The sequence below is a fragment of the Capsicum annuum genome, chromosome 2 (assembly GCF_002878395.1).
Source record: "Capsicum annuum cultivar UCD-10X-F1 chromosome 2, UCD10Xv1.1, whole genome shotgun sequence".
Lineage (NCBI taxonomy): Eukaryota > Viridiplantae > Streptophyta > Magnoliopsida > Solanales > Solanaceae > Capsicum > Capsicum annuum.
This window is the reverse complement of record NC_061112.1, coordinates 77,861,238-77,933,326: the sequence shown is the minus strand read 5'-3', so window position 1 is coordinate 77,933,326 and position 72,089 is coordinate 77,861,238. Positions and strand designations below refer to the sequence as shown.

The 72,089-nt window shown below is 35.1% G+C and overlaps 3 protein-coding genes across 9 annotated transcripts; 2 read left to right on the top strand and 1 right to left on the bottom strand.

Moving 5' to 3' along the window:
* Positions 1–18,465: 18,465 nt before the first annotated feature.
* On the top strand, positions 18,466–18,864 carry LOC124896196. Its single transcript, XM_047407720.1, has one exon. It carries the CDS (start codon positions 18,466–18,468, stop codon positions 18,862–18,864), a length of 399 nt encoding a protein of 132 aa, XP_047263676.1.
* A 6,194-nt stretch (positions 18,865–25,058) lies between these two features.
* On the bottom strand, positions 25,059–32,397 carry LOC107858595 (uncharacterized protein DDB_G0275933). The gene is made up of 3 exons (XM_016703330.2): positions 31,977–32,397; positions 27,070–27,217; positions 25,059–25,314 (listed from the first exon to the last, which is right to left on the bottom strand). Exons 1-3 carry the CDS (start codon positions 32,029–32,031, stop codon positions 25,236–25,238), a joined length of 282 nt encoding a protein of 93 aa, XP_016558816.1. The 5' UTR covers positions 32,032–32,397; the 3' UTR covers positions 25,059–25,235.
* A 9,846-nt stretch (positions 32,398–42,243) lies between these two features.
* On the top strand, positions 42,244–54,872 carry LOC107858594. 7 transcript variants are annotated; one of them, XM_047406366.1, is made up of 11 exons: positions 42,244–42,609; positions 43,312–43,491; positions 43,738–43,803; positions 43,939–44,077; positions 49,535–49,630; positions 49,734–49,940; positions 50,031–50,197; positions 50,290–50,529; positions 53,125–53,212; positions 53,320–53,535; positions 54,523–54,872. In XM_047406366.1, the coding sequence occupies exons 7-11, from the start codon at positions 50,087–50,089 to the stop codon at positions 54,555–54,557; spliced, it is 690 nt and encodes a 229-aa protein (XP_047262322.1). In that variant the 5' UTR covers positions 42,244–42,609; positions 43,312–43,491; positions 43,738–43,803; positions 43,939–44,077; positions 49,535–49,630; positions 49,734–49,940; positions 50,031–50,086; the 3' UTR covers positions 54,558–54,872. The 7 variants fall into 7 exon arrangements, with proteins under 7 accessions (XP_047262322.1, XP_047262324.1, XP_016558809.1 ...); XM_047406368.1 differs by lacking the exon at positions 43,312–43,491 and having other exon boundaries at positions 43,943–44,077; XM_016703323.2 differs by lacking the exon at positions 43,312–43,491.
* The last annotated feature ends 17,217 nt before the right edge of the window (positions 54,873–72,089 follow it).

The following is a 72,089-nucleotide window of genomic DNA, read 5'->3' as shown; positions in this document are numbered from 1 at the left end:
CCGGACGAACCCACTTCTAGTCCTCAATTTTCATATTTAGGCAATCTAAACCCTAAATTAGGCTGGGGTATCTAGTTCAACTTCTAGATGTCAAGCAACCCATAACCAATTCCAAAGGTAGAAACTTCATCTAGAAACAAGGGCATTTAAGTCAACTCTACCCAAACTACGGGTCTAAGATCACCACACTAGCCCAATAAGATTAAATATACTAATCATGTTTCCAACGCTTAAATTTCGATCCCAAATATAGCAACTAGTTCAATCAAGGTAGGAGGCCATAGGATCCAAAAGGGTATTAAGCATTCAACTTACGGATCAAAACCCTCATCTAATCCCCAAACTTCAATATTTAATACTAAGTCATCCTATCCATAATTAAACTTAACATTCACATTGTTACGCAATTTATATACATATATATATGTATATAAATATATATATTACACATCATCTACAGAGAGGAGTAAACAGAAGCCTACCCAACCAAAAACCTTACATTATTCAGCACATGTCCATTTTCACTTCACAATCCCCAAAATTTTATCACACTATCAACATAGTGATCTACTCATCAATACGAGTCTAAAGATACCCATATTGCACTATTATGCTTCGGGTCCAAAAATAACATAAAAAATCCTAAGAGGATCCCACTTACGAAAATCATATTTTCGAGGTCAACCCAACGTCCATATATCATCAAGGAATCATAACCCTCAAGAAATGGGTGAAAACAAAGCTAATTTGGGGCTAAAATCAAGCCCTAAGCTATATTGGGGTTTTGGGTCAAGAACCAAGAATTTTATCTAAAAGTAATGAAATCTTATCTTAATTCGAATGATAATTGTAATAAAAGATATTTATCAAGCTCCCAAGTCACCCATGAGACTCAATTTTGAGTTATTACACTCGTTTAGGGGTTCTAGGTCTCAAAGATGGGTCAAAAATGGCCAAAACACAACCTAAAGGGGTCTTATATACCCAATACCAGGTATAAAAATGTCGCTATCGTGATCCTAGAGATCATAATTGCACTATCACGATCGCAATAGGCTCTTTGCAATCGCGATGCACCAGCACTAGCACCAGCAAAGTCAAAACTTATTTTTGACCCCCCGAAACTCATTCAGACTCCATTTTTTGCAAATAAACTATGTAAACCCACTAAATTCAACGTTCCAGATGCGTTGGTGAAGTTAGATTTACCATCCAAGGTCATTTATACCAACTATGGTACCCACACCCATATCTATCGATTTTCCTACTTTTCGACCACAGACATGACTGTAATGACCCAGGACTACCCCCTAATTGCTATACGGTGCTTACGACCTTGAAGGACCATAAGCTAAACCATGATTAATATCTGCTATGAGCACTAAAAGAATATACTGAAATAAATGCAAAAAAATAGGCTGAAATACCATAAGGTTCCAAAACATCTGAAATACTGATAAAATATAAAATCTTTAAAATTGAAAACTGTCTGAAAAGTGGAGTTGAAGGGACAATCCCCCAACTAACTCCATCTACTAAAATACTACTAAGTTAAAGTACTAAAATAAAAGCGTATCCTAGATAGATGAGGACTCATTGCTAAATCTGCTACTGCTGGCTGAATCTGGCTAGGCGCGATTAGCAACCTGAGCATCCGAACCTATGATATAAAATATCATAGTGCAAGAAACGGGTATGCAATCAGTACGTGGCAATGTACTGGTATGTTAAATTAGGTAAGGCTAAATGCATAGGTGTATATGCATGAACAATAACTAACTGAATGATATGCAAAAGCTGGATTAGCATACATAGAGGATCTGTATCTATTAAACATACTGTGCATGCTGTGACTGAGTATACTAGAACTAAATCTGATAACTGATAACTGAATATACTGATAATTTGATATCACTGATAATCAAAATTACTGGTAACTGAGTGACTGTATCTGACAGTCTTAATTCTGTAAAACTGAACTGAGTTCTAAACTGAAGACTGAAACTGAAACTGTTGGAGGTAATCATCTAACTGATATGCCCCAAATAAGATAAGATAATTGAGCTAGGGTCCAATTTGTAACCCCAATTGAAAGGGTGTCAGTACCGTGCCACGGGTAAAGACAACTGTTGTGCAGTCAGTCCTAAACTAGCAGGTGATCCCTGAGTATATCAGTCTTATCCAATGGGTGAAATCCCATAACCTACACTGGCTACGTAGTTTTGAAACGTAGGGATTACTTCTAGGGACCCAGTCTTGACTAACGGGTATGCCCTCATTCTTAGGCTCGCTCACTGCTAAATCTTACTCCCAACTGAAAGACACTGAACTAAGTTTACTTAACTGCACTGAACTGATACTGAGATTACTGAGTTTTCCTACGTTTTATAACTGACTGAGTTCTACTGAGTGTTGTAATGGACTGAGAGTACTACTGATTGTGATATGATTGATACTATTCTGTAACTGACACTGGCTCTAGATAAACAGCTAAATTATCGAGTAGTAAATACCCCCAGGACTTGATAGCATGAAAAGTAAAGCAAAGCATAATCTTGATTAACATAACAAAGTTCACTTGGTCATAATTCATTCATTGAGATATTTCACCAAACACTTGTAATGCATTAACTTATACATGAATGGGGAATACATGTTAACATGCTATAATGGCATTATTCCACTCTCACAGATAATTTATCAAACACATGGGAAGCATGCTTGGTTCATTAAATCATAAACACTTAGGGTTAGCATGGCTACAACAATCAACTTGCAAAGTGAAGGGTTTATCAAGAATATCATCTAATTGAACACATACTAGGATCAATTCTTGGAACTTGTAATCTAAATTATGGATTAAAATTCAAACAACATCATGAACATAAATTCAATCTAATTCAAACATAGAAATCATAAATCATAGATGTTGTATTTTGAAAAAAGATTCGCTCCATGAAAGGTAAGGATCCATGGATGAACATCTAACATACTTGAGAAGAAGAGTTCTTAAAGGTTCTTGGATAGATTCTTGAGGATTGACCTTGATTCTTGAACTAGGGTTTTTGCCTCTTGAGAGAGAAATACCTTTTGATTTTTGGGCAAAAGTGAATAATGAAGGGTTTAAACATTTTTAGGGCTTAAATCCCACATCTGGGCGGAATAAAATCATGTGAAAAGACTGTTTTAACCCTGGGTGCAACTTTAATTTTTTGTGAAATTTTTTTGATCTAGACCCCTGGCGCGATGTGGCGCTATTGCGCTGTGTCACTGGAAAATGACAACTGGAGAATTGCATGGTGGCATGATGTGGTGGTATCACGTTGCCACTTTGTTTGTGAACTGGAAGTACACCATGACGTGTTGGAATCGCGTTGGTACACTGGAAATTGATAATTATGAACTCAGTCTGTAGCGCGATGCGCCAATATCGTAGAGCAATACTGAAAATTGACAATTGCTATTTTGACACACTCTGTGATGCGCTACTGGCCTGAATGACGATATTTAACTACAGAAACATAAATTGCCATAACTTCTTACCCGATTATCGGATTTAGGCAAATTTTATATCGTTGGAAAGCTAATTCAATTTCCCACATAATGAAAAGTCAAAATCTTGAAAATTCCACATGTATAAAGTGTATTCATCTTTAAATCAAGTCTTTGATATTTTTTGGATAAATTTAAGTTAGGTAAAAGTACGGGGTGTTATCATATCTCCCCCTTGGGAACATTCGTCCTCAAATGAAATTGGTTAAGCTGAGGGAACTACTGATAGACTGAGTTTATACATTGGACATGCATATCTGATGCATGGAATATATGACTGAACTGATTAATGAATGTGTGACTGAATATGCAATGATAACTGATACTAAGATTATAGTTGTAGCTGAACATGGAACTGAGCAGATCTAAGGAAGACTGTTACCTTAAGCTGAGGACACTGATAAGCCTTAAAACATTTACTGAATATGTATGAACAGGAACATGAGAACATGAATAAGTCTGAAACATAATACACGAATTAAATATCGTGAACTGAACTGAGCCTTTGAGTACATAGCTTATGGCTGAAATTAGAACTAGAGGGTCAACTATGAGGACCCATTACTCCAACTGGATTCATTTCATAAAGAGAGAATGAAAGGTTTAGATCATGATATATTAGCTCGGGGGTTATAGTGCATCTCCCCCTTAGGATGCTATATCCCTTGAAAATACTGACTCGACTGAGGTACTGAGGAGAAGCACAAGACGATGCATGGGGCACCCACAAACTAAATCGTGACTGAATATCTGGGATTTGAAAATGAGGCATGATAGATAAACTAGGCCGAACTCTTAGCTTGACTAAAATTCTATAACATGAGATGAGGCCTATGAAACACCATCTTAAAATAGAGTGACTAAGCCTTATGCACAGTAACTACAAATTTTCAAAATTAGACATATTCATCGAATACTCTCTCAATAATACACTATACTCAGTATAGTACTTCATTTGCAACTACTGAAAATATTCATATTGGTGCTGAGAATGAATGCTTAAACATACTAACTTATCTGATTAACTGAATAACTGATAGCTAAATACTGGGTATGTAGGACTGAACTGTACTAAGTCTGAATAACTGGACTGAAACTGTAAAGTACTACAAATATAAAGAAGGGACTGGCTGGGTAATATGAGATAACTGAGCATGAATTTGTGAGAACGATATTATTTAAGAATGCAAGACCAAGAGTATAACATGATTCTAAAATTGTCTGTAATGGAGGTACTGGTCTGATTATTAGGCTAAGACTGTGACTGAGACTGTAACTGAGATGATAACTGAGACTGTACTGGAATTGAATACCGAGTGAATTGAAACTCCTTATACTAGGAACTGTAAGCATGCATGGTTTTCGATACTGTGCACGAATATGATCTATGATCGTAGAACTGACATGTAAGGGATAAATATTGACATTATTGACATTACTAATAAAATCTGAAGCCTGACTTGGTTACTTGTTCTATCATTTCCCCCTTAGCTGAAGGCCATTATTCTAAATTTGTCGATCACTAATAAACCCCAAACTAAACTGTCACCACCCTACTTCTAAAGTCTGAGGTAGACAGTGGTCATAAACACGAAACTCATCCTAAAGGGATACACCTGACAATATAAGGTCCACTACTAGTACTTCCTTCTGATACATGATTCTTAGCTTTTTATTGCCCCAACAATCATCATATAGCAACCTCAACACTGACTAACTTAGAATTCTCAACTTCTCTTTCTACTAGTTCAATCTAGAGATTCAAACTTAAATCAACTGAAACTGAGGTACTACCCCTTTATTCAAGGACTGGTTCATCAAGAAACTAAAAAAGAACAACTCTATTATTGAAATTAACTGAAGGGATTTTTTTGAAATACTATAACCGAGCAATTTTTGTATACTCGTCTGGCTGGAATAGATTTACCTACTGAGGTAAGAACTAAGAAAGGCTCTGTAACCGAAAGGAAGAAAAGGATTAGACTGAGAGTTTAACTTGAGCTTATGCTCACTCGCACGACATGAATACTGAAAGAAGGAAAACTGTTCCTAAAACATCTCATAGCCTTCTGTCCAAAAGTATGGCACGCTACACACCTATGCACAAGACTCTACGCGATGCGGCTTATCAGACTCCCTAGGATACTATTGAACCTGGCTTTGATACCAAGTTTGTGATACAAGTACAACCACAAGGATGGACGTGAATGAGTGCGTAATGAATCCGTCCAAGGAAGTGCACAAGTGAAGTGTAAAAGAGGGCCTAAACACACCAAAATCAGCCCACTTCTTGCACTTGATGGGCACCTCACCCTTGAGAGGTATTATGGATATTTCACGCTATTTTTGTAATATCTATAAATAGAACCTTTTAGGGTTTCATTCATTAGATTTTGATGATGATGAATGTTGTATAATATTAAAAGATAAGTCCTCTTACCTTAAGGCACAAATCTAAAATTGTAACTAGGGAAATCAACTTGAGTGTGGAATCACTCGTGTTGGATTCAAGCTTGGAAACATTGGTCCTTGGGAGATCGAGATCCCTCTTGTACCTACGTAGAAGATACATTAGTGTTTTGTGTAGTATTAAAGGTCCAAGGGTGTAATAATTCTTGGGTTGTTAATATTATTTCCTCATTTGGTCTATCTATCAACCTTTATCTTATTGCACTTTATAGATTCATAGTGGACTATTTTGTGTGCTTCTTGAAATAGAAATTTGTTCTCATTGTGTTCATCTTGTTATCATTATGTTGTTGTTGTTTTTGGTTTCAAATGCACCGTTGTTATCTCATATTGTTGTTGTTGTAGTGAATTCAAGAGTGGTCTCCGCCTTAGTCCTCAAATCCTTAAGAATAGTGGACTGTTTTGGAGTTGTTACGTGTTTCTGTTGTTTTTCCCATATAATTTGGTATCAGAGCATGGCTTGATATTGTTCCTACAAGATCAAATCTTGGGCTATCTCACTTGAAAAAAAAATTAAAATCTGAAAATTCCAAAAAAAGAACAATCTGTCCATTTTGTGTTCTTGGCCAAAAATTGTGTTTTTGTTGTGTCTTGGCCGAGTTTTTTACTTGTCTTTGTTATCTCTAAGTGTTAGTTTTGTTCCTCACTAACACATTGAGTCTATATAGTGATTTGAGCTTGTATTTTGATGTTGTTATTGTGAAAATAAGCATGGTCCATTGTTGTTGAACATTGTTGTGGTAGGCATTATTGTTGAGAAACTTGATTGGCCGTGTATTTGGTTGTTGTTGAAAGGAGTGTTGTTGTTGTTATTCTTGGTGAATTTTGTTGTTGTTCTTGAAGTTTTTCAAAACCTTCATCTCTTGTTAAAACCGAAGACACAATACTAAAGAGACTTAGCCGTTTGTTGTTGTGGATTGGAGTTGGCCATTAGAATTGTTGTTGTTCTTGAAGATTGTTGTTATTGTTCTTGGTGTAGTTGTTGTTGTTCCTTGAGTTCTTCACCTTCCTTCATATATTGTTAGAACATAAAGTGAATGATAGTTACTAAAAGGTAAAGGAAAGAGGTGTAAGTAATTGTTAGTCTTGAAAGACCCCCAACCACCAAAAGACTTTACATCACTTCTCAACCACTTTCCTATGAAACAAGGGTCCATGTTTTAAGGAAAAGTACTACAAAAGTCAAGTATTGAAATTTGAAACTTCAAAAAAGGATCCAAGACTTATTATTTCCTCCTTAAAACAAATTTCACCAATCCAAATTAAAATTTGTTCAGACTTGGACTTTGAAAAAAAAATTGTAGAAACCGCAACCAATATGTGGATGCCACATCATCAAGTTACTGTTCACACATCAAATTAAGGGCTCAAATTTTAGATTTCTTAGTTTCCTTTTGTTGTTCCTTAGTTTCAATTTCGTTGGTTCCACTACTAACTGGCAAACTAGTACTTATCTAATAGATTGCTAGATAGTCTTTGTGTTGGTTTATTCGTGTTAAGCGTTTGTTGTGTGCTTCTCTCTTTTGTGAATTCGTTGTGTCTTGTTGGTTCAAGTCCGTAAATAAATTTTCTTTTGAGTCAACTCAAACAAAAATCTATTTTGGACAAATATAGACTCATCCCTCAATTACTCACGAAGTACAAGCCAGCTTTCAACACTTGTGAAACCAAGTGTGAGGTAAAAATCAAGAGTGAGAGTATGGTGAGACATTTTTGAGCTACCAAGTTTGTTGGTTTTATTTTTCGTTGTTGTCTTTTCTTTTAGGTACCATGGCTGCCACCAATCTCGATGCCACGTTTTACCACATCACCAACTATATTGAAGAAATAAAATAGCACGTGGAAAGGCTGTGCCAATTGCTACCTAAACTTATCCCACAAAATCCAACTTCCCTTGTCCAAACACCTCATGATGAAAGCTTCTCGAAGGAAGAGGTGAGATACCCTGACCCACACCAAGGTAAAGAGAAGATTGAGACATCTTTGGTACGTGATAGTGAACTTATAGAGAGCGAAGCACTTGCTAGTTCCAAATCTGTCTGTGAGATAGATCATGCTCTCTTTAGGTTTAATGTCTTATTTGAAGATAATATAAACACTCCTAATGAACCTAGTGGTGAAAATGATGGTATAGCTTGCCTTGAAGGCTATAGCCGATATGCTAACCTACTATGGTGTGACAACATTCCTCCTAAAGATGGAAATCTCTTCTTGGAATATGAAAGAACTCTTATAGGCAAGGAATGTATAGTCTCGGAAATGAGTATTCTTGGTAGTAATCTTGGTGTGCATGATGATCAATTTACTCTTAAATGTAGTTCACTACTTGAGCATGTGAATAGTGTGCTTAAAAATTCTCAAGTTAGTGATGATGTCTATAGAATTAATCTTGATAATGCGCATGACTCTTTGAACATCTTGTGTGGTAAAAGCATTGCAATTAGTTTTGTTCATAGAGACTATGTGTATGAAAATATTTTTATGTGTGAATGTGGGAGTGAAATTCTAGGGGAAGGAAGGGATAACCTCGGCTTAGACCCTTGGCTAATTTTTCCATTTGATCCTGGCACCCTCTTGGAATGTGGAAATCTCTACACTCCTCACTTAATGCTTGGTCAAGACGACAAGAAATGTTTGTTTGTGGGTGCTAATGAAGGAAGACAAAGTTCTTCCTTGTCTCTTTTTGTGGATGATAACCGCTTCCTTTGTGTCTTTTTTTACTAAGCTTTTTATGTTCAACACAAAGGACCTGTGGATATACTCCAAGTTTTTCCCCCACTCTTCCCTCGGCATGGAATGTGATATGTTTATTTTACTAACCCTAACCCCTCATATCTTGAGGATATGCATTTCTTGTCTTCTCTTGATTTTACGAGGTACAGATTCGAGGTCGAATCCTTTTCAATAAGGGGAGGATGATACAAGTATAACCACGAGGATAGACGTGAATGAGTGCATAATGAATCCATCCAAGGAAGTGCACAAGTGAAGTGTAAAAGAGGGCCTAAACACACCAAAATCAGCCCACTTCTTGCACTTGATGGGCACCTCACCCTTGAGGGGTATTATGGATATTTCACACTATTTTTGTAATATCTATAAATAGAACCTTTTAAAGTTTCATTCAGTAGATTTTGATGATGATGAATGTTGTATAATATTGAAAGATAAGTCCTCTTTCCTTTAGGCATAAATCTGAAATTATAACTAGGGAAATCAACTTGAGTGTGGAATCACTCGTATTGGATTTAAGCTTGGAAATGTTGTTCCTTAGGAGATCGAGATACCTCTTGTGCCTACGTAGGAGATAGGTTAGTATTGTGTATATTATTAAAGGTCCAAGGGATAGGTTAGTGTTGTGTGTAGTATTAAAAGTTCAAGGGTGTAACAATTCTTGGGTTGTTAATATTATTTCCTCATTTGGTCTATCTATCTATCTTTATCTTAGTGCACTTTGTAGATTCATAGTGGACTGTTTTGTGTCCTTCTTGAATTTGAAATTTGTTCTCATTGTGTTCATCTTGTTATCATTGTGTTGTTGTTGTTTTTGGTGTCAAATGCACCGTTGTTATCTCGTATTGTTGTTGTTGTAGTGAATCCGAGAGTGGTCTCCACCTTAGTCCTCAAATCCTTAAGAATAGTGGACTGTTTTGGAGTTATTTTGTGTTTCCGTTGTTTTTCCCGTATCATTTGGTATCAGAGAATGGCTTGATATTGTTCCTACAAGATCAAATCTTGGGCTAGCTCACTTGAAAAAAAAATTGAAATCTGAAAATTCCAAAAAAAGAACAATCTGTCCATTTTGTGTTCTTGGCCAAAAATTGTGTTTTTGTTGTATCTTGGTCGAGTTTTTTACTTGTCTTTGTTATCTCTAAGTGTTAGTTTTGTTCCTCACTAACACATTGAGTCTATATCTTGATTTGAGCTTGTATTTTGATGTTGTTATTGTGAACATAAGTTTGGCCCATTGTTGTTGAACATTGTTGTGGTAGGTATTGTTGTTGAGAAACTTGATTGGCCGTGTGTTTGGTTGTTGTTTAAAGGATTGTTGTTGTTGTTATTCTTGGTGAATGTTGTTGTTGTTCTTGAGGTTCGTCACAACCTTCATCTCTTGTTAAAACCGAAAACACAACACTAAAGAGACTTGGCCATTTGTTGTTGTGGATTGGAGTCCGCTGTTGGAATTGTTGTTGTTCTTGAAGATTGTTGTTATTGTTCTTGGTGTTGTTGTTGTCATTCTTTAAGTTCTTCACCTTTCTTCATATATTGTTAGAACATAAAGTGAATGATAGATCCTAAAAGGTGAAGGAAAGAGGTATAAGTAATTATTAGTCTTGAAAGACCCCCAACCACCAAAAGACTTTACATCACTTCTCAACCACTTTCCCATGAAACAAGGGTCCATGTTTTAAGGAAAAGTACTATAAAAGTCAACTCTTGAAATTTGAAACTTCAAAAAAAGATCCAAGACGAAACTCCCCACTTAATGAGTGAGTGAATGTAAAAGAGGATGGACGTGAATGAGTGCATAATGAATCCGTCCAAGGAAGTGCACAAGTGAAGTGTAAAAGAAGGCCTAAACACACCAAAATCAGTCCACTTCTTGCACTTGATGGGCATCTCACCCTTGAGGGCTATTATGGATATTTCACACTATCTTTGTAATATCTATAAATAGAACCTTTTAGGGTTTCATTCATTAGATTTTGACGATGATGAATGTTGTATAACATTAAAAGACAAGTCCTCTCTCCTTAAGGCACAAATCTGAAATTGTAACTAGGGAAATCAACTTGAGTGTGGAATCACTCATGTTGGATTCAAGCTTGGAAACGTTGGTCCTTGGGAGATCGAGATCCCTCTTGTGCCTACGTAGGAGATAGGTTAGTGTTGTGTGTAGTATTAAAGGTCCAAGGGTGTAACAATTCTTGGGTAGTTAATATTATTCCCTCATTTGGTTTATCTATCTATCTTTATCGTATTGCACTTTGTAGATTCATAGTGGACTATTTTGTGTCCTTCTTGAAATAGAAATTTGTTCTCATTGTGTTCATTTTGTTATCATTGTATTGTTGTTTTAGGTGTCAAATGCACCGTTGTTATCTAGTATTGTTGATGTTGTAGTGAATCCGAGAGTGGTCTCCATCTTAGTCCTCAAATCCTTAACATTAGTGGACTGTTTTGGAGTTGTTTCGTATTTTTGTTGTTTTTCTCGTATCAGTTTGTAACGAACCGGGACTACCCCCTAGTCGCTACACGGTGCTTACGATCCCGAAAGACCACAAGCTAATCCATGACTAATATCTGCTTTGAGCACTGAAAGAATATACGCTGAAATGCCATAAGTTTCAAAACATCTGAAATACTGATAAAATATAAATTCTATAAAACTAAAAATTGTCTGAAAAGTGGAGTTGAAGGGACAATGCCCCAACTAACTCCATCTACTAAAATACTGCTAAGCTGAAGTACTGAAATAAAAGCGTATCCTCGATAGATGAGGACTCACTACTAAATCAGCTACTGCTGGCTGAATCTGTCTAAGCGTGATCAGGAACCTGAGCATCCGAAACTATGATATGAAACATCATAGCATAAGAAATAGGTATGCGATCAGTACATGGGAATGTACTGCTATGCTAAATAAGGTAAGGTTGAATGTATGGGTTTATATGCATGAACAATAACTAATTGAATGATATGCAAGAGCTGGATTAGCATACATGAAGGATTTGTATCTACTGAACATACTGTGCATACTGTGACTGAGTATACTGGAACTAAATTTGATAACCGATAACTGACTATACTGATAATTTGAGATCACTGATAATCAGAATTAATGATAACTGAGGGACTGTATCTGACCGTCCTAATTCTATAAAACTAAACTGAGTTCTGAACTGAAGACTGAAACTGAAACTATGGGAGGTAATCATCTAATCGACATGCCCCAAATAAGATAAGTTAACTAAGTTGGGATCCAATCTGTAACTCCCAATTAGAAGGGTGTCAGTATCGTGCCACGGGTAAAAACAACTGTTGTGGAGTCAGTCCTAACTAACGAGTGACCCCTAAGATCAGTCCTAAACTAGCGGGTGATCCCTGAGTATGTCAGTCCTATCTAACGGGTGACATCTCATAACCTACGCTGGCTACGTAGTTCTGGAACGTAGGGATTGCTTCTAGGAACCCAGTCCTGACTAACGGGTGTGCCCCCATCCCTAGGCTCGCTCAGTGCTGAATGTTACTCCTAGCTGAAAGACACTGAACTGAGTATACTGAACTGGACTGGACTGATATTGAGATTACTAAGTTTTCCTAAGTTTTGTAACTGACTGGGTTCTACTGAATTCTGTAACGGACTGAGAGTACTACTAATTGTGACATGACTGATACTATTTTGTAACCGACACTGGCTCTAGATAAACAGTTAAATTGTTGGGTATTAAATACCCCCAGGACTCGATAGCATGAAAAGTAAAGCAAAGCATAATCTTGATTAACATAACAAAGTTCACTTGGTCATAATTCATTCATAGAAACATTTCATCAAACACTTGTAATGCATTAACTTATACATGAATGGGGAATACATGTTAACATGCTATAATGACATTATTCCATTCTCATAGACAATTTATGAAACACATGGGAAGCATGCTTGGTTCATTAAATCATAAACACTTAGGGTTAACATGGCTACAACAATCAACTTGCAAAGTGAAGGGTTTATTAGTAATATCATGTAATTCAACACATACTAGGATCAATTCTTGGAACTTGTAATCTAAATCATGGATTAAAATTCAAACAACATCATGAACATAAATTCAATCTAATTCAAACATGGAAATCATAAATCAAAAATCTTGTATTTTGAAAAAGGATTTTTGGGCTCCATGGAAGGTAAGGATCCATGAATGAACATCTAACATACCTGAGAAGAAGAGTTCTTGAAGGTTCTTGGAGAGATTCTTGAGGATTGACCTTGATTCTTGAACTAGGGTTTTTGCCTCTTAAGAGAGAAATACCTTTTGATTTTTGGGGAAAAGTGAATAATGACGGGTTTTACACATTTTTAGGGATTAAATCCCATATCTGGGCTGAAAAAAATCATGGAAAAGAACTGTTTTAACGCTAGATGGAACTTTAATTTTTCATGAATTTTTTTCAATCTGGACCCCTGGTGCGACGCGGTGCTATTGCATTGCCACTTTGTTTGTGAATAGGAAGTGCACCGCGATGCGGTGTAATTGCGTTGGTACACTGGAAATTGACAATTATAAACTGGTTCTGTGGCATGACGCGCCAATATCGCGGAGCAACACTGAAAATTGACAATTTCTATTTTGACACACTCTGCGATGCGCTACTGGCCAAATTGACGATGTTTAATGACAGAAACATAAAATTGCCATAACTTCTTACCCGTTTATTGGATTTAGGTGAATTTTATATCGTTGGAAAGATAATGCAATTTCCTACACAATGAAAAGTCAAAATCTTAAAAATTCCACCTGTATAAAAGTGTATTCATCTTTAAAGCAAGTCTTTGACATTTTGGGGATGAATTTAAGCTAGGTAAAAGTATGGGGTGTTACAATGACATAGAGCAGTTACAGCTTACTGAGGAAATGACCCTAGATAGGAAAGTGTGGAGGTCGTGGATAAGGGTAGAAGGCTAGTGTATGTGTGGGTTGTAACTAGTAGTTAAGGAGATCTTGTGTAGCCGGGTTAGTAATCCTAGGACTGTGTCCATTGATAGGAGCCGCTAGTATATGCTACTACTAGGTGGGTGTCCTTTTCTTATTTCTCATTACCTATTTCTTATTTTCAGATTGCTCTTATTTTGTATCTATTTTATTTCTATTTCTATTATTTCTTATTTCGGTTATGCCACCCATCCTATTTTATGTATTACTACGACCTTGTTAACTATTCTTTATCTTAAGCCGGGGGTCTATCAGAAACAACCTCTCTACTTCTTCGGAGGTAGCTGTATGGACTGTGTACATTTTACCCTCCCCAAACCCCACTTGGTGGGAATACACTGAGTTTGTTGTTGTTGTTGTAGGTCGAAATAAGTTCGGGTGTATTGGGACCTGAACCAAAGGTCTACCTAGCCTAAAATCAATATTTTGGATCTGCTGACACATTCAGAATTTGCATCTGAGATCGCCTTACTGAAGTTTTCACTCGGTGGCCATTTGGAACCAACAAAGACTTAAAAATAGGGAATTGGCTCTAAAAATCAAACAAACTGCCCGATAACCGAACCGTCGGTCCCAACAAGTCATAAATGACTTGGGGCAGCTATGGTGAAGCTCTAACGGTGAAGATAAGTGAAAGTATGAAAATTAATCAAAAAGGGTCATTACAATATCCACTACTAAAAGGAGTTTCATCCCTGAAAGTCAACGGATAGAAAGAATCTCAAAAGCTCGAAAGGGTGAGGTAATGGGCCCGCATGCTCCGAGCATGACTTCCCAGATAACCTCAATGAAGAGAGGATAGTTTTAAGGGATTTCGCCACCAGTATCTCTTTTTTAACCAGCACCCTCACTTCACTTCCAAATAGCTAAAACTCAACTTCAACTACTAACTGGCCTCCAACAGAACTAAAAAGGCTGATGCTTGCAAATCTGAACCATAACACATTCATACCATCCCGATACCCACATAAATCAATAAAGGCTCATCCAAGACAAAGGCAAATTAAGACATGAGCCATACCACCGACTCTAAATCCAAATATAATTAACCTTCCTTTACCATTTTACACCAATCGTCTACTCTAAATCAAGAGAAAATCACCTGAATCTCGTCCGTGCAATCTCATCACAAAGATCTCGAAGAAGTGAGGTTGATCTGCTAAAAGTCCATACAGGAAACATGAGAATAATCCATAAGGCGCTATCTGGGCATACAAACGGAGATAATCAAGGAATGTAATCTATGACAATGTTGCAACCAGTCTGGATGGTAATCAAATTGAAATCCAAAAGATCAAGGTACAACTACTCAAGACTAAATATTCTGCTCCTGAATGTCCCACCAATAGAGAATGAAGTTACACTAAATCCAACTTGAGTATACTACTCCCACTAAGTATATTATCCGAAATTCCCAAAAGAAAAATGAAAACTCGAGGTCAAAGCTAAAAGAACCAATACCAGGTCCATAGGCTATCATCTAAACACTTATCAGTTATAATCCACTTGAAATTAAGAAGACCGAATAGGCAACCACGGAGTAGGCTCAACCCGCCTATAAATGAAATCCAAACTAAAACAATTCTAAAACAAAGGCACATGCAAGCTCTACAGCTCCAAGCTGAGATCTCAACACCAAGGCTAAATCGCTCAATTTAAACTCCAACTAAATCTGAAGACGGGTAGGCATTCATACTCTTAATCAATCATAGCTTCCAAATTACCACTCCAAGGCGTCAAGTCAAAACTGAATAAATAAGCCTATATCATTGTCAACTATTCAAATTGACTTTATTATCCAAATCTGACATATCCGAGCTAAATCAGGCCAAGCCAAAATCAAAACTTAGCTAAAGAACCAAAAAATCACCATAGGGATAACCATCGACTAAAACGCAAGCAACCGACTCTGTATACGCTAGAGGGCACTAAATATAGCCACAAAATAGAAACCATGCCTAAAGATATACCACCAATAATGAAAATAACCCACTCCATAACCGTTGGAGGGCATAAACTATCAAAACATACTCAAAAACTCCCCACGGCTGCAAACCATATCAATAAAGGCAAAAACTTTAGCAACTCAGATAAATATAACTTTAGACAAAAGCTAACCAGTCCAACACTCCGTCTCAACAAGAATAGCCATAGACACATATCATCAGGGAGAAACACTCAACTAAGCCTCATAACAAACTCTAGAATGGGTATTTCCTGATTCTCCCAAGAATTAAATCATCGAAGAAGAAATATACCAATCTCAAAACCAAGGTTAAAGTCAAGACCAGGCGAAGTTGGAATTTGCATCCGAGATCATCTTACTGAAGTTTTTGCCCAATGATCATTTAGAATCAGCAAAGACTTCAAAACAGAGAATTGACTCTAAAAACCAAATGAACTATCCCGTAACTGAACCATTGATCCCAACAAGTCATGACTTGAGGCAGCTATGGAGAACCTCGAACGACGAAGATAAGCGAAAATATGAAAAATGACTAGAAAGGTCATTACATTTGTATACACAGTCTTGCATTTAAAAAGCTTTTTTCTATTCTCTAGGGTGTTACAGGTAACACTTTGGTCTTCCAGAGTTCTTCTCTCACCTTCTAGCCTTTTGGAGGTTTCATAAATGTCTCCATAATCTTTTCTTGACCATTGGCTAATATTCTTACTAATCCTCTTCAACTATTAATGGAGAACATACCAAGGATTCCCATGGATTTCTTCTTCCCATATTTCCTGCATAATTTTAAGAAAGTCGGTATGTTCTGTCCAAATATTAAGAAATTTGAAATATTTAATATGATAAGAGATTTCATTATTTAGTTTGATCAATAAGGGAGCATGATCACCTTTAATATCCCATTACTATCTCTAATTGAGCTGTGGCAGCCCCTGATGGGGTCATAAGTCAAGTCTCAATTCCTGGTTAAAACCCAGGTGCCCCCGTCCAGACTGACTCGTGATGTCCGATAAGGTGAGTGGAATGAGCCTCGGAGGTTCGATCTAATTGTTAAATCAGTCAGATATCCATCCGGTGCCATTACTGGTGGGATCTGTTAGAACAGATCAACGACAAGTTCATAAGCATGCTCTAGAGAGATGAGTAATAGAGGCGGTATTAAAACTATCAAATCAATCAGCATTGTAAAAAAGTCTATCTAGTTTTTTTCCAGCTAGGTAGAGAGGATTCCTATTATCATACTAGGTGTAGTTCGATCCACTGTATCCAGCATCCTATAGCCCACATTCATTAATACATTCTATGAAATCAAGACTTTCTCCAACTGTGACTTCTGCCTCCTCTCTTTTCTTCCAGGGAGATGATGACATTAAAATCTCTTACAACACCCCATGGACCTTGAATGTTGTTGGAGATTTAAGTGAAGTTTTGCCAAAGCTCTTTTCTTTGATCTTCTGTACATTTAGCATAAACCACTTTTATAAAAATGGGAGAATTGTTGAGGTGAGTAAGGCTCAAGTAGAAAAAATTCTCTTTATCAAACATAATGACAACATCCACTTATTGGTCCACAATATCTAAATTTTATTGGAACAATTATGGAATCCATATTGCATGTTAAGCTTTCTTTTGAAGTTGTCCAGTTTCCTCCTGTCCACTATAGGTAGAAGAAGAAAAATTGGAATTTGGAATTCTTACTTCATGTTTTGGAGTCTTTTACAAGATACCATTGACCCTATCCCTCTTATATTCCATGAGTTTATATTAATCATTTAGAATTAGGAGGAGAGGTGTCTTTGGATGCTTTCCAATTCTTATTTTGTTGTAAGAATCTACCTCTAGGATTCCAAAAATTCCTTGGGGATAGATTGTTGTTCAAAGTCATTCTCTGTTGTATAAGGTTCTCAGGTGTGTGGAGATCCACAACTTGTTCCCTATTGTTAGGCCCTCAAGTTGAATCATCAATAGAGTAATAGTTGGTATTATCACTTATACGATCTACAACTAACTCAATTTCCATGTCATCACTATTATGGAACACATCTTTTTTGTCCTCTCTTCTATCTCTAACAAGATCAGGTAGATTAGGACTTTGGTTATTAGTCTGAATTAGTCGTACCTCTCTTTGTCCAAAGTCTAGATTTTTACTTTTTTTGTCCTCCACCTCTCTTGTCTTGAGTTGTAACACTCTTCAGGTAGATGAGGGTCCATGATGCTTCACTGATATTTATCTCCTTCTATATTCTACCATCTGTATCTCTTGTTTCTCCACTAAGTGTCACATCTTTAGGGATAGTCACTCTCTTTACAAACTTCCTCTTGTTATTGTTTAAGCCTTTGGAGCTTTTAACTTTAACAGTTTGAAGTTTTTTTGGTTGCATATCTAAATCCAAATCTTTTTTAGGGTGGGGTAAAGAGGGGAGGGCAGGGGTAGGTATGGGGTTTAAGTCGGGTGTTAGGGTTGGTTCAGTGAGGAGTGGAAGAGGTAGGCGAGCAGCGAGAGAAGATAGGTTGAGGGTAGGGTCTTGGAATATAGGGACACTCCAGGGTAAGTCCGTAGAGCTGGTGAAGATTTTTAAAAAGAGGAGGATTAATATTGTGTGTGTTGAGAAGACTAAGTGGGTAGGGTCTAAGGCTAGAGATGTGGATGGGTACAAGCTGTTGTACTCAGAGAATAAGAGGCGTCGGAATGGACTGGGCATCTTAGTGGATGGGGATCTTAAAGGGTAGGTGGTGGAGGTTAAGAGGGTCAGTGATAGGTTGATGACGATTAAGCTGGTCATTGGGGGGTTCACGTTCCATGTGTGTAGTATTTATGTGCCGCAGATGGGATTGAAAGGGGAGGTGAAAGCGATATTTTGGGAGACTTTGGATGAGGTGGTGAGAAGCGTGCCTAGCTCGGATAAGATTGTCATAGCGGGGGACTTCAATGGGCACATTAGGGTTTTATCGAAAGGTTATGATGATGTGGATAGAGGTTTTGGTTTTGGTGATAGAAATTGTGAAGGGGTTGCTCTGCTGGATTTTACGAGGGCCTTTGGGCTGATGGTAGTGAATTCGAGCTTTTCAAAGGAGGATCACCTAATTACCTTCCGAAGCGTGTTAGCCAAGACTCAGATTAACTTTCTGCTACTTAGGAAAGGGGATAGGGTTTTTCTGTAAGGACTTTAAAGTCATTTCGAGTGAGCACTTTTCAACCCAGCACAGGCTTTTGGTGATGGACTTTATTATCAAAAAGAGCAGGAAGAGTAGGGTCGGTGAGGGTCGACCCAGAATTGGTGGGGTGGCTTACTGCTAGTTAGTGGGAGAGAGATAGGGGAGAAGGTGGCGGTATTGGAGGTGTAGGAGTGTAGGGGGATGTGGATGATATGTGCGCTAAGGCTGCCACCTGTATCATGGAGAATTCTAGAAAGGGGTTGGGTATTTCGAGGGGTCGGGCAGGTCGGCATAAGGGGGACTGGTGGTGGAATAAAGAAGTTAAAAAGAAAGTGGAGATTAAGAAGGGGGCATATTTTAAGTTTATTGAGAGTAAAGATGAAAAAGAGAAGTGGGTGAATAGGAAGGTTTACAAAGTAGCAAAGAAGGAGGTTAAGTTAACAGTTACGGTTGCTAATACAGCATCGTTTGAGAACTTGTATGCGGGGTTAGAGGAGAAATGCGGGGAAAAAAGATTGTATAGGCTGGCTAATGCTAGGGAGAGGAAGGGTCGTGACCTTGGTCAAGTGAAGTGCATTAAGGGGGAAGATGGTAGATTTTTGGTGGAGGATGTTCATTAAGAAGAGGTGGCGAGAGTATTTTCATAGACTTTTAAATGAGAAGGGGGACAAAGGCATTAAGTTAGGAGAGCTGGAACCCTTGGAGGAGAGCCGTGATTTCAGTTACAGTAGACGTTTTAAGGTTGAGGAGATCAGAGAGGCTATTCGTAGGATGCGGAGGGGTAGGGCAACGGGGCCTAACAAAATTTTGATGGATTTTTGGAAGTATACTGGTGAAGTAGGTTTAAAGTGGTTGACTGATTTGTTTAACGATATTTTCAAGACTGTGAGAATGTCTGAGGCTTGGAGATAGAGTACGATGATACTATTATATAAAAACAAGAGTGACATTCAGAGTTGCAACAACTATAGAGGTATTAAGTTGTTGAGTCACACTATGAAGATTTGGGGGAGGGTGATTGAGAAGAGATTGAGGAGGGCCGTGTCCATTTTGGAGAATCAGTTTGGTTTTATGTTGCTCGACAACAGAGGTAATCTACCTGGTGAGGAGATTGGTAGAGCAGTATAGGGAAAGAAAGAGGGATTTGTACATGGTGTTCATCGACTTAGAGAAAGCGTATGACAAAGTCCCTAGAGAGGTTCTTTGGAGATGCTTGGAAGTGAGAGGGGTTTTGGTGGCGTACATAAGAGCTATTAAGGACATGTACGATGGAGGGAAGACTCTGGTGAGGATGGCGGAGAAGACTCAGGGCATTTTTTGGTCGAGATAGGGTTGCATCAGGGATCGACTCTTAGCCCGTTTCTATTTGCATTGGTGATGGATATGTTGACGCGGAGTATTCAAGGTGAGGTGCCTTGGTGTATGTGATTGCGGATGATGTAGTGCTGATTGATGAGACGCGGGAGGGTATGAATGAAAGACTGGAGGTTTGGAGGCAAACCCTTGAATCTAAGGGGTTCAGGTTGAGTAGGTACAAGACGGAGTATATGGAATACAAGTTCAGTAACTCGAGTCAGAAGGACGAAGTGGTGGTGAGGTTGGATTTCCAGGATGTTTGTAAGAGGGATAGTTTTAAGTATCTTGGGTCTATGATTCAGGGGAATGGCGAGATTGATGAGGATGTCTCTAAACATATTGGAGCAGGTTGGATGAAGTTGAGGCTCGCCTCGGGAGTGTCGGGAGTGTTGTATGATAAGAATGTACCCCTTAAGCTTAAAGGCAAATTCTACAGAGTGGCAGTCCGTCCGGCCATGCTGTATGGAGCAGAGTGTTGGCCAATCAAGCACTGCCACACTCAAAAATTGAAGGTGGCAGAAATGAGAATGTTGCATTGGATGTGTGGACTTACTAGAGGGGATAGAGTTAGGAATGAGACTATCAGGGAGAAGATGGGAGTGACTTCGGTGAGGACAAGATGCGAGAAGCAGTAAGTGTATGTTACTACAAGGTGGGTGTCCTATCTCTTATTTCTTATTTCGAATTGCTCGTATTTCTCTTATTTCGTATTTCTCTGATATCTATTTTATTATTTCTTGTTCCTTATTTCTATTATGTCATCCATCCTGCTTCATGTTTCACTACGTCATTGTGTACTATTCTCTATTCTGAGTCGGGGGTCTATCGGAAACAGCCTCTCTACTCTTCGGAGGTAGGAGTATAGACTGCGTATATTTTACCTTCCCCAGACCTCCCTTTACTGGAATACACTGAATTTTTTGTTGTTGTTGTTGATTGTTTTGAGAGGTAATATTCCCATTCCTTTGATGCTCAGGTTTTCTTGTTGCTTCTTTGATTTCTCTTTGGTTCTTTTCATTTTTCTATCTTTTTGAGTCTTGTCCCATTTAGTTAGCTTTATAATTTCTTGCTCCACTATTTTTTCTTTCTGAATTCTCATATTCGCATTGGGTTCTACCTCTTCATCATCTTTATCCCCTTGTAAAATTTGAAAGGTGTTTGAGCCAACATAATCGATTTCTCCCCTTTTTGCGGTTGTCTTTTTTACCTGGACCTTTGAGTTAATGAGGGTCTGATCAGCAGTCTTCTGAATATCAGGTTTGTTTTGGCCTCTTCCTTTCGCCCTTTCAACACTAGTCTAGGTTGTTGTAGTTATTGTTCCCTTCTATTTCTTTGAATTATATTCCTTTATTCTGCATTTTGTCTCTATTGCTTCCATATTTGTAGGTCAAATCTGGTTTGTTCCTGTGAGAAATATTGGAGAAAAATATTATTAAATTGTTTTATTTGAATTCTTAAGTTGATACCCTATTTATAGACACTACATTCCAATCTTTTTCTAAATAGATCACCACATTACAATCCTTTTCCAACTAGGATTCTATATGTTATTTCTATTTCTACTTATAGTCTAACACTCTCCCTCAAGCTAGTGCATGCGAAGAATATGTACTAAGTTTGTTATGCATGTAACTAATACGAGGATCTGTGAGGAACCTGTTGAAGATCTGTAAGAAAACTAATAAGGACTGCTCTGGACATCTGGGAGACCTCAACCAAAAAGGAACAAACTGAAAAAGTGATCTGAAAAGTAATAAACATCACCGGACAGTCGATCTGTTGCTGAAAAATTATCGAAAAGTGGTATAAAATATATGAGTCATCCAGAAAAATCAAGAGATAAGTAGATCTCGAACAAGAAAGTCATCGAAAAACTGGCCGAAACATGCTCACGCGCCGTATTATTAGATTTGATGGCTAAAAAGTGATCACAATCTGAGAAAAAAAATTATATGGATAGAGTCGAAATGATGCCACGATCTTATCGAGAAAGAAATTATATGAGTAGAATCGGAATGACGGCACATCCCTACTGAAAAATAGAAATTATATGAGTAGGATCGGAATGACGGCACGACCCCACTGAAAAAGAGTATATAAATAGAGTCGGAATAATGGCACGACCCTACTGCAAAAGAAAAATTATTTGAGTAGGATTAGAATGACGACACGACCCTACTGAAATATAGAAATTATATGGGTAGGGTCGAAATGGCGGCCTTTCTGAAAAAGAGAAATTATATGGATAAGGTCGAAATGACAATATGACCCTACTAAAAAAAGAGAAATTATATGGGTAGGGTCGGAATGATGGCACGGCCCTACACAAATCAAATTTGAAGAATCACTAGAAAGACGCACGGAACTACGCAAACCATATCTAAGAAGTCACCGTAAAGACGCACGGTGCTATGCAACTCAAATATGAGAAAGTAATCCACAAAGATGCACGATACCATGCAAATTAAATACGAAAAATAGTCCGAAAAGATGCACGGTGCTACAAATCAGATATGGAAAAATAGTCCTGAGAAAGATGTGTGATGCTACACAAATCAGATATGAGAAAATAGTCACCAAAAAGAAGCATAGTACCCTAATCTTTTGCTAACATAATCATTGGCCAGACGGACGACATATATGGGTCATAACTGCCCGCCGGCAGCAGAAACTCTTTAATTATCTACCAAAACCGTAGAGGCTCTGATACCATGTGAAAAATATTATTGAATTATTATATCTGAATTATTACATTGAACTCTATTTATAGACGCTACATTCCAATCTTTTTCCAAATAGGTATAGGCACTAAATTCCAATCCTTTCCGACAGGTAACCACATTACAATCCTTTTTCAACTAGGATTCTATATGTTATTTCTATTCCTACTCGTATTCTAACAGTTCCTTCAACAATCTTCTACTTTGAGGTATCCCGATATTCATTTGCAACATATTTGCCTTCATGTATTTGCAGATTGGGAGTAGAAAGGCCACACTCTGCATTGGAATGTCCTTGCACCATACATTTGAAGCAAGGAATTTTCTCATATTCTATTTTTTGGACAAAGATATCCAACTTCTCATGCTGGTTCCTTACCTCAATTTGCACTTCATGGACAAGGGGTTTAGCATGATCAATCTCAATCCTGAGTTTAGCTGTAGTTGGTCTCGATTTAGTAATGGTCGCTTTATCCAGCACCAAACGTGTCCTAATGGGACTGAATATTCTGCATGTTGCGTCCCACTCATAGAAATGCCACGGGAGATCAGGGAGATTTATCCATACTGGTGCTAGAGTTGTTTCAGCCCCAGATTGGAAGTTAGTTGACCATCTCATAATTTTCATAGATGTACTATTACTAAGCGTAATAGAGCTCCTTGAGAGTATATTATTGAAATCTTCTTCATTGTCTGCATCTATGAATACATGATATTTGTCTTTAGCCCCTATTTTAGCACTACTCATTAGGGGTACAACTTTTTCAAAATCAGCTCTAACTTTGTCAATAGCAGGCGTACCTCTTGTGAATTTTCCGATGAAGGGCTCGGCAGGTTTCTGCTAGGAATTCATGCTCTTCCTTGGTGAAGACAACCACCGCTTTTCCATCAACTATTTCATGCTCTCTAGGTGGTATCGGACTTTAAGCTTTTGTCAGTTTCCGATTTTGACTCCAATTGCTCCAGCATAAGTAGGCCCTTGTAATCTTCGATATCCATGGAATCATTAGTGTGTGAGGAGGAAGCTAAATTATTGAGGTTATTTTCTGCTATCTTCTGGTCTGGGGGGTCAGGAGGACGAGTGAGAGGGGGTCCGAAGAGATCAATTCTCAAGCTCGTGGCTCCAATTTGAAAGAAAATCAGTGAGCTCCTGTAGGAGATTTTGGAAATCACCTATTATGTTTTGCCTTTGTAGTGATTTGCAATTGTGTTTTTATCAAGTTTACCGTTAGGAGTGAGTTCAGTTAATTTTGTGTTAATTCAGTTCAATTACACTTGGCTCTGGTTATTCTACATACCAAAGAAAATTAGGTTTCTCATATTAGGTCTGACTTAGAATTTGAGCTCCTAATTGATTGCGCAAATTATACAAAATTTTGACTGTCAAGTGTGAACAAGACTTGTCTCACAAATACTGGAAGAGAATCGATAGCGAATGAAAAGGATTTTCACACATTCATGTTGTTTTATTTTATTGGTTAGACAAAATCAACCAATTATAAATGAAACCAGCTGCCTGAAATATTGAAAAAATCGATCCACAAATATTAAAATTTCTTAATCCAGCTTTTTATTTGGGTTAAACTGAAAATGCCCCTTCCCTCGTGTTATCTATCTTTACATGCATTACAAAAAAGAAAATATATAAAATAGCAACATGTAAAGGAAAGTCCTTTTTTCCTTTTAACTATGATTTCTGGAGGATACCTACCACCTCACACCAACAACAAATACTAGGCAACTTTTGTCCACCTCTTTGGTGCAGAATCGACAAACATATGCTGCACATAATTTGCAGCATCACAATATGAACTATATATTGTGCAATCAGGGCAAGGGGATCAGCTCTCACCGAAGTGTAAGAGCAATAGTTAGATACTCCACGTGATGTTGTTGGCCTAAAATTTTATGAAACCATATCAAAAGTTACGATTCCCGTGAAGAATTTGAGGTTATTAACAGGAGAAGGGACGTAGCAACCTAGATGGGACACCCTCCTCCAATATTGCAATATAGAGTATCAACAGACTTGGGAAAATAAATGAACTCATCTCAAAATGACTTGCTAAGAAAAGTTGCACACCTCTCCCAATTTGAAAATTAGTGAAGTGTAGCACGTATAACTTACCAAACCACAAATTTATTAAACTGTGAGTTCCATCAGGAACTAAGTGTACCAAAATACATACTGCTCGTTCAAGTATCACAGGCTGTTATTCACAGCCAAAGCCTGATAAGAAAGTAAAAGCCCTCTGAACTGCAGAAGATGGGGAGACAACTTAACTTGAAGTATCATGAAAGTCATACTCTAAGTGATCCCTGTTCATTCTGTTGGCGCATGTATGCTTTCTTCAATTCTTCCAAAACAGAGTCATTCGTGCTACACGAAAGGAAACAGAGGAAAAAATGCAACTTTAGAAGCAACAATAACAACATACCCAGTGTATTCCCACAAAGTGGTTTTCAATACAACTGCAGAGGATGTCATAAAATTGAAGTACTAGAAATTTCAGTCAAAAGGGGTTATTTTGTTCACAGGTACAACAAAAGACGAATCGGGTTACAGTCCCAGAACCCATTCATCCTACATTTGGTTCGTCTAAACTTACCTGAGTAGCTCATCCGCTAGAAATTTCCTGGACTAACTAGCCCAGAACTAGATACCAAAGTAAAATATGAGGAAACCACAACAACCTCGACAGCCAAAAAGTATTTAGGATCAACAGTTCACCCGTCTCCAACTGTAAATTAGTATACGGCATCCATATTTTTGTCTGTCTAGTTTCTAGTACCTTGAGCATTTGAAATTTGCAGTTTAGCCAGTTTCTCTGGAGGAATAGTTGAGAGAATTTGTCAATAGAGTGAGAGAACAAATAATTGAACCACATTTTAAAGGTCGGTAATACGGAGCCACCAAACCAGATACAGCTATAACTGGGCTCATCAGCGAGAGGTTTAGACTTTCATTTTTGCAAGGGATTGGTGTATTGGCTGTAAGTTCAACAGATACCATCTTTGGTACCTACATTGTCATTTGAAGGGAACCTTTTATTACACTTCTTAAAGTTCAAACTAAGCAAGAACAAACAGAAAATTACCAATTTTCATAGCAACAACCATAGCTTGTAATATTAATTTAGATTCTTTTGTTAAAAGGATCTAGTGCCAAACTGCTGTTAATGCCAGTCCAAGCAATTGATTTAAAGTTCCCTTCCAATTATTTTGGCAAGTTTGCCATCTATCTACTTTAACACGTAAGAAAAATTTCCCCAATTGTAGAAAAAAGGGTATAGGAATAGGAAAGAAGAAGAGGGGGTGGCATTAATGGACTGGCATAACAGGAGGGAGAGGTGGTGACGTGTTAGAGAAATTGAGAACGAAGAAGTAGAGAAAGAGCAAGAGGGGAGAGGAGAAAAAGAATGGTGCGGGCGGCATCGAGAAGGATAGTGGCTAACTGGTAAAGGAGAATAAAAAGACGGAGAATAGACAAGGCAGAAGGTATAGGAAGACAAGGATGAGGTGGAGCTCCTGCTGCTAGGCGGAAAGATTTGTGGGAGGAAGAGGACTTTGCGGAGGGAGAGGTGGCAGTGGAATAGGAGATAGAATTTGGGGGTAGGGTGGGCACGGCATATGATAAAGCAAAGAAAGAGAAAAGGATAATAAATGGTGGGAACTTGCCAAACAAAGACTTGAAGGCGGAACTGTCAGAAATTAGGTAGCCGGAGGACGGCATGGCACTTCTCCAGATCATACTTTATTCTGTGGAGAAATTGTTCAGGAATACACAACAATAGTAACTTCCTCGCTCCTTGTAACAGGAGATGTGAAGAGAAGGTTTTCGCAAAACGACTGCAGGTACGCCTGTAAAATAACAAAAGCATCCCCAAACTGTACTCCATGATTTCATTTTGTCCCCGCGGTTTCTCTGTAGTATGCATTGCTTTTCTTATCATTTGTTTTGTCTACTTTCAACAATTAAAAGAAAAATAACAAAAGCATCCTTCATTTTTGTTTGTAAATAAGCAAGCATGTATACAAACAAAATTGCCATGGTAACCTCAAGGATAAAGAAACATTTCACTAATAAGCAAGTCCAGAATTAACCGTCAAGTTAAATCAAAGATAAGGGACATACTACTGATGAAGACACTCATTTAATTCCTTAGCTTGTTTGCGACACTGCCAAACAACAGATATAGTTCTTCCTGTGGCACACTCGGCGTATTTTGTAGTATATCGATCACATTCTTTGAGTGCTTTCTGCTTCATTTTACTGCGCAAAGCTGAAACATTTGATACATAAAAAAAGCTTAAGTTGAAAGAAAAAGTGATGATACAAGTAAACCATAATAGATGTCTGTCTCAGTTTCATGACAGATATTCACAGATGTCAGATAGCATATGTGATCACAAAGACTCACATCACGTAAACATAAGTGACTTAATTTAAAGGAGAGAACAGACAAACAGACACAACAAATCCAATAAAAATGCACATGGCCTGTTCCACAAAAGCATGAAATGAACTTTTCCCCAAGTCTGAGTAAATACTCTTACATGAAACTATGAGACAGGAAAAGGCACAGGGAAGAGTCCATACCATATATTTATGTTGAAATGTAAAACTTATCAAAAAACTTTTAAGGAAAATATCTATCATTGGGAGGTAGACTGATTCTCGTTAATAGTGTCCTCAACTCGCTACACACTTATCTCACATCTCTATTTCCACTACCTATAAATGTGAGAAAGAAGCTAGACATGATCAGGAGAAACTTTTTATGGGAGGCGAACAAAGATGGGAGGTCTTTTCATTTGATATTCTTATGTAATAGCGAGGTGGAGTGCAGCAGTCATCTCTTTTTGCAATGTCCAGTGGCTGGTCAGAGGCAGACTCTCTTTTTGAATCTCTTCAAGATGACTACTGTTAGCAAACTCTTAAGGAGATTTGGTATACCGTTCCTGCCTGCTTATGCAAGAGTATATGGAAGGAAAGAATGTCAGATGCTTTGAGAGAAAGTTAGTGTCCAGCAACCTAAATACAGATGAGTTGTCATGCTTACTGTAGTACTTTGCCATGGCTTCTTCACTTCCATGGCTGCTTTGTACTGTTTTTCCTTGATCCAAGGGTCTATCAGAAACAACATCTCTACCTCCAAGGTAGGCCGTAGGGTAAGGTTTGCACACACTCTACCCTCCCCAGACCCCACTTTGTGGGATTACACTAGGTATGTTGTTATTGTTGTAACTTAAATACAGATGTTTATCGCTTTTAGTCTTTTGGTTAAATCTACGGGAAGTAAAGGTGGTAGATAGTATGTGAGTCTTCACTGACTACTTGCAAGTTTAGGACGCTCATAGATATCCTCCTCCTTTTTGTTTTTGTTCAGGAGGATTCTTGATTCTTGTACTGCCTATCTGGTGCCAAGTTTCCTTCTTTTCTTTTCAATATACTAGTTACTTACCTTCTGAAAAGAAAAAAACCTTCAGCCTCAAACAATCACACACAACACACACACACACCATTTGTTCTTATCTATAGACTCTTAACCGTTTATGTGGAATAAAATCCTTGATTCCCGTATTAGACATCAAAAACAGAAAAAAAAAAAAAAAAAAAAAAACTGAATATACCACATAATTCCCAGTCACTTAATCCTGGCTCTTGGTTTACATTTCAACCGCCAAAACAAAAATGGCAACTGAATATACCACATAATTCCCATTCACCTACTAAATTTGGCCCTTGGTTTACATTTCGACTGCTAAAACAAAAACGGCAAACAAATTACCACATAATTTTGAGTCACCTTAACTAAGCTGTTAGTCTATCTCTGCCATCCTAGAAAACCAGATGAGAGAAAAAGAATAACAACAACAACAACAAACCCAGTGTATTCCCACTTTGTGGGGTCTGGGGGGGGTAAGATGTACGCAGTCCATACCTCTACCTCTGATGAAGTAGAAAGGCTGTTTCCGAAAGACCCCCGGCTCAAGTTACGAGATATCAAACAAACACATAGTACAGCACAGAAGCAGATGACATAACATAGATACTGCAGCCATAAGGAATATAAAACAGAGTAAAGCAGGAATGCAGGAATATAAAGCAGAGGAAAGCACACAGATTCGTAACAAACATAGAACACGGAACACGGAACAGAACATTGAATACGGAATCATACCAGGAATACACCCCCACCAATTACCTCCCTACATTAGCGACCCGAACAGGCCCTAATCCTCTGCCGTAATTCGCGTCTTCCAGACCTTCCTATCTAGGGTCATGTCCTCGGTAAGCTGTAACTGTTCCATGTCCCGCCTAATCACCTCACCCCAGTACTTCTTCGGTCTACCCCTACCCCGTCTAAAACCATCCAACGCTAGCCTCTCACACCTACGGACCGGGGCATCCATGCCCCTCCTCTTCACGTGTCCGAACCATCTCAATCGTGCTTCCCGCATCTTACACTCCACTGAAGTCACCCCAACCTTCTCCCGGATAGTCTCATTCCGAGCTCTATCCCTTCGGGTCAGTCCACACATCCAGCGCAACATCCGCATTTCTGCCACCTTCATTCTTTGGGTGTGGGAGTTCTTAACTGGCCAACACTCCGCTCCATACAGCAAGGCCGGACGGACTACCACCCTATAGAATTTACCTTTAAGCTTGGGCGGCACCTTCTTATCACACAGCACCCCCGATGCAAGTTTCCACTTCATCCATGGATGAGAGAAAAAGAATCCTAAAGCAAAATGGATGATCACTTCTTAAAGCAGAAACTTCCTTGAAGTTTTAGAGCAAACAATTGCTGAGAAACATACTCTTAGAGTCTTAGTACAAATCGGGTGCATGTCCGGGAAAATTCAAATAGTACCGTATTTTCTCAAATTCACATTCAATTAGTACTAAAAGAGAGGATAAGGGATGAGATTGAATGCCATTTTGTTTTTTAATTATCTTAACTGAGTCCTTTCTGAATATTTATTAATATCATAGTGCATTTCTTTTTATCCCTACCTAGGAGCTCCCACCTTTTTTGTTCCCTTGGTGACTCGAACTCACAACTTCAAAGTTGGAAGTGAGGGGTGAAGCTAGACTCTCAGGCTATTCAGAAGAGGGAAAGTTTCAAGTATCTAGGGTCTATGATTCAAGGCAATGGTGAGATTGACGAGAATGTCACGCATCGTATTGGGGCACAGTGGTTGAAATGGAGGCTCGCTTCGGGAGTTTTATGTGATGCTTAAAGGTAAGTTCTACAGAGTGGCAGTCCGTCTGGCTATGTTGTATGGAGCGGAGTGTTGGCCAGTTAAGAACTCTCACATTCAAAAGTTGAAGGTGGCGGAGATGAAGATGTTGCAATGGATGTGGCCATACCAGGAAAGATAAGGTGAGGAATGAGATTATTAGGGAGAAGGTGGGAGTTTCTTCGGTGGAGGACAAGATGCGAGAAATGAGGTTACGTTGGTTCGGGCACGTGATGAGGAGGGGTTCTGATGCGCCCGTGCGGAGGTGTGAAACCTTGGCTATGGATGGTTTTAGGCGGGGTAGAGGTAGGCCGAAGAAATATTGGAAGGAGGTGATCAGGCATGATATGGAGCAGTTACAGCTTTCAGAGTATATGACCCTTGATAGGAAGGTGTGGAGGACGCGGATTAGGGTAAAAGGTTGGGGGTGGGAGTGCGTCGGTAACAGTAGGGGAGCGTTCTTTTGTGTCTGAAGTTTCTTGTTTATGGTGTTGTGTGTTGTCTATGATTTCGGTTAGATAGTTTTTAGTATTATCTTGTGGCTGTAGTATTATCTTGTGGCTATAGTATTATCTTGTGGCTAGCAGTGTTAGTTTATTTTGCTTACTGTACTAGTTTATATGCATTTATGTTTTGTGTTTGTTATACTGTTATCAGTCCTAAGCTGAGGGTCAATTGGAAACAGCCTCTCTACTTCACCTGAGGTAGTGGTATGGTCTGCGTACACGCTACCCTCCCCAGCCCCCACTATGTGGGAATACACTGGTATGTTATTGTTGTTGTTGTTGTTGTTTTTGCAACATGATTAAGCTAATCGAATATGAAACGTCTTATCTTGTTAGCATGTTAAATATTGATTTGTCTATTAACCAGAATTCCTTCCTCCCAAATCCCAATAATAAAGTTAATCATCATTCAACCAAATGGGAAACGATGATTAATACGTACCTCGGAAGTTAACAGAAATGAATAGAAAGCTGAAAAAACTTTTCTCTTCCCTTGAGTAAAGAAATTAGTAAAATGTATTAGCAAGGCACTTCCTTTTCAAGGCACTGAATTACTCCCTCGGTCCAACAATATTTGTCCACTATACGAAAAATGGATGTCCAGCAATACTTGTCCAGTTTGAAAAATCAATGGATACTTTACCTTTTCTACTGATTTTATCCTTGCTATTGAATACTATTCATTGCTCAATGCATTTCCCAAGATATTAAATTTATTATATTCACAGGGTACTCCTATTATTTATTATTTCTTACCGTGTGTGTCAAGTCAATAGTGGATAAGTATTGTTGGACGGAGGGACTAGTTCAAATGACCGAATGAGAAGTGAATGGTGTGGGCACTTTCCCTTTCCTCGCCCTTCTTTTCCCAAGTTCCAAACCAAGCACAGAAACAAAATACATGCTTCTTTAACTTCCTTTACTGGAGACAATTAGAGCCTGTAAGTTATAAATCCTAAATCCTGACTTATGACTTTCAACATATTTTTGTCATTTTAACTTAAAAACGAGTAAGTGCTTACAAGCACTTTTTGATTTTACACAAACATTATAAAAGTTCTTAAAAACACTTAAAATAAGCCAATCCAAATAGTTTCTTAACTAAAAGCCCCTTTTCTCAGATAATTCAAACGTTCTCTCAGCTGAAAGACCCATTTAAGTTTCCAATTGGCAATCTATCAAAATTGTGGATAGTGAAGGAACGAATAAGAGCAGCTAAACTTTTCTTAACCTAGGGGGAATTTACAGAATGGAATAGATGAATATTATTAGTTATTGTAGCAAATACCTTCTTCAACCTTCTTTTTGACGTGATTTTCTCTGGCTTGTTCCACGTATCCCATTACCAACTGATACCACAACTCCCTAAACCTAAACCCTCAGTAGTTAAGAATGTTACTGAATGAATTCTATTTCTACTTATAAATGGGGATAAGCAGGAGAAAAATGAGTCAAAAGGCCCCTCAAGTTTCCAATTAAAAAGCGGAAATAAGTAGATTCCACAAATTTGTTAAAAAAAAAAATTAATTTCTTTTAATAATTGAGATAGTTATTAGATAACTGTATTAGTTGTCTGAACAACTTGCGCAATTATTGAACAACTTTGAAAGTTGTTAAATAATTTTGTAAAGTTGTCGAACAACTACCAAAGTTGTTCTACAACTGAAACAAGTTGTTGAGACGAAAAAAATTTTTAAAAAAAAAAAAAATTATTCCTCTCACCTAATTTAAAAAACTTGGTAACTCCCACTTAATTGGACAACTTAAGAATGCTTTTTAATCCAAAGTCCCGACAAGCAGGCACCTCAACATGCTGCTCGGTGCTGATTCAATCTAATTTTATTACATGTATTAAAAAATTATTAATAATATTTAATAAAAATAATAAATTGAATAGAAAATGATAAAATTAATTATTGACATTTTATTTCAATTGTAATTTTAAAAAATAATAATAATTAATTAAAATAATAAATTGAATATAAAATAATAAATTAATTGTTGACATTTTATTTCTACTTGATGTCTTATATGAGACTTATTTAAATTTTTTTACAAGTATTTTTTATAGTAATTTTATTATATTACTTCTAATTGGTTATTATAAATCATTTAAGACGTGTCTGTTTCGTTGTTTCAATGGTGATTTTATTATGGAGAAAAGGATATGGGCTGGTCATTTTAAAAAAAATTGTCACAATGTGAAAAGGTGGACAATTGTAGTCGGTGGCTATTTTTAAGGGTAACTTACATAAATCCCTAAATTTTTAAGTGATATTATATAAAGTTTTGACTATTTTGTTAATTACATTTTGTCCCAATTTTTTAAAATGGTGATACATATGAAAAAGTGATACATTTGAAACTAACATGATATTTATTTAAGGAAATAATAGATTCTCTTTTATTCATTGTATTCTTTTATTTAAGGAAAGATATCTAATTTTTCTCTTTTTTTAGATTTAATGTAGGTGTTTTAGTTATGTTTCTCTTTTTCGTCTTTAATTATGAAATATATGGTTTGTTTGGTCTCTTTTCTCTTTTTTCGTCTTTAATTTTAGACTGTTTTTTTAGATTTAATTTTAATTATGTTTCAATTTTGCTTATAGTCTTTTTTAAAAAAATATTATTACTTTTGTTTCCTACACTGACTACACCATTACCTTTCATTAATAACATATGAATCACCCAATAATTGAAATAAATAATTGTATCTACCATATATACTACTTATTAATATCATATGAATCACTCAATAATTGAAATAAATAATTGTATCTACCATATGAATCGCCATAATACTATATATATGAATCACCCAATAATTGAAATAAATAATTATATCTACCATATGAACCACCATAATACCATATATATCGCTCATTAATATCATATGAATCACCATAATACAACACGTATTTCCCATTAATATCATATTATCACCCGTTAAAATCATACAAAATATATCTATCGTATCAATCACCATATAATGATATCATATTTATCGTTCATATGAATCACCATTAAAAAAATAAACATGTATGAATAACTAAATAAATTTATATATGTATCAATAGATTTTTAAAAAAATGAAAGAGATTTTAGGAGAGGAAAAAAAAAGTTGCATGCATTAATGGGGGAGAAAAAATCAGTAAGGAATATGATATAAGCATTAATGGAAGAGAAAAAATCAGGAAGAAAAATGATTTAATTGTTGATAATTAGGGAGATATTTTAGAGAAGGAAATCTTGAATGAGTTAATAGTGGAATAGAAATAGGATGTGAGGTTTTCTTGATATGTATCAAGAATGAAGTTGAAAAATGGGATTTTATGTAAATTTTTAAAAAATAAGGAATATTAGGTAATACAGTCTCTTAAGTATGGGATTTGTGTAATTTATCCTGTTTTTAATTTCTTTTTTTAGCCATTTGGCCCAATTGGGCACATGCAGTCTCTATACTCAATTGATACACTTTTATACCAAATTGATAAACTTTTATACTATATTAATACACTTTTTAAAAAGGAGAAAAGGAAATTTTATGCAAGCACATCCAGTCCCTATACCCAATTGATACCCTTTTATACCATATTAATACATCTTTATACTATATTGATACACTTCCAGTGTCCATATACTCAATTGATACTCAATTCATACTCTCTTATTCAAGATTGATACACTTTTAGAATACATGTAGAAACTATATAGAGTCGTATAAAATATGTATCTAAATAATAATTGTAGTTAAAAATTGTATAGAATGTGTATGAAAATGCTATAATTATTATATAGAATATGTATATGTATAGAAACTATATCATTATTATATATAAATATATATCTTTAACAATTGTATTATGTTAAAAGTATATGATATTGTATTTTATTGTATAAATAAGTAAAACTAAACAAAATAAATAGATGTTGTTTTAATAATACTGGTGAATACAAAATAATCTGAAAAAAATAATTACTCAATTGTTTAAAAAGAATAAAAAAGAGTAGAATCTATTTCTTTCCACACACCCAAGCACCTCCGGGTTTCATTTCTTCAAGTCGAACATTAAAAGAAAAAATGAAAAAAAAAATAGTGAAAAACAAACAAAAAAAAAAAAAATAGGAAGAAAGAGGAATGCAACATTCAGGGGTCATTTTGGTGGAAATGGCTACTATATGGTAATATGAATTCAAGGGTCATTTTGATGGAAATACTTTGGCCGACAGGCCATTCTTGTCCTTTCCCCTTTATTATGTCACCCATTATTAATTTTAAAAAAAAGAAAAAGTAGAATTAAAATAATAAATTAACTCTTGATGTTTTGTACTACCTTATTCAGCTGTTTCGATCGTAATTTTACTATATCACCCCTAATTAATTATTATAAGTTATTTAAGTATTAACAAATTAATAATATTTAATAAAAAGATAAATTAAACATAAAACGATAAATTAACTCTCGATATTTTAAATTAATTTGATATCTTATATTATACCCATTTAAAAAAAAATTCCAAGTATTTTTTATAAGAATTTTTTTTGTCACTTCTAATTAGTTGTTATAAGTTATTTAGACATGCCTGCTTCATTATTTCAATCGTGATTTTATTATATCACCATAATTAATTTTTATGGTCATCTAAGCATTAAAAGATTTGTATTTGTATTTTATAAATGACTAAATATTATATTGGATTATATTTATATTATGGTTTTATTGTGTTTGTATATTTAGATTATATTTGGATTATACTTGTATTTATATTCTATTTTCTTCATTACCTTTCTATTTTTTTTTTTAAAAAAATTGTATTTGTATTTGTAAGTTAATTGCATATTGTATTTAGTCGAGATGATATACAATTTATCATTTGTATTTGTATACAAACAAGTAAATGCATTAATTGTATTTTCTTGATTCTAAAATATATAAATATGTAATGTATCATTTGATAAAAACGTACCGTTTTGTATTTTTATATCAAAGCTATCATGCATATTTGTAAATAAACAAATATCACTTGATACAAATACAATGACAAACAAATGATTTTACAAATACAAATACAATATGTATTTGTATATATTATGTTTGTATAGAAATTTGAGTTGTATTTATTTGTATCAATAAATACAACTCTATCAATAAATACAAACAAATATTCGTGAAAAAAAATCAATTGTTCCTTTTCAATAATTAAAAAATACAAATGATAGTTCACACTTGTATTTATATGTTATAGATCGCATTTGTATTTGTATTTTATAGTTCACACTTGTATTTATATGTTATAGTTCGCATTTGTATTTGTATTTTATAATTCGCACTTGTGTTTGTATGTTATAGTTCGCATTTATATTTGTATTTTATAATTCGCACTTATATTTATATTTACTAGTTCGCACAAATGAAAGAAGGAGAAAAATTGAAAAGAAAAAAAAAAGAAAAAAAAGAGAAAAAATGAGGAAAAAAAAGAAATATATATATATATATAAAAAGTAATATAAAATCAAAAAAATACAAAAAAAAGGAGAAAAAATAAAAAGAAAAAAGATGAAGGGAAAAAATACAAAAAAAGAAGAAGAAGAAAAAAGAGAAAACTGAAAAAGGAAAAAAGAAAAAGAAAAAAAATGAATAAAAAATAAAGAGAAAGCAACAAAAAAAATTGAAGAAAAAAGATTGAAAAAGTTAAAAAAAAAAAAAAGAAGAGAGAATGATAGAAAATAGAAAAAGAAGAGAATGATAGAAAATAGAAAAAAAAAACAAAATATATGAAAAAAGTTATGAATTGTAATTAAAATAATTAATAGGCAAGAGGACTATAAATTATAATTAATTAAAAATTAGGCTTTAAGTGATAATAAAAACTCAATAATAACTAATCCACATAATTTTTTCAAAAATAAAAAACCCATGGAACCCACATAAAAACAAAAAAGGGGGGGCTACACGTATAGGTCCACCCTAAAAGCGAAATACAACAGCATTAAATGCCAAAAAATGAACAAAATTATTTGTTTCACTTAGCAATGCAGAATTAAATTATATACTAGTAAACTAAAATATCTATAATCTATATCTATATTTATAATATATTAAAAATGTGAAGGCCCTTAGAAATATTGATTGAACTTTTTGCCCTTCATTAAAAGATTTTAATTTTGACAAAATCATTATTTTACAATTTTTTCTAATGTTTAAGAGTTAAAAAATAATTAAATATATTTATAGTAAAATCTTTCTTTATAGTATTAAATATATTTATTTGTATTACCGTAATATTTAAATTAGGTACAACCCCATTTTACTACAATTAGCCGGTTTATTTTTGGGTTTTTGAAGTTCGAGTTGAAAACAAACATTAAATTCTCACCATAATTAGTAGTATCAAATTATATTTATATTCCACATGAATTAAAAATAATTACCACCGTTCATTCCTATTGAATTATGAAGAATAGGAGATCATACGGTAAAGAGAAGTCCTAATAGATCATGCGGGTCGTAAGTCTATATATGCCTATTGTTTGTTTGCTTATTTTTTTTATTTTTTTAAAAAGCTTCAATAGGGTTCTATAGTTATTGTACATTAAATTTGCAGCAATTTTTCTTTTGAAAGCATATTTGGTTAACCTTTATTTTGTAGCTCTTTATTATAGTTCACATCGTTTATTTAATTTTATTTCATGTTAACGTTAGTTTCATTGGTGATACTAATAAATTGTCCTTTTTGTTTATAAGTAGCGTTTGTTATTGAGTTTCTAACGTAATTTTTTTGTTTAATTTTCAGGTTCTGTTTTTTTTCTTTTATGTGGTTTTATTTATCAAGAACAACAAAATATTTTTAATGTTTGTAAGTAACTTTCGTTATTGAATCTCCAACATAATTTTGTGATTTTTAAGTTTAATTTCAGATTTTCATTTTTATTACATTGAATTTGTTTATCATTATCTTTATTATGAGTGTAATAGTAAATCCGCTACATCATGCTAATTTGTGGAAATTAAATGTATATTCATATTTATTTACTCAGTTATAAAAGTCTAAGATCACATGCTTTAATGGACACATTAAAAATTCATTTTCTTGATTAGGCAAAATGTATAAAATATGTTTTGGCTAGGTGCACGTTTGATTCAAAAGTATAAAAATATGTGTGTTTTGAATAGTGTATTCTTATAAAAACATATAAGAAGATATGTTGATTATATATATCTTCTCTCCTTTTTCTTTCTCTATTTGCGGGTTCCAGAAATATGTAATTTCTTAGCAATTTATTTTCAAGTATTTTCACTTATATTTGCAACAAATTTTGTATTATTAGGCTATACTTTATGATTTTATTGTTGATTAGATTAGTATCCTTTTTTTTCCTTTTGCTAAATTCAGTATTGATCCAAGTTAATCGTCCTATTTTCTTAATTACATAACAAATTAATACTAATATATTAAAAAGTGAAAAAAGAGAGTTGATAGTGTGGAATAACAGTGCGTATGATGTTGTCGAAAGTGAATGGAAGAAAAAACTCAACATTACCAATATCTACTTCACAATTAAGATAAATCTACTTTAAACTCGAGCATTGCATCTAATATAGTTTTATACATTTGAACTGGAAGTAATTTGAAAATTTCTCTACCAACATATGTTTTATATGTAGGTTGAATTTTTATATCTATTTGAAATACTTTTTATTGAATAGTAATGCACATTTGTAAGTCTGAATAAGTAGTAATTCCATAATGTCATATGCACCAATTAAAATTTCTTCAATATATTGTGACTAATATTACTGGTTAAAATACGTTGAGGTGGGAGGGGGGAATAATTGTTATATTTTGTTTAATAATTTTGATACTTTAATATAAGCTGTCTCTTTATAAAATACTGATTGATTCACACTAATATTTTTGAATTTCACTCAACGTTTACGATTGGATAAATGTCAATCACTCCAGCTAATTTCTACTAAAAATTCACTAACTTTGTCCTTTTAGAGCACATATACAAAGAAGAGCTCGTAGTTTAAAATAAGGTTGACAAGTTTGTTTCACCAGAAAAATGTTAATGTTTTATATTTCAGTTGCAATCAAACATGTAACTGGAGGTTAAAAATAATGCATATTTATTTCATATCTATATCTATAATCTATTCTATATCTATAATATATTAAAAGTGTGAAGGGCCTTAGAAATGTTGCTTGAACTTTTTGCCCTTAATTAAAAGTCTTTACTTCAGACAAAATAGTCGTTCCACTATTTTTTCTAATATTTAAGAGTTGAAAAATAATTAAAAGTATCTATAATGTATATCTATATCTATAATTTATAATATATTAAAAGTGTGAAAGGCCTTGAAAATATTGATTGAACATTTTACCCTTCATTAAAAGACCCCACTTTAGATAAAATCGTCTTTTCACTTTTTGTCTTCAATTATTATATCATTATTTTTATAAAATTGATAATAATTTAAGGAGTCCTAAAAATATATGGTAAGATATATTAGGAGAACTCAATAATTAAAGAGTTCTAAAAAATATGGTAAGAGAATAATACAATTTAAAACTTAAGAAATCCTAAAACATATGATAAGAATTAATTCCTAAAATATATGGTAAGAAGAATATAATTTACAAATTAATAAGTCCAAATTAATATGGTAAGAGTTTCAAATTTTCTCTCTTCCGCATGTATGTATTTTTTTTTTTATTAAAGTTGATTAAATTTTTTATATAAATATTTGTCTTATTACATTGTATACCATAGTTAGAGTACTTTTCAATGTTTTTAACTTATATAAGTACTTTTAAATTCAACTAATTTAAATCACATTAAACACATTTGATTGATTATTTAAATTTTAGAGGAATTGTGAGCCCATTAAAAGTACCTTTTCCAAAAAATCAATTCCTTTTTGACCGGATTGATTAATTTAATACTTTTCTAATTTTAAACACATTTGATTTTCTTTAAAACTTTTAACACTAGATTTGTTTAATGGCATTTAAATTTCTAGTTCATTTATATAAGTACGTCACTATTGGAATGTCGATGTTGTTGGAAGCACCTATGATGTTTGTAATTATTTTGCAAGACTAATTTTATAAGCCTATAAATTAAAAAAAAATGTCCCTTATCTTCGCTTCCTATATATATATATATATATATATATAAAGTGAAAAATAATTTTAGAAAAAAAATCAATAAATTTCATAGTTAAACGAGTCCTAAGTCTTCTTAATATCTTTTTAAATTTTACTTTTCTTTTCTTCATAATTGTGTTGAGACTTGAGCTAAGTAGTAAAATGGTAAAAAAAACTCTTCAAAGTTTATACTCCTACTTACCAATGTCATTCTCACTTTCTCTTCACCTTTCCCTGTTTATTCCTTCTTTGGACACAGTCGAAGAATAAATAGCCTCGACCTAATTTAATACAAAAATCAAAAGCAAAAAATGATGATTCATTAACCACTTAAAATTTTTGGTGGTAAAATATATATGTGCTTATTATAAAATATATGTTATGTTTAAAAGTGTGAAAGATCTTTGACAACTGATTTGAACTTTTTGCACTTTAATTTATTTAATTTTAAATAATCAAAAGTTACACGTGCAAGGCATGTGCGATTAAACTAGTATATATTATACATGGCAAAAGATTTTGCATGTCCCACATGTTTATTTTATGGTCCATCTTAATTTTATTTGCACATAAATTTGTGTAATTAAAAAATATCAAGTTTATTTTTCGAGCCTAATCTCCAAAAGATCTCGACAACTCTCAAAGTAGGGGGCATTGTATGGACAATGAAATTTTATTAAATTTAATTCCGTACGAAATTCAGATTAAATTAAATTCAAAATATATTAGTCCTAAATAAATATTGCGGATTAATATTAACAAAGTGAGCTCATTATTTGTAGCCCAAATTAATGGACTAGCCCCATAAATATTGGACTTTATTTAAATTCATATGTTTGAATTTAAATAATTAATTCAATTATATTAATCCGCAACATTTATTTAGGACTAATATATTTTGAATTTAATTTAAACCGAATTTCGTACGAAATTAAATTTAATAAAATTTCACTGTCCACAAGAGTATTAATATTTTATTAAAAAATTATGCCACAAGCATTATAAATCACATATTTAACAACTTAAAAATATAAAAGATATAAAATATTCAATTGATACCCGACCTTATATTAGTGTCACTTAAATTGAAATAGAAGAAAAAGTATTATAAATCACAATAATTAAAAATTTAAATTATTTTAATAATTAACTATCTAAATTATATTTACGTCACATAAATTAAGATAAAAAATAATATATATTGGACCCACGGTGAACACGGCATTTCAATGTCTAGTAATAGTATAAGAACAAAAATGAAAAAAATAAGTATTGTAGGCCACGGTCAGGTGTTCGTCTGATTTTATCAAAATTTGTCTTATTCTTTATCGAAATTAAAATCAAATTAATTAGTTGTAATATGTATTTAATTTGTTGTCTTATTCGTCTGATTTTGGTTCTTTTTTATTTTGGTTTCATCTTTTTATTTTTAAGAAATTTGATGATACTTTGTTTTTTTAATATTATATAGTTTTAATACATGTATCTATGGTATAATAACCATTGTGCTTTGATATCAATTTACAATTTATTTTTTGCAAAATTGGTTACTTAAAAGTTAGAAGCACAAGTTCAAGTTATAGAGTTTGTTTATAACGTTGATCTATATTCAATTTTGTTGAGCAGAAATTATGTCCCCAATTATAACTAAATTAGTTTCGGATATCTGTATTGCACGTGTATCAAGAGTTTTTTTTAAAGAACAAACATATATAAAAAATATATAAGTTGTGCGTGTATTATTTTATTAAGTACAATTTTTTTTTAAAAACAACGTAAAATTCTCAAGATAAAAAAGTGTAGTTGCTTAAAGAGAAATTTAGTCATTATACTTATTTCCTATTTTTAAAAGAACGTTGTTTTTATGAAGAGTTATTTTTATTCTTAGAATTCTATATATTTATACTCTATGTAAAATGTAATTATCTTTGAAACATTGCATACCTATACTACTTTAATCGTCATTCTTACCACTTCACTTTCCATATATGTTTTTGTTTTTGTTCTATTTCCGCTGTTTCAATCATATGACATAATTTTTTTTTTTTTTTACTAAATCCCCAACGAATTAGACATTTATGTACTTAGTAATAATAAATTAAAAATTTCATTTTATCCATAATGAGATGATTTATAATAACAAAAAATATATAATTTAATTTAAAACATAAATCATAACAATTAGTATTAAAATTTTGTACACATTTAAAATACTTCATATAAATTAATAAGAAGAGAATAAAATTTAGACTAAACTTTATAATTTTATTTATATAAACATGCATTTTGAAAAGTAAAATGATAAAGTATGGCCCAAACCCAAAAGGTCCAATAATTTAAAATACACAGAGAAAAATCAAATAGGAAAGTAAATAAATATTATTAGTACTTTGTCTGAACTCCAAAGCTTTATTGTCTTCTCATGAACATCTTTATTTTTTTTATAAGTTTTCTGCCTCTAGCATTGTTTCATTTCGCTATATTCAGAGTTTATTTTTTTGTATAAGTTTTCTGCCTCTAGCATTGTTTCATTTCGCTATATTCAGAGTTTATTTGCGAAAAATGATTTTTGGTGATAGCTTCCTTGCTGTTCCAAAATAGATTCTTTGTTATGTTGTTTCTCTTCTCCAAAATGGTGAGTTATGTTGGAGCTCTTGTGTCGATCGATGAAAGAAATAAGCAATTTTGAGCTTAGGATCTTCAATTTCTCAATGCGTTTTAACATTTATTCTCCCACGCGTTGTCTCTATCGATTGTCCATATTCAAGGTGAGCTCTCTCTTTCCTCAACCTCGATTTGTCTCGATTAACTGAGATTAAGGGGTTGATTTCTTGACGTGTAGTTGTTAATATCTCTTTTGCGAGTTTGCATTGGTGTGTAGTGTTTAAATAAGCATTTTGGTTTGGGAATTTTGACTTGGTTTTGAGTATTTCAAAGTGGATTCTTCGGTGGTGCTGGATAATTACTTAATTAGTATAGCTTCACATATAATACGTGTCAGGTATACTTAATCTTGCCAATTTTGAATAGCTTGATATTTGCATGTCAGTTGAGATACTTGAATTTAAGGTACTAAATAGAAGCAGATAAAAAGTTGTTAAAGGAAAATATTGTCTACATAAATTATTGGGAGATAGAAGATACTTGGTAAAATAGTTGAGATGCGTAACCTAATTTATACATCATTAATTTAAGAAAAAACATATGCATGAAGAGTTTTGAATTGTGACTATATGAGCCAGTTCCAAGTACGGATTAAAAAGCTGTGTCGCGGTATGTAGACTGCATGTGTAAAAATAGCTGACTATGATTAAACATCTGGTTACTATTTATTGGGATGTGCTACTTGGATGCGTGCTACATTGTCGAAGTGGAATTGGCTTCAATATAATGGGGTGGATGCTGATAATTAATATAGTTGGTCTGAATTATGTATGAGGATTGAGGCATAGTTGATGATATAAATGCAGGATAATGTTGCAATTAAAAAAAGGCAGGTCGGTGCACTAAAACTTTCGCTATGCGCAGGGTCCGGGGAAGGCCCCCACCACAAGGGTGTATTGTACGCAACCTTACCTTGCATTTTTGCCAGAGGCTGTTTCCAAGACTTGAACTCGTGACCTCCTAGTCACATGGCAGCAACTTTACCAGTAACTTTGCAATTACTACCAACAAATAAAGAAAAAACTACATTGTGACATAGATGAACATTTATCTTTATGTTGTTACTGATTATGAGGAAGCCATTGCATTTTCATGTGTTTTTGGCTTGTCCTATTTCCAAAGTACTTGTTATTGGAGACGAACTTGGCACCACCTGTCCAAATTTTTCTTCAGATATAAATATGTTTTTATTGTTCATGGAACACCTAATTCTAATTAACGTTGTGCTGCAGGGGAAAAAGAGAGTTTGACTTAAACTACCGATTGAGAACTATGATCTAGTTCTTATTGCAATAAAGGTATAAACTATATATCAAAAATCTAACTAACTTTTTTGCTTTCGCAGTCTGAAGAACAAAGTCTATAACATGTCCCTTTAGCTTTTGATTCTATCTCTTCCTTTAACTCAAATACTAAAGTGACTAATTACACAGGAAGGTTTTGAATACCATCAACACAGAGAGAGGATATCTCATTACGACATATTATCTTTCTGATCATTCCTACATGCTTCCTTTTAGTGTGTCTCATCAAGTTGGAGTTGGAAGTATTGTGATCAACGACAAAAATGAGGTACACAACTTTTAAAAGACACTCCTAATTCCTATATATAAGATGCCATAATATTAAGCTGACTGCGTTAGCATTTATAGTCCCTTGACCTCAAGAAATGATTGCTTTAGATGCTTGTTGTACAAGAAAAACATTCTGCTCCAGATCTTTCAGGTCTATGAAAAATACCAACTAATTTCATTCTTGAGGTATGCTAGTAATGGTATTTGTTAACAGAAAAAAATACGTAAACATGAGATCTTTGCCACAACCCCATAACTTATTCGGCATTTTCATGATAATATCAGTTGGGGGAGATCTTCACAAGAGTTGTGGGATAAGTGAAGGAGGAGACTAGCGGAGTTGGTGCATCAACTAATATTAGTTTTATGAATTCGCTCTAAACCTCTTATCTGTCGAGCTTGTTGGTATGTACCTATTTTGAGAGATCAAAAAATGTTAAGTGCTCTTTATGTATCAATTAATATTTGTTTTTGGAATTTCTTTAATCCTCTTATCCATAGAGCTCTTTGGTATGTAACTCTTCTGGAAAATCAAAATTAAGTGCTCTTTATTGATCAGGAGAATGTGACCTAGCATATTGGTGTTTCAATTGCTAACCGTTTGTTTTAACACCGCATGCTTTTTTTAAATGTAGTAATCTATAGTATCTGTGTCCCTCCTTTTCATAAAAATAAAAAATCTCAATATATAGTTAATGAAAATAACATTTTCTTTCAGTTCTGGAGCCTCTCAAGTTGCTGGTGCACATTCTATTAGATATGATGTTGTATTGTTGTATAGTAGCAATTCAATAATGTGTCCTTTTTTTTTCTTTATTTACTATCTTCTATGTCCTTATAATGTGTTACTGGTGTTCTTGCCTTTACTTATTAGAGTTCCTAAATTTCTCACTTTCTAATATTGTTCTTCATTCTCATATTATTGCATATTTCATTTATGGTCTTGTCTGGATATCTACTACTTTAGTATTTGTTATTTCTTCTATTGAAAACTATGGCACATACCTGATGCACAACAGAAGACTACTTTAGAATAACATACTTTAGTGTTTCTGTGATTGTGTTTTTATCTCTTTTCATTAAGGTTTTAGAATTCTCCGTAAATATTTTTGTTCGATTCATCTATGATTTTGTATTAATGACAAAGATATGAGCAAGGAAATTCAAAAAGAATTACAATAAATAAAATATCAACTGTGTTGTCTCTTAAGAAGAGGCATTGAGAAGGAAAAATATTAATTAGAACCTTGATGACGACACTGAAGCACATATTAGGCAACTTGAAACACTAAACACGTTTTGAATATTGCTTCAGGACTTAAGTGCGCCTTTGACAACACTGGGTCTTTGACAATGTTAGTTGCATTGTTTCTTGAAATATCTCCAAATTTATTTATGCATGTGCTGCTTTATTTGGTGTTAAAGATTATGCTATTTTTTTTCCGTGGCCGGAACCTGTAAGTTCTTGTCCATATAATCCATTATGAATTGCATGGATGGTTTCAATAATTCTTAGTTTTCTAAAATATAAGATGTTGTACTTACCTTGTTGATGAGCCTAGGTCGTGCTTCTTTGATGTCAAATTGCTTTATCTTTTTCCTCTTTCTTGCCTTGTATCATTGACAGTAGAAATCATGTATATGGTATCATACTATTTACCTCTACTTCTTATTAGCATCAATTTAATTGTAGCACTTTTATTTCTGTTTATGTAGTATTTACCTCTACTTGTTAGCATCAATTTAAATGTAACACTTTTATTTCTGTCCGTACAGAACTTAAATTTCTGAGCTGAGCACAATTTCCTCCGAATCTCATGGCTAGCTGATTCTATTGACTACTCCAAAGAGATGATCTTATTTGTTGTTCACATATTCCTATTAGTTGTATGTAGTAACTTGTTCACTTGTTAGAGATGGTGGTTCTATTTATGTAATATGGTGTCACTTTACTCTTGTTGGACCAGTGAGCATTTGATGTCTTATGTGGCCCATTTTAAAGACATTTTGGTTAGCATTTTCCTCCTGTCACTTTAAATAAGTGTAGCGCCCCGAGATCCCATCCCGAGACGTCACACAGTGCTTATGACTCCGAAGGACCACAAGCTAACCCTTTTCTGATATCTGTACCTGTACACTGCTTATTATCTGAAATAAATGCGAAAACTGGCCATAAGGTTCAACACATCTATACATACTCAAAAAATGAAAACTAAATGTCAATACATCTATCTGGAAAACCTCTAAACTCTCTGAACTGTGGAGTTGATGGGACATGTCCCCAACTAACTCCGTCTACTGAAAATATAAACAAAGTCTGATGCCATAATAGTAAACTGAGATTTGTTCTCGAAAGAAGAGAATTCACTACTACGACTACTGCTGCTGACTGGGACTGAACTGCTGAGGAAACTCTGGGTCCTGTGCCTCTGAACCTATGGTGCCAAATAAAACCCCATACCGCAAATGCGTCAGTATAGGGATGTACTGAGTATGTATACGAGGTAAGGCTAAATGCAAAGGCTCATGCGTGCATAATATCTAAACTGAATAATCATGAAAATGTCGTACGAGAACACATACATGAATGCACAGACCATAATCACAATCATCACAACTCTAGATACTAAAACTCGGATACCACTTTACCGCAGACTGAACTCACTACTGACACTGAGATATTGAATAACTGATTCATCTGATACTGATAACTGAGGATCTGGATGCACTTATATCAAGGACTGAATTATGAGCTTTACTGCTTTCGACTGACAGGATTTGCGATCAACCTCTCTAACGGATGATTTCAAAAACTATTATCAATGATAAGAAATATGATATATCTGAATCTGACAACAAGGATACTCAATAGAATCTGAGACTGTGAATCAAGCCTATCTGGCGACATATCTCTGAATATGATATCAAATAACTGTATATGAGATCAAGTCTATCTGATGGGATGGTCCATGAATCAATGGAACTATCTGAGTTCCTCATAATGATAGATGACTGTATTTGACAGTCCTGATTTCTGAAGATTGATATTGAAACTGAGACTGTAACTGAAACTGTGGGAAGTAGTTACTTAACCGACATGCCCCGACCTACCACAGGTGGGTTCCAACCTGTAACACCAGCTAGAAGGGTGTCAATACCGTGCCACGGGTAGAGACCTCTCTCTGGTCAATCCTCTCTAGCGGATGACCCTTACCAGGAAGTCAACCTAAGGCAATATAATAGTCAAATACTCTCTCTCTGGAGGTGACAGCCTTTTCCTGACGGTGACTCCTGTATCCTGCGCTGGCTACGCAGTTTTGGAGGTCAGGGATTGCTACTAACGACTCCGGCCTCTCTCTCGCTGACAGGAGGAGCCGCTATTCCTTCCCTCGCTCGGTGCTAGTTTCTACTCCCAACTAAAAGACTTTGACTGAATTCTTAGCTGAACACAACTAAACTGAATCTGATACTAATCATGTTTATCAAAGATCTAACTGAGCTAGGCTAAGATCACTTAGTTCCGTAACTGACGGAAATGGTATTGAATTACGGTATCTGACTGATGATACAGATCTTGAATAGATTATTCGGTCACTTCCGAGATTAAAATTGAACACTTGCATACTATTGGATCTGAGTTGATTACAGGACTGAGGCTAGATTACTAGCTATACGGAGATTACAGAGATTTCTGAGCTTTCTTACGTTTTGTAATTGTCTGAAGATACAGAGTTCTATAACTTACTGAGTTCTAAGAATCATGGCTCGACTGAAATTATCGTGAAACTGACACGGGCTCTAGACAACAGTTAAATTGTTGGGTATAAATACCCCCAGGACTCGATAACATAAAATGAAGTATAATCATTCCTCCATCATCACAACCATTCATTCATTATCGTCATCACAATCATTCATTCATCATCACAGTCATACATTCATCATCATTATCATTAAAGCATCTCTTCAAGTATTTAGGAATCATATCATATGTTTATCCTCACAATCACTAAGAAATCACTTCAAGCATTTAGGGATCATAAACATGTAATAGCGTAGGGAAACATGCTACTAGATCATACTCCATTCAACAAGGTCTTTCCTCAAGTACTTCACACCTAAATCAATCTTGACATGTATTTGGACATCAAATGATTTGGGGAAAACTTAATACTATCATGTCTTAACTTACTTGCTAACTACTTGGCATGTATTAAAAGCTTAGCATATATCAAAGAGCACATAATTGGGGAATTTACTACCATTAAATGTCCGCTTGTTCACTAAGGTCCTTCAACAAACACTAGACATGCATGGGTTCATACTTATTTGGGGATTTCCCACTATCATGGAATAATTCATCCACTTGGGCATTTTATCAAACACTAGGCATGCATAAACTAACTCACAATTTGGGGTTTCATCTTCAACATACTACAATGGCTCTTATGCTTCACCTAAGCTCTTTATCAAACCTATGGGGGACATGCTTCACTTATTCAACCATTTCTACAACCAAATACCATGAACATATCACATAAATTCCACATACTAGGGTCAAAGCTCATAAATCTTTTACACAAACATGAATCAAAAATCAACATCACAAGGAACATCAATTTCAACTCATACAAATCATGGAATCTCGTAAACATAAAAATCTTGAAGTTTTAAAAAGGGTTCTTGAGCTTCTTGGATGAAAGGAACCCAAGAATCAACATCTACATACCTTGGGGAAACTCTTTTCTTGAAGGCCTTTAGAGAGATTCTTGATTTCTCTAGATCTTTCTTGATTTTTTTGCTTGAAGAAGAGAGGAGATTTTAATTTTTTGAAAACCCTAATTTTTGGAGTGGAAAGAGAGAAAATGAGGCCAATTCTCGTGTAAAGGGGTATATATAGGGGTTGGAAAAAACCCCTTTTTGTCCTTGGAATTAAACTAAAAATCCCGATTTTTCATGCTGGCGCGACGCGCCATAATCACGCCAGTTCACTGAAAAATGGACAATTGGGAAACTGCACGATGGTGCGACGCGGTGGAATCACATTACCATCTTGGTTGGGAACTGGAACTATACTACGACGCGGTGGAATCGCGGAGGCTCATTGGATTTTGACGATTGCCATTTTGGCTGGCTTCGGACGCGCTAAGGTGCCAGTGGCACACTGTCTTACTAAAATAGCTCTAACTCTTCACCCGAGTGTCCAATTTGGGCGAATTTGGTATCGATGGAAAGCTTATTCAATGCTCTACATAACAAAACATAGAAATTAGGGAAATACCACACGATTCAAAATAATTCATACTTAGGAAAATATTTTTGAAACTTTTAGACTCGGATTTCCGCTTTACTGAATACGCTCTAAGGCTCAGACTGGAAGAGGAATTTGCGGGGTATTACAATAAGAAACAACAAGGATTTTAAACCATTTACTAAATTTGAGGCCTTGTTGTAGGCATTGGCAATCATCTAGAGCCACCTAATGAGCAAAGTTATTTAAAGAGTCCATTTGGGAGGTTTTGTGATGGTTGACTAACCATCGATTTCTTGAGTAAGTTTTTCAATTCAATGTGTCCTTTTTTCTGTTGAGAGGTGATGGTCTTCATTTGGGGTTCATATTGATGTGTATTTTTTGTTATGAATTTTTGTTGCAGTGGATGCAATGGACTTGCCATTCTTGAAATCACATTAGGACTTCATTACTGCACCAAGTTTTAGAAAAGAAGCCAAATTTGCAGCTGCTGGTTCGAACATACTATCTACTACTACATCATCCGTTAGCCCTTTTTTATTTGGGATTCGGATTCAAGTTGCTCAGTTTCTCAGGTTCAAGAATCGAGTTTTTGAAATTCAAGCAAAGAGTAAGTTTGATCATGTTTCTGATTATCAGTGCTCATTTAAACACATCATAATCCTATAACTAGTGAGATATAATTTGATTTTCTTTGTAGCCAGGAAGTATGATAAGTACAATACAGCTCAAGATTTTTTTCAGAAAGGTCTATATATGTTGGACATAGGCCAGAATAATCTTGTTGGTGGATTTTACTCCAAGACATTGGATCAAATTCTAGCTTCAATTTCAATTATTCTTTCAAAATTTGAAGATGGTCTCAAGGTCAATTTTTATAACAGAAAATTGCAGAATTTTTGAATTGATAATTAATCGCAAGTTCTAAACTCATTTATGCTTCCTCTTTGACATCACAGGAATTGTATGACTTAGGGGCCAGGAACTTTTGGGTTCATAACACAGGTTCATTGGGGTGCTTAGGTCAGCATATCATCAAATTTAAAACTGATGCATCAAAATTGGATAAGCTAGGATGTGTTAGCACAACTATATGGATGTGGTTTAGAAAAACCAGGCTTGCTCAAGTGGGTGCCTTTCAGGACTTTAATTGTCAATGTATCAGCAACTTGTTTACTCTTTCAACCTTGAAGAAAGCAGTGAGTATACATGTACTTTTTACCTTAAGGCTTCATGTCATAATCTGTTATATGATAGATGCTTTTAGTATTTTTGCTTCATCACCAAGTTTATGGTTGTCTGTATGTGTTCATTTTTATGAAATATTATATTTTCGAGTGAAGTTGATCTGAATGTATAAAGTGTTTTGTTGTTGATTGTTTCGTAAAATTTGTGCTTAATTCATAAAACTGAAGAACATAATAGAAATAGAACATAATTGTTGAATGATGCAACTAAATATCTCTTTATGAGTCTCGCCATATTAATGCTACTTAAAAAAAGAATAAATATCATTACTTTGTCACAATTGCGCAATCTAATATAATTGTGTATCTCCTGAACCTGTGAACCTGAATATTTGAGGTGAGTCAGTAATAATATATTAGGAGGTTTGTTACTCCCTTTCTCTTCTCCCGTAGTTTTTGCAGAACGAAGAAATCAGATTGCATTCACCTTTGAACTCACGACCCTTGTTGGGAACAAACTTATCTTTTCACCTATCTCTTGATCAACCTTGGAAGCAACAGACTTGTTCCAATTGTCTTTTGCCTTGGCAACTAAAATGAAAATTAGTCAAGGATTCTTCCACTTTAATGGCCTCATTCACTGTCTTGACAGTACACCCCCGTAATTCTCATTTGGCCTAATTTTGGAGGCTATCCAAGAATAAAAATAACAAGTCTTCATTTTTGAAACTTGTAACAAGAAGAGAGAGCTTTGTAAACTCCCTCACATAGTTGTGGATGAAAATAGTTTGTTTAACTTCCCTCAACTTATGTTGGGCTTCATCAACCATATTTTAAGGATAAAATTGCTCCTTCAATTCATCCTTAAACGACTCTCAATCCATAATGGTGCAAATACCACTCTCCATGTCCACCTTTTTCCTATGTCACCACCACATTGCGATGTCGCTAAAGTACATGGTTGCAATCCGGATCCTTGATGCCCCATCAACAATCTTGACATGCTCAAAATATGACCCTAGTTTCCATATAAAATTCTCGATGTCTTGAGCGTTCCTCTCACCCTTGAACACGTTGGGTTTAAGAGCCTCAATACGCGCATCGATGATATGCGGTGGAACCATGAGCTCTATGAACTCGGGCTGACTCTAGTTGTTTCTTTAGAGAGGCAACTTCTCCCCCGCGAAGTGGATTACCCCACCAATACCTCGAATATCTTGGTGTCAAATTCCCCATGTAGTGCCGACAACACCTTCATAAGCTTGAGTTCCAAGTTAGTTAGCCCCACCTTATGCACGGACAAGTCGGCCTTGACTTTGTCCAACCCTTCAAGAGCCGTGGCTTCAAGGGTGCTAATGCTGATCTCAAGACTCTTGAAGTGATGGCCCAAAACAGCCAAACCATCCTCCGTGCTAACCATTCTCTCATCAAGAGAGCCGGATGCAGATCCTTCACCATCTTCAAGGGTAGTTACGACCTCACTTACTGGAATTTGTATCTCATCTTTGTTCCTACTCTTGTCCCACTTCTTACACTTCATCTTAACCTGATTGTCTCCATCGTGAACCTCCTCTTCGCTGCCGTGTGCCATGTTTGAAGCGTTGCTTTGATACCACTTGTCACAGACCTAATTTCTAGGAGCCTGCGGAATGTTTCACTAGATGAAATGCTATGCTAAACTCAGTCCTCAACTCATGAAATTAGTCCCAAGAAAACTAAGAACATTCACACAAACAAGCACAAAGGAAAGCAATTAATTAAGACAAGTCTTTTGGGAGGCCAAAAAGCCAATTTTTGATATATTTCTAAGACAAGAAAAATACATGAATGAATCTTCCCATGAGGGCTTACAAGCTGTATATAAAGTCTACAATGTCACAGACTCATTAAATGTATGAAAATGATCCTCACAAATACTCTAGACAAAGCTAGTCAATTTTTTTTTGAAATGGCATAAACAACTCTATCCACTAGTGAGCTGTCACTATCAAGCTACCTTGTTCCAGCTCCGTTGCTATCCAGTTGCTGTAACAAAGCTCCAAGGCATAATAAATTTGTGCTATCCAGTTGCTGTAACAAAGCTCCAAGGCATAATAAATTCGTCCCATGCTTTTCTCTTTTACCTCTTAAAGCTGCTTGTGAGGTGGCTTCCATGTTTGACTTTGTGGAAGCCTCTTCAAGCTCAGAAAAATCCCCAAGACGCGGGAATTTTAATGGACGGTGACGCGGGGCATCACATTATGCTGCATTAATGGATTATAGGAAGATGTTAATCTAATGGCATGGATGAACTTTGATGCATGTCGTTTCTCAATCTCTTGATCCAGGATATTCCCTAGTAATTTAACTACTTTATCTTCGGCTCCTAAGTTTAATCTTAGCAATTTTTCAAGAATATGCGATAATTTAGTTTTGTATCTTAATGTAGATGGAACTGGTAAAGTGAACTAGAACAGAATTGCTAATTATAACAGGTTGATAGATTATATTCTCGAAAGATGTAACATTTTTTCTTCTTTTGAATGTTTAATCATTAGCCTTTTATGATTTTTATTGTGTATATGTATAATTTGCTACCATACTGACAACTGAGTAAACCTTTTATAGGTATTACCCCGTATGCGAATCTTAATCACTACGATTTACCACAAGCACTTCAAAATAGGTACAACGGATGGTTGCACCGTGAAGTTGTGTAAGTACATCACTTCATGCCCTATTCTATGAAATAATTGTTATGCTATTTTGATAATATGATTTCGTTGTAGGAATTTTACAGGAAAGATTTTGCTGATTATGCAGATTTTTGTTTTAAGATGTTCCAAGACAGAGTGAAGAACTGGTTCTTATTTAATGAGCCAAGAGTGATAGCTGCTTTAGTATATGATACTGGAAACTTTGCACCTGAAAGATGCTATTTGGAAATTGCACAGAAGAGGACTCTGCAAGTGAGTCTTACACTGTTGCCCATAATCTCATCTTATGTCATGCTTCTGCAACACAAAGATACTGTAAAAGGTATCTAAGTAAGATTTTTTTCTTCTTTTTTTGCTTTCCTTTTTGTTTGAATTGACAGTCACTTTTTAACCTTGTTTTTTTAATGCAATAACATGCAAAATAGAAAGAAAAATTTGATATTTTGTCAAATTTTATTTGGTATGAACCTTTGATAAGAGGAAAAGCCGACTACTATGGTGCTTAAATAGCAAGAGACTTTCATTTGGAATGGTATGAATTTACACACAAAGTAATGTTTTGACTTTATCTATAATGTGCTCAACACATATATAGTTTTTAACCCCAATGCACTTTATTCTGCCATACCACCAAACCAATTAAGTGTAGATCTGCTTGCTTCCCAACCTGCTTCTTCCCGGTCTTTCTTCATAAATATCCCAAAATTTAAGGACAGGATTTCAAAGCAGTCTTTGGTTGGTCACGTAGAAAAGTATATCTTAACTTCATAACTAATAGTAAGAATCTCTTTTGTGTAATCCATTCTATGAATCATACATACTTTTATGTTTACAGGAAATTTGATTCTAAAATACAATTGTATATTATTAAATAATTAAGAGCAAACCTGTGCAGTTGGTGTTAGTGTATTTAAGTAATCTTTCTGATAGTAATTGTTGGTAGCATCCTCTGCAGAGTCGAAACTAAGAAATGTTTTGCTTTCACCAGAAAATCTAGAATGTTCATTTTTGCTAAATAGGATAACTCGTTCTATCATGTATTTTGTACAAATTGCATTTTTATTCAGTTATGGGAATATTTGGTCTACTAAGGCATCCTAACCAGTTCTACTGCTCTTATTTTCATTAACCAGTTGTTTGAAAGAAGTATCAAATCATCTCTTATTGAAGGATCCTCCCATTTAGCTATACGTAATAAGAATTCACTAAAAGATGGATCTATTCGTTCCCTCATATCTCTTGTTGGTTTAATTTCTTTCCATCCGGCACCACAAGTTCGATTTGACCAAATTTTCATTTACCGTTTCAGCCTTGGTATATTTTGGAATTACTGGCAGTACCTGACAAAAATCGCCTCCTATAACTATTACTTTTTCCACCAAAGGGTTCATCAGTGTCCAGTATATCTCTGAAGCTCCTATCAATCATTTCAATTATCCGATGGCTGGCCATGGGCACTTCTTCCCAAGTAATCAGCTTGGCTTTTTTAATCAATTTAGTTCCACCACTTTGCTTTGACATGTGTGATTGTTGTATTAGTTGTCTAAAATGGTATCTCAAATCTAGAATGTGATGTATGACCTGTTGATAAAATAGCTGTAGCTACACCACTTCTTGTTGCTGCTTATACTATCATGCCTCTCGATCTGATATTTGCAAGTATTGTGCAATATAGGAGTATTTTTTTGATCCCGCTAGGTCCATCGATAAAGAACAATTTTGATTTTTCAAAATTCAGCCTTTCCAATACTAGCTTAGGGTACGTGCGTTGCATGCGAATCAAGACGTTAATTAAGAATAAATGTATGTAAAAAATAATTATTATGCGCATGTTATTTTATTAAGTACAATTTTTTTAAAAAGTATAACAAAAAATTTTGAAGATGAAAAAGTGTAGTTAATTAAGAGGAACATGATAAATCGTCGTTACAAATAAATAAGTAGAAAAATTAGATGTACGTCGGCTCAGTTTGCTTACAAAAATATCTTCCCTCATTTAAATGTATATTATTTAGTCTTTTTGTATAAATTGAGATGGTCTAAATTAATAACAACCAGAGTTTAGACACTCTAAATAATATTTAGTCATTATTTTAAAAATATAACGGCAAAGTTTGAAAACAAAAAAGTGTAGTTAATTAAAGAGAAACCTGATAAATTGTCCCACAAATAATTAAGGAGAAAAATTAGTATAGCCAAAATATATTCCTGATTTTAATTTATACTATTTAGTCCTTTTCTATAAATTGGGATGACTCAAATTAATGACAAGAAGAGTTTAGACATTTTATATAGTATTTAGTCATTATATTTATCCCCTAATTCTAAAAACATCTTATTTTTAAAGGATAGTAATATTAATTTTCAAGATTGTACATTTTAAAAATCAAAATTGTGGGCATTTTAGACTATAGCTTCAACGATGTTCACACAATTTACATCAATTCAGTGACTTTTAGTTGTTGATATACACAAAATAGAAGTGGACTCAAATTATAAGCATGTTGTTGGGGTGAAACAACACAACGAACGAAGAAATCTTAAACGATGATAATAAAGAAAAATTATGAAAAAACGAAATAATATATAAAATTGAAGTAATGCTATTTAAATTTTTGTGAGTAATTTTGAGTGAGAACAATTTTTTTAATGTTTCTCAAATTTCTTAAAATTTCATAATTTTATGGGTAAATGTGTTTTTGGAGGTTGGACGTGATAAAACATTAGTAGTAGAAAATTTCACGGTTAAACATTTCCTTATTACTTCATTTCGTGATAAATATTTTTTAATTTTAGTAAACCACTAAATTAGACTTGAATGGACATATATTATAATTAAAATACTAAATTATATTTACAACAAAAAAGAAAACAAAATATAAACAAACAAATTAGAAAAGCTAAAGTAGACTTCTAGTTGTCTTCATGGTTGCATGCATTTTTAGGATTTTGATTTTCTATGTCCTTATAGATTTCTGATTCAATTTGATATCTTAATCTTGTGTTGGCAATACTAAAATTTTTCAAAGTTTTCAAGAGCATGTAATTAATGTGTACTTTCTTTAACCTCTTGAAGCTTGCAGTTGTTTTCAACGACTGGTATTTCCTTTCTAGCTAGGTGTCAAAATCTTGTTCCTTGACTTTGGGTTATAGATTATTTGTAGATTTCCATTTCAAAATGGAGCCAAAAAAAATGTGAAAAGAGGTGAGTTGCGATTTTCGCCAAAAGAGATCGAGATGCATACAACTGTACATATATATATAACCATGCTGGGGAAGTAAACAGGGTTTAGCATGCCTTTAAAACCTTTACCTGAGCTGTGTAGCTTTGCCGTCCTAAATCACCCACGGGCTATATGGGTTCAGGTTCCCCGCTAAAAGGGCCCCAATACGTGTAGCCGCACGACCAGGGAAGAAATGGCGAAAGGCGAAAGGCGAAAGGCAAAAGGCGAAAGGCGAAAGGCGAAAGGCGAAAGGCGAAAGTAAAATACCACTACTTTTAACGTTATTTTACTTATTCCGTGAATCGGAAGTGGGGCATTGCCCCTTTTTTTTGGACCCAAGGCTCACTTTGCGGCCGATCCAAGCGGAAGCCATTGTCAGGTGGGAAATTTGGCTAGGGCGGCACACTGACAGCTTTCTTGTGGGATTAGGAAGACGTGCAAATCAGATATGGGATTAAAGTTCTTACTTTTCTACTCATTTTATATATTGCAAGCGTGGTATCTGTTAATTCACAATCATGATTAATTAATATCGGTCTATGTTATTGATTTTGAATTGGTTAAGAAGTACATAGATTTACAACTCATTATCATATTTCATATAGATTAGCTCCCTTTAAACACTGATTGATATTTGTTTTGTTTAAGAAGATAAATTACTTAGATGTCAACACGTTTATTAAAGTTGAAAGTACTATGTCAATTTATGTGGTTTATATATAGTTCCTAGCTAAGTTGTTCAGACTCTCTAAAAACATTATCGCATCAGCATGGGATCCTTAAAAATGTACTACATCTGTAAAGGAACTGACACACATCCGATGATTATTTTGAAGAGTACGAAAGACATAGGTTCCTGGATCATCCATTTACTTTTTCAGTGATGTCTTGCAAATCTAAGAGACTTTAGTTGTCGCATAGTTGAAAAGAACACATTCGTTATTACATGTCTCTGTGCATAGTGAAGTTTCATCTAGATGAAAAATAATGAAGAAACAACCGAGCTTGATGTAGTCAAGGTGTTTTCTTAATAACACACACTAGGTAATTTTTGAGAGTTGGATTCGATGTTTTGGGTATAATTTTCTACTTAATAATGATGTTTCTTTATAGAAGCTTTTCATGTCCAGCTTCTTTGTGTACATTTGCATTTTTTGTAGGTGTGGGAGTTTACTGACCTTAAAAATAAATGGTCTTTGGTTTAGTATTTACTCTTTGTTCCTACTGAATGCTGGTGTTTCTTTATAAAAACTTTCATGTTCAGCTTCTCTGTGTATATCTGCATTTTCTGTTGATCTGAAAATTTATTTAAATTAATTTGTGTATACACAAGGTGTCAGTAAGTTTTATTTCAAGAAAATACTATATAGAACTGACATAATTTATTAACACAATATTGTCATCATATATGTGAATTCAGTTTAAGATATTCTTGCAAGCCCATGCTTTCCACTTTTTGAATTCGTGAACTAGAATTTTGTTGTCAATGTTTAAACAGATCAATGTATATATACATGAAACTATTAATTTTTTTATTTTTAAAATAATAACTTGCAATAAGTCACACGTAGGTTAAAGAATTTTTGAGCTAATTTGACACTTTTGCTAATTAATAGTACTATAGCAATCAAAGGGCAGAGTGATTGGGTTATAAATTTTAGAATAACTCCAAATGATGATACATGAATTCAAAATTTAATCTATGTACTTAATGATTTTATCAATACAAATACATAGTTTAAGAAAAAAAAAATATTTAGTTTGGCGGAAAGATAACAGGCTTACGTAATCCAAAAATATCAGAACACATAAAATTAATTTTCTGAAGTGACGAAACTAATACTACATATAAAATACTATAAAATATTGCCGAAAGATATCAAGAAGATATAACCTTTTCAATATAATCTTAAATGCTTGCTCTTGTTCAGGATTTAGCTTTGTTGTGCATTCAAATCTTCTGGAGGCACCATTATAGATTTCTCTTTCTTTTTTTTTTTCTCTGGATTCTGATATAATTTCCTCATCCAACACCTGTTCAAGTTTAGGTATGTTATAATTTTTAATTTTCTTTTCGATGCTCTCTCAGAAATAATTTTTGCTTTTCAGTGTGCTTTGAAGTTGAGCAGTTGGAGAATTGTTATGTATTCTTTTAAAATAGTCTTACATGTCATCATAATATGTATTCCATATCTTTCTAATATCCGTAGGATTACAATGAACCAAAATTATTGAAAATAGATTTTTGTCCAATGGCATTTAAGGACGACTGCTTCACATAGGCATTCAGAAATGTTGTTATCTAATTCCAGTGAACCTCGTTCTTTTGCAGCTTCTTTGAATGTTTCACTCGACCTTCCATTAACAGACAACAAAGATTCAAATAAAGTTGGTGCTTGTACTTGTTTCAATAATAATCACAAATAATACCTTTTATCTTTTGCTGGATTAGTTGTGATATTAAAGAAAAAAGTTAGAATAAATCAAATCAAAATATACGCAAATAGTAAGAGTGGTTGTAGTGGATGTCTTATCAACAATAATTCGGCCAATAACTTCTCTTATTTTTGTTGGGGGTCCAAATCTTACCCTAAGGGCTCCAAACATAATACTTTAGAAATTTTTTATATAGGTATTTTCGTGCTTCGTTATTTGTCAAACATTTTTGAAAAAATTAGGCGAGCATAGTATGTGAGGCGTATTCATATGCAACAACATTTCTCAATGTTTGATTGCTCCAATAGCATAATAAAATGTTAAAAACCTTATTAGGAAGAATAATAAATGACGAACAAATATACTTGATTATGGATTGGAAGAAATTGTTGTTCTTAATCTCTGTATTGTCAAATGAATTACTTAGTTAGTGGTAGTTTTCAAAAATTTTACTATGAATATGAACCTATGAACTTGAAGGTCTACATCTGAGTGGGTTTTTGTTGAAACTATCTGTAATGTTGGCTAAGTTAACAATTATTGGTTCAATGATCATGACTCTCGTGAAGAACAAGAACCGAGGAGCTAGGGTCTAATTTTTAGTGCATCCAATTTTTATTTGTAAATATTCATGTCAAGAGGGGTTATCAGATTCTATGATAGCTAAAACATCAAGTTTTCATGATTGGTAAATGTATAAGTATACTGTGATACCGAAGGCTGCTATGTTTATACCTGAATTTCCATCTCAAGGTTAGTTGAGATATCATTCTTTCTTCGATATTTATCTTGAATATTTGCACGATTACCTATCCTTGATTTATGAATAGACCATCTTAAAGAAAAGAACTGCTTGATTTGATCGACATGCTTGATTAAATAAGCGTATCTTTTGCTCTATACTATGATCCAAAAAAAAGAGGGAAGGATAGGTTTGCTTTTGTTTCAACCTTTCCTTTGTCTTTCATTGTAAAAGACCAAAAGGGGTGGAGTGGAGGCTGTTTGACAATACGTGGGTGGTGGTAGGCATTTATTTCTAGAGTAATAAAGGAGATGAAAGGAAAATGCATACATCACTCACCAAAGTTGAGAAATTTTTTATGATAAAATTCTTCAAGAAATAGTTACCATGGCTTAATTCATTATGGGTAATTTGTTCATCATGGGTTGTGTGTTCTTTTTATATCTTTTCAGTAATTAATTAGAGTCAGTTAGATTAGTTTGTTAAGCTAGTTATTTCGTAAGCTAATCTTATATCTAGACCATCTATATAAATAGGCTAACTGCCTTATATAATACTCCTCTAATTTATGTAGCACTGTTTGACTTGTCACGAAAATTAATAAAGAAGAGAATTTGAAAATTTGTGGTTTAAAACACTCTTAACCGTTTATGTGGCTATAAATCATTTCACTAAGTTTAAGATGAATTTTAAAGTTAAATTATTTTCAATTATCGAATGGTGACTCCCTAACCATTTTTGGTTAGATTAGTTTGTTAAGCTAGTTATTAAGTGAGCTAGTCTCATATACAAGTCATCTATATGAATAGGATAACAACTTTATGTAATATTAAGCAATTCATACATGAATATACAGAATTGTGCATTCTCTCTGATCTCTATCTGTATTGCATCTTCATCTTTCTTCTATTAAAGTTATCCATAGTGACCAAAAATCACTTCAAAAACCACTGTTACTTGGAGTCACTAACTGACTTTGTATGGCATGTGAATTTAGAGTCGGAATCTGATTTTTTTGCTTGGAATAAGATAAGAAACCTGAAGAACACGTTGAGTTAGCATAGCGCCTTCCAGATTACAATCCAGGTTGACCATTCCGCTATTAGAAGATTCGTGATTACAGATCTAAGCTTACAACTCCACCTCAGGCAAGTCATTTTTTTCCATGTTTTTATTCTCTTTGTATAAATGTATTATTAGGATAAACTTATCTTTTCAATTGTGACGTAGGTAGCAAAGGACTCCATCTCAGCTATAGAAGAGTAAAATTGTTCATTTCTAACATTTTTAACAGATAAACTATGTCAGCTACGCCCGCTTCACTTTCAGTCTCACTAAATCTCTTGATATGAAGAAATATAGAAGCTCATCATTACTTTAAGAGTAATAGATTTTGCACATTTTCTTGTTGCAAATACTATTACATATTTCAACATACATCTCTGTCCAAAATTCTTCACTATTCTAAATTTAATAAATTTGTTACTGTTGCACGTTAACAATGATCCATAGGTGATATGAGTACATTTTTTTATGTTATTTCATCATAAACTTAAATTATCTAAATGATAAATATGAGTAGTTTACCTGATTGTCTATTCGGGAGATGCAATTGAAGGTTAATGATCGAAGACTGCATTTCACTTAGATTAAATTCATAAAGTATCCATAGTGCTTCTGGTGCAGTCACCCAATGTGCATCTTGAAAGCTTCAAATTTAATCGATGACTTTCTCGCCATCATATGATTTGATATAAACGGTGCATCTATCATGTCCATTATATATGTACTTATAAAGATACATTATAGCTTTTACCCCTGCACAAGACTCATGTAACACCCCACAAGATCCTAGTCAAGTTTTTAGCTCTTACTTACATGTTTAAAGGGGTTCAAGGCATTTATTTCACACTAAGTACAAAAGACTAGCCAATTTAAGACCCCAATAATGCAAACATTTTATTTTTGGCCTTCTCGAGTCCAAAATATTGATTTGTAAGTTGAAATGTGTTTAGAGATGTTAAAAGGGTCCTCCAGGAGAGTTTCAGAATTTTTGAAAGGGGTTCAGAGTATTTTTGGACCACGAAAGTAGAATGCCTCTACGATATGGACGTTTCACAAAGTCTGAACCTCCGCGATACACGATGTGTCATGGAGGTTAGCCTCCGCAATACACGTCATGTCACAAAGAATAGCCTCTGCGATAACCTCCGTGACACGGAGGCTGTGTTTTCTGCAATATTTTTATTAACTTATAGAGGGGCATTTTGGTCTTTTCCCTCACCCCAAACACCCAAATTGGTGTCTTAAAGCTTAAAAGAGGCATTATTTGCCCCATTCCCCATCAATTATCATATGTAAAACCCATCCCCTTTCCCAAGAAAATACAATCAAGCCTCTTCTCAAGAATTCAAGCATTCAATGTCCAAATTTCAAACTTTTTCTTCAAGGATTCAAGCAATTAAGGTATGTGGATTATTCATCAATGGGTTTCTTCCACGTATTAAGTCCCAAAATCCCCTTTTGTTCAAGTATGAAACTTTTATCCTCTTTTATGAAAATATCCATGTTAACTATAAATTTAATCCATGCTTTCTTAGTAGTTATGAATTCAAGCCATGCCAAGATGTTTCCCATGTGAATTATGTTATTACATATTTTGAATTTCAATCACCCACATCATGTTCAGTTAATACCATGTAAATTTCTCAAGTTATGAAATAAACCATGTGATCATGTTGTTCTCATAAGTTTGTCATATTCACGTACTCATAATCATGAATTCCATTAGTTTAGTGAAATATACTATGTTTTGGGGTTTATGAATCATGAATTCTATTACAGTATTTTAAATGATGATTTTATATTTAAAGTATTATTTAGTGCTGGAGGGTTATGAACACCCGATACTTTTATGTTTACCCATGTTTCAGAATTATAGGTACAAGTCAGTCAGATCATGATTTTACTATCATTCTCAGTTTGTTATGATCATATTGAGATTTATTATTTGTGATGTCTAGCTGACTTTAAATATGCACCAGTTCCAGTTTAGTTAGGAGTAGGATTTAGTATCGAGTGAACTTAGGGATGAAGGCTCGCCCGCCAGTAGAGGACTGAAACCTTTAGTAACAGTCCCAAAGTTCCAGAAACTCTGTAGCTGCATGCGTTATGAGATGTCACCTGCTAGTAAAGGACTGACACTCTCTAAGGGGTCACCCGCCAGTAGAGGACTGACACCCTAGTCCTTCGAGACTGACACTCTCTTAGGGGTCATCTGCCAGTAGATGACTGACACCCTAGTCTTTCAGGACACCAATTTAGTGAATCCACACAACCAATGTTAGTACCAGTGGCAAGGTACTAACACCTTTCCAACTAGGGTTATAGGTTGGACCCTAATTATCTTAGATTAGGGTATGCCGGTTACATAATAACTCCCACAGTTTTAGCTAGTACTTAGGTTATAACAGTATGGGTTTGCATGAACAGGTATTCAATTTATTATTTATTCAGTAAGTCAGTTATACAGATTATCTTAGTATATGTTTTACTTAGTATAGCATTCTTTATACAAGTTCATGCATCCATGTTCAGTATCCATATGCATTTCAATTAGTATCTATCTCACGTACTAGTATATTCAAAGTACTGACCGCATACTCTCTTTTGCGCTATATTGATTTCATAATATATGTTCGGACGCTAAGTTCCCCGATCGCCCTTAGTCTGCTCAGTGTCTCTCAGCAGCAGTAGTGGTGAGTCCTCATGAAATATCCTGGATTTTGACCCCTGAAAATTTTTTTAGAAATTCGTTCTCCAAAACCAATACGACTCATGGGTATGAGCCATATGCTGTGGTACGAGTGGTATGGTCCTATCATATGCTGACCAGTGTTAGTTGGTGGGATGGTTTTGATCACTGGAATGGGTACAACTTAGGGTATGAGTCGTAGGGATTGGTATCTTGTTATATGTTCAAAATTCAGCCCATCTAAGGCTGGATATAGGTGGTTGGGTTGGGTAACAAGGGGTGGTCCTGGTTGGACTTGGGATGCCCATTACGACAAGGCCCGGGGTTGGGTCATGTCACCTCATCCACAAGGACAAGTTATGTTCAGTTACTTTCAGTATTTATTTCATTTCAGTCAGTCGAAGTTAGTTGGGGGTTTATCCCATCAAGTCCATATGTCTTAAAGGCTTTCAGGATAGATTTTAGATATTCAGATATTCAGACTAGATATTAAGCTATTCAAATTTGTTTTAGATTTATTTTGTAAGTCAGATATGTTGGTATTTTCTTTAGTTTTATATCTTAACAGACTTTTATCAGCTTAACTTCTACACAAGATATTTTATTATTATATTATTCAGTGCTCACAGTAGGTACCTGATCATGGATTAGCTTGGGGGCACTTATGGCCTTAAGCACCGTGTTATGACTAGGGGGTAACCTTGGGTCATGACAAAACTTGGTATCAGAGCCTAAGGTTTTAAAGTGTCCTAGGGTATCTGAAAGCCGCATTGAGTGGATTCTTGTGCATGGGTGTGAAGTGCACCACGCTTATAGGCAAGAGGATACATGATATTTTAGAAAAGTTTCCCTTCTTTTAGTATTCATGTCTTGCGAAAAGGCATGAGCTCTATTAAATTTCCTTTTCTAACTCGTTCTTCATCATTTACAATAAATATTTCCCAGAAGAAACAATGAAAGAAGGAATGGGGATCAACCCGTACCACTACCTATTGAGGAAGATGACCCGGCCCGACTGGGGGCTTTGTCGTAATGGGCTTTCCAAGTCTAACCAGGATCGGGGACTACCCGTCTGCTACCCAACCCAACCACCATTAGCATACCTTGAGTCGATTAAATATCGAACATATAACAAGATAGTATAACTGGACAAGGACTGACTTTGGGATAGGTCTATTCCTAGACCAACCTTATCAACACATCCCATCACATTCAACCGTACCAACCAAACCACCAAGACAAACCAATACCGATCCGAGAGACATAAACCAGGCTAAAACCAAATGAGTTCCAAAACATAATATGATTCATCCCAAAATGAAATACGATGGAACAGTGAGAAATTATGTCCAATTATGTCAGCCCCAATTCCAATGCAAATATTAAGGCCGACAACAATACCGATCCCGCCCATTCTAACTCATAGCAGTACCACAAAGCCTCTAACAAAAAGAGTAAGAATATTGGTTTGGATATGCCCCCAACCATAGCCAAAACCAATATCCAGAAATAAATCAAAATGTCTAAAGATATCCATAACATGAAATTGAGCCTTTCGAAAAGATAGAAGCTCACTACTTCAATTCAACAACTATCCCCGAGTCAATTACTATGTAGAAGAAGTAAAATGGCCGATTCCTTCATAGCATGGGTATACAGACGCCCAAAGATGGGTTAGAGAGTGATCGTTAGTATGAACTCAGGATAAGGATAAAATAATGCCATTTATAAAACCAATTAAAACCATCCATATGCACACAAACCATGAGTTTCTAGTTTTGGTCCCCCCAAGACCTCCACCTTCTACGACTTTGCTACACACCCCGCCATTATTGCCCAATTAAAATCATTACCAAGCAACCAACCAATCTATTAACCATTTATTAACCAAGACCATTAGTAGTGGTATCGTCATGCCAACTATACTTGCAAGTTTTGTCCATAGCCAACCATTTATAGGTTTAAGGGATTCCATGTTCCCTTCATGATTTTCAATTAACCAAAACCATGGCCATCAAGGCCCTTTCAATCCATTTAAAACCATTTAAACCATTCATATCATTTAGGGTTCCATTGCTAAGTTTAAACCATGTATAAGTTCCACTGAAAAACCAATATTATAGTGAAAACATTGTTAAAGGCATTTTATCAAACACATTGGGGGCATAGTATTTCCAAAACCAAAGTCCATTATCAAAGAACAATTCCAATGCAACCAATTATCCAAAACCACTATTAATGCATATTAGATCATAATTAAAATATGAGAAAACCATAACCAAGCATTTATAACCAAAACCCCCAAATCATTGTTAAAAACCCCAAATTATACAACGATGAAATCATGAAAACCATACATAAAAACCATTTTTTTAATTAGAACTAACAATGAGGGAAGAAAACATATCTTAATTGCCAAGGTAGATGGAGAGAAACCACCAAAAAGATCCCCAAATTAGTCCTCTATTTAAAACCCTAGCTTCCTTGCTCAAAAGCTTTTGATAGAATTATATAGTGTTTAGGAAGAGTTTCTAAGTATCAATGAATAGAATAATAGGGTAAGTAGCCTTCCAAGAGATTTAGAAGTTGTGGGACCTTATTAAGATAAGTGGGTAAATATCCAGAATACCCCTACTTAAGTTGCACAAAATCCCATCACAGGGGTACGATTGACCCTCACGAGTCGTACCCTTCGATACGAGTGGTACCCACCACTCATATCCTATGCATTAACCATTGAATCCAATACTGTCCAGTGTATGAATCATCCTACACAAGTCGTATTGAAAGCATACAATCCGTACCCTTCACCTGTATCCCTGGAAAGATAGAATCATAGAAGGTTTGAACACTGTCCACCATATGAGTCCTACGTACGACTCGTACCCTGGCTTACAACTTCTGTTGAGACACTCGTTTTCAGATCCAACTTAAGTTACCAATTCTAAGGTTAAGTGAAGGAACCAAACGATCCGTATCCAACCATACAGCTCATACCACCAAGTTGTACCCGTTCCAGAGAACAAAATCCATCCCACCAACCAACACTGGTCAACATACGACTGGACTATACCATCAATACCCCAACATACGACTTGTACCTATGAGTAGTATTGGCTCCAGAGACTAGAATTCCAGGAAATTTTCTAAGGTCCAGAATCTAGGGTATTTCAGAAGATCCCCCACTAGGAACATTCATCCCTAAATGACGGACAAGGTAGGGGTAACCAAACACACGAGTCATTTGTATTATCAAATATATTTCCAATCTTTAACAAAGCTTGCAATCATAGAGGCAAGGATATTAATCTTTCCTTTAACAAACTCAGAGAATAAAGGTGTGTTGAAGACACATACCTTTTCCACAAATCCTAAGAGTAGAAAATGGATGTGGATACTTAGACTTCATGTCCTCCTCCGCTTCCCATGTAACTTCTTCCACCTTATGGTTCTGTCACAGAACCTTAATCGAAGCCATATCCTTGGTTCGTAACCAATGAACCTGCCTATCTAAGATCTTAACCGGGACCTCTTCATAAGACAGGGAGTCTGAGATACTCACCCCCTTTAAAGGAACATTCAAAGAAGGATCACAAAGACACTTCCTCAACATGAATACATAAAATTCCGGATGAACCGAACTCAATCTAGAGGGTAACTCCAACTCATAAGTAACACTACCAACCTTTCGTAGAATCTCATAAGGACCAACATCCCAGGGACTGAGCTTTTCCTTCTTACCAAAGCGCACTACTCCCTTCATGGGAGATACCTTGAGGAAAAACTTATCCCCCACCTCAAACTCTAAGTCTCTACCCCTAACATCTGCATCAGACTTTTAGTGACTTTGGGCAACCTTAAGCCTATCTCGAATTACCTTCACCTCCATAGCCTGGCAAACTAACTCGGGAGCAAACATATTCACCTCTCCAATCTCAAACCAACCAATAGGAGATCTACACCTCCTACCATACAATTCCTCAAAAGGAGCCATACCAATACTAGAATGATAGCTATTTTGTAAGCAAACTCTACCAAAGGTAGATACTCAACCCAACTGCCACCGTAATCAATCACACAAGCCCAAAGCATATACTCCAATGTCTAAATAGGTCTCTCTACTTGTTCATCCGTATGCAGCTGAAAATCAGTACTCAGACACACCCTAGTCCCCAACCCTTTATGAAAAGATCACTAGAAGTGAGATGTATAATGCGTGCCATGATAAAAAATAATCGAAATAGGTACCCCATCCAGCTTCACAATCTCCTGAAGATATAGCTTTGCATAATCCTCCACCAAAAAGGTAGTTCTCACCTGCAAGAAGTGAGAAGACTTCGTCATCCTATCCATGATGAGCCAAATTGAATCATATTATTTTCGAGAAAGACCGGTAATGAAATCCATATTGATTACCTCCCATACCATTCGGGCAAAACAATCTCTTGATAAAACCACCAGGTCTCTTGTGTCCAACTTTAACTTGTTGACACACCAAGCACCTGTCCACCAAATCAGCCACATCCCTCTTTGTACCATTTCACCAATACATCTCCTTGAGATCATAATACAACTTCATGGAACCAGGATGAACAACATGGTACGAATTATAAGCCTTAGCCAAAATCCTTTGTTTCAAACCATCGACATCAGGAACACACAACCTTTCTTGGTACCGTAAAGTACCATAACCACTAATCTCAAACACCATCACCTTTTGCCCACCAACATCACCCTTGATTTTCATCAAGATAGAATCTAACACTTGTTTCTCCTTGATAGCTGCACCAAGAGATAATCAAACCAATTCTTTTACCATTACACCTTCATCTTCAAAATCTAAGAGGTGAACCCCAAGGTTAGCTAAGCAGTGAATATCCTTCACCAACCCTTGCTTTCCTTTCTCCATATGAGCCAAAATCCCCATGGACAACCTGCTAAGAGCATCAGCAACCACATTAGCCTTACCTGGGTGACAGTGAAAACTTATATCATAGTCCTTGGGAAGCTCCAACCATCTCCTCTACCTGAGATTGAGCTCCTTCTGAGTGAACACATACTGTAGACTCTTATGATCAGAAAAGATGTCCATGTGTGAACCATAAAAATAATGTTGCCATATTTTCAAAGCAAACAGAATCGCCAACAACTCCAAATCATGAGTAGGATAGTTCCTCTTATGTACCTTCAACTTCCTAGAAGCATAGGCAATTACCTTCCCATGCTGTATCAACACACAAGCAAGAACTACCCAAGATACATTACAATAGACCACGAACCTATCATTACCTTCCGACAAAGTTAGAATTAAAGCCGAAGTCAGCTTATTTTTTAACTTCTCAAAACTCCCTTCACAAGCATTTGACCAAAAACACTTAACCTTATTCTGAGTCAACTTAGTCAAAGGAGCAACTATCAACAAAAAGCCTTTCATAAACTGCCTATAATACCCATCCAAGCCTAAGAAGCCCTAGATATCGGTTGGAGTCGTAGGTCTAGGCCATCTTTTAACCACAACCACTATTCGTGGATCCACCATGATCCTCTTACTAGAAATAATATGACCAAGAAAAGTCACAGCGTTCAACCAAAACTTACACTTGGAGAACTTGGCATACAACTGCTGTTCTTTCAAGGTCTGCAATACCATACAGAGGTAATTAACATGATTCACCTAACTTTTGGAATCAACCAGAATATCATCAATAAACATAATGACAAAGAGATCCAAGAACTGCCTGGAAAACTTGTTCATCAAATCCATAAATGCCGTCGGGGCATTAGTCAATCCAAATGACATTACCAAAAATTCAAAGTGCCTATACCAAGTATGAAAAGCTGTTTTAGGGATATCTTCCTCCCTAATCTTAAACTGATGATAACTAGACCGAAGATCTATCTTAGAAAAGAACTTGACATCTTGCAACTGATCAAACAGATCGTCTATCCTTGGGAGAGGATACTTGTTCTCAACTATCATCTTATTTAACTTCTCGTAGTCAGTGCACATTCGAAGAGAACCATCTTTCTTATGCATGAACAACACTGATACACCCCACGGGGATACACTAGGATGAATAAACCCATTATCCAGAAGATCCTTAAGTTGCTCCTTGAGTTCTCTCAACTCATCCGAATCCATTCCATATGGAGCAATATATATTGGACGAGCGTTTAGAACCAAGTCAATACCAAACTCTATTTCTGGATCCGAAGGAACACCAGGAAAATCATCTTGAAAGACCTCAGGAAAGTGAATTACTACTGCGACTGACTATAAAGAAGGACTTTTTGAGTTAGAATCTTTAACCCAGACCAAATGATAAAGACAACCCTTAGAGATTAACCTCTAAGCTATAAGATAAGAAATAAAACCCCCTAGGAGGTAGGGAACCACCCTCCCACTCTATAGCTGGTTCACCAGGGAACCTAAAGACAACCTTACTGGTCCGACTATCCAAGGATGCATAACAAGAGTGTAACTAATCCATCCCCAGAATAACATCAAAATCTATTATATCAAGTTTAAATAAATCAACCAAAGTCTACCTACCACCAACAACACCACACACCCTCTATATACTCTCTTAGCAATAATCGAGTTATCTACCGGGGTAGAAATAGAAAAAGATCCAAAACAACCTCAGGATCAAAACTAATACATACATCCTCAAATAAGGTCACATAAGAAAGAGTGGATCCCAGATCAAGAAGATAATAAACATCAGAAGAAAAAAGTTGTAATGTATCAGTAACAATATCAAGCGATGCCTCAGATTCCTATTAGGAATCTAAAGCATACAACTTGTTCCAGCTAACACTAGAACCAGGAGTAGAAATAGAAGTAGACGTGACACCACCGAGTACAGGAGCAGAAGATGAAGCCACCGTAACCTTATTTGCTCTCGTAGCAACCTTATTAATTGGATAATTCCAGTGTCGATGGCCTTCCTGGCCATACTTGAAGCATTTGTCCCTCCCTTCATCGTAATAAACCCAATAAAGACACCTACAAAACCAACAAGGAGGGAAAAAGAAATCTTTTAGACCCCTACTCACCTAAAATTGGGTACCCTATGCCCAGAAATTATCACCACCCTAGTGACGCTTGTCACCCGAATGCTATGGGTAAGGAGCACTAGCAGTAGAGAAGGATCCAGGACTCCCCCACTTCTTTTTCGACCACTTGTCGCCATCCTGACCACCCTAAGATTGAGAACCTCCCTGATAAGAAAACCTGCTTCTCTTACCCTGTCAATCTTCAAACTCTGCCTATTTTCTCTTCTCATCCTTTACCTTCTGCATATGAACAATCAACCTAGAAATGTCTATATCTTTAATCACTAAGACAGTCTTGCTTTCCAAGATCAAATCTCGATTCAACCCAAAATCAATTTTTCTCATCCTCACTCTCGTGTTAACCACCAAATCATGAGCATACCTTGACAATTGGTGAAACTTCAAGGCATATTCCTTGACGGACATTCTCCCTTGCTTAAGATTCACAAACTCCTCCATCTTTGCTTTCCTCAACTTTTGAGGAAAGAAACAATCTAGAAAAGCTCCAAAAAAGCATCCCATAAGGATGACTCCTCTATCCCTATCCCACTCTTCATACCATTGATACACAATATCCTTGAGCTGATAAGCTGCAAAGTTACATCTTCTATATTAGTGGCCTGCATCACCCTGAATATCTTCTCCATTTCATCCAAGAAACCCTGAGGATCCTCCTCCAGCTTCACACCAATAAAATTAGAATGATTCAATTTCATAAATTGGCCAACCTTTATGACCTTAGCAGAAACCCACCAGAGGTATCTCGCTCAGACTGAGCAACAACTAATTAAGTAATAACATGAATAGACTAGCGAAATTCTACATTAGTCACCTCATCCTGAGGAGGTCTAGTGGAAACTGGAGGAACTCCAAAACTATTAGGGATAAGACCATGAGATAGAAGATGAACTCTGAATGTAGGACGTACCCCATTAACATTGTCCCCAGATAGGAGTGAAGAGTTATCTTTTGTTCCAGATCATTGAGGTAGGATCTAAAAAGTGAACAACAAAAGATTAGATAAGAATTCTAGGACTTATACTCCAAGATTGAAAATAGAATACCAAGAAAGGGAAATATTCCTAAATGGCTTGAGTGTGGCATGCTACACCCCCTAAAAAAGACTCTACTCGACACAGCTTTGTGGACTCCCAATTGACCATGAACCTAAAGCTCTAATACCAACTTGATATGATCCGACCATGGGCCTTATCGCAATGGGAATCCCAAGTTCAATTAGGAACGGGGACCACCCTGTCTACCCAACCCAACCACCATTAGCATACCTTGAGTTGGCTGAATACCAAACATATAACAAGATAGCATAATTGGAAAAAAATGGACTTTGGGATAGGTCTATTCCTAAACCAACCCCATCAAGTTATCCCATCATACCAAACTGTACCAACCAAACCACTAAGACAAACCAATACCGATCCAAAGTCCATAAACCAGGCCAAAACCAAATGATTTCCAAAACATAATATGATTAATCCCAAAATAAATGATGGAAAAGTGAGAAATTATGTCCAATGATGTCAGCCCCAATTCCAATACCAATATTAAAGCCGATACCAATAATGTACTACCTATTCCAAACCATAGCAGTACCACAAAGAGTCTAACCAAAAGAGTAAGAATATTTAGTTAGGACATGCCCC

Excerpts from the sequence above, each read along its gene's own strand:
- LOC124896196 (XM_047407720.1), top strand. The coding sequence starts at position 18,466 with ATGACGATTAAGCTGGTCATTGGGGGGTTCACGTTCCATGTGTGTAGT.
- LOC107858595 (XM_016703330.2), bottom strand. The coding sequence starts at position 32,031 with ATGGGATACGTGGAACAAGCCAGAGAAAATCACGTCAAAAAGAAGGTT. Across the intron at positions 27,218-31,976 it reads CAAAAAGAAGGTTGAAGAAG|CTTTGCGCAGTAAAATGAAG; the intron begins GTATTTGCTACA and ends CAAATGTTTCAG. Across the intron at positions 25,315-27,069 it reads AATGAGTGTCTTCATCAGTA|CACGAATGACTCTGTTTTGG; the intron begins GTATGTCCCTTA and ends CCTTTCGTGTAG.
- LOC107858594 (XM_047406368.1), top strand. The coding sequence starts at position 50,087 with ATGTTGGACATAGGCCAGAATAATCTTGTTGGTGGATTTTACTCCAAG. Across the intron at positions 50,530-53,124 it reads TTTCAACCTTGAAGAAAGCA|GTATTACCCCGTATGCGAAT; the intron begins GTGAGTATACAT and ends AACCTTTTATAG. Across the intron at positions 53,536-54,522 it reads ACACAAAGATACTGTAAAAG|CCTTGGTATATTTTGGAATT; the intron begins GTATCTAAGTAA and ends TTACCGTTTCAG.